The sequence below is a fragment of the Panicum virgatum genome, chromosome 2K (assembly GCF_016808335.1).
Source record: "Panicum virgatum strain AP13 chromosome 2K, P.virgatum_v5, whole genome shotgun sequence".
Taxonomy (NCBI): domain Eukaryota; kingdom Viridiplantae; phylum Streptophyta; class Magnoliopsida; order Poales; family Poaceae; genus Panicum; species Panicum virgatum.
Window position 1 is genome coordinate 41,738,550 of NC_053137.1, and position 62,295 is coordinate 41,800,844.

At 44.7% G+C, this 62,295-nt stretch overlaps 3 protein-coding genes and 1 pseudogene across 11 annotated transcripts; 3 read left to right on the top strand and 1 right to left on the bottom strand.

Moving 5' to 3' along the window:
- Positions 1-27,733: 27,733 nt before the first annotated feature.
- Positions 27,734-33,785, top strand: LOC120677612 (annotated as a pseudogene).
- A 10,575-nt stretch (positions 33,786-44,360) lies between these two features.
- LOC120677621 lies at positions 44,361-50,959 on the top strand. 8 transcript variants are annotated; one of them, XM_039958793.1, is made up of 17 exons: positions 44,361-44,901; positions 44,988-45,085; positions 45,209-45,344; positions 45,526-45,636; positions 45,728-45,847; positions 45,950-46,047; positions 46,269-46,404; positions 46,521-46,642; positions 46,735-46,858; positions 46,996-47,082; positions 47,192-47,287; positions 48,587-48,917; positions 49,031-49,167; positions 49,275-49,327; positions 49,769-49,910; positions 50,180-50,517; positions 50,673-50,959. In XM_039958793.1, the coding sequence occupies exons 1-15, from the start codon at positions 44,445-44,447 to the stop codon at positions 49,901-49,903; spliced, it is 2,241 nt and encodes a 746-aa protein (XP_039814727.1). In that variant the 5' UTR covers positions 44,361-44,444; the 3' UTR covers positions 49,904-49,910; positions 50,180-50,517; positions 50,673-50,959. The 8 variants fall into 8 exon arrangements, with proteins under 8 accessions (XP_039814727.1, XP_039814739.1, XP_039814733.1 ...); XM_039958805.1 differs by having other exon boundaries at positions 50,393-50,517; XM_039958784.1 differs by having other exon boundaries at positions 44,362-44,901; positions 50,334-50,517; positions 50,673-50,820.
- A 2,417-nt stretch (positions 50,960-53,376) lies between these two features.
- LOC120677663 lies at positions 53,377-56,610 on the top strand. 2 transcript variants are annotated; one of them, XM_039958838.1, is made up of 3 exons: positions 53,377-53,702; positions 54,398-55,331; positions 55,698-56,610. In XM_039958838.1, the coding sequence occupies exons 2-3, from the start codon at positions 54,418-54,420 to the stop codon at positions 56,185-56,187; spliced, it is 1,404 nt and encodes a 467-aa protein (XP_039814772.1). In that variant the 5' UTR covers positions 53,377-53,702; positions 54,398-54,417; the 3' UTR covers positions 56,188-56,610. The 2 variants fall into 2 exon arrangements, with proteins under 2 accessions (XP_039814772.1, XP_039814779.1); XM_039958845.1 differs by lacking the exon at positions 53,377-53,702 and adding an exon at positions 54,271-54,293 and having other exon boundaries at positions 55,698-56,590.
- A 114-nt stretch (positions 56,611-56,724) lies between these two features.
- LOC120677679 (THO complex subunit 6-like) lies at positions 56,725-60,684 on the bottom strand. Its single transcript, XM_039958855.1, has 12 exons — positions 60,353-60,684; positions 60,155-60,264; positions 59,988-60,064; positions 59,517-59,562; positions 59,338-59,398; positions 59,144-59,197; positions 58,904-58,984; positions 58,773-58,812; positions 58,327-58,433; positions 58,079-58,189; positions 57,317-57,433; positions 56,725-57,210 (listed from the first exon to the last, which is right to left on the bottom strand). The coding sequence occupies exons 1-12, from the start codon at positions 60,596-60,598 to the stop codon at positions 57,115-57,117; spliced, it is 1,146 nt and encodes a 381-aa protein (XP_039814789.1). The 5' UTR covers positions 60,599-60,684; the 3' UTR covers positions 56,725-57,114.
- Positions 60,685-62,295: the final 1,611 nt, after the last annotated feature.

A 62,295-nucleotide genomic window follows, 5' to 3' on the forward strand; every position in this document is an offset into this window, starting at 1 on the left:
TGGTCTAAGGACAAATGATCGACCGTTCAGTCGCAGGAATAGTTACAACCGTTGTTTCAATTGCGGGAGTACCTCCCACTTTGCTAAAAATTGTCCAGAACCCAAGAAATCTTATTCGAGTCAGAACTTCAACCAGAACACTAACCAGAACAATCAAGGCAAGGGCAACAAGCAAGACATGCAAGGGAAGATCAACTTTATTACTCTTGCTAAACTTTCGGAGCAACAAAATTCTCCCGATTTCCTTAATCCAGGTACTTAGCATCCCGGTCCTTTCCTATTCTCGAATCTCGGGGCGAGATTCCTTTTTAGGGGGGAAGGCTGTGACACCCTAGGTGTCTGCACAGTAGTTGTGTATCTATTTTATGCATCATGTGCTCTTTTTACTAGAAAAAGGATCTTTTTGTAAATATAAAAGGTTATATGTGTAATTATGATTTTATGCAAGGTCCTTTTTGCAGTTAATTTGAATAGGGTGTGCAATTATTGCTTTTGTGGAGGGTATTTTTGCAAATTTCAGTGCAATCATTACATGGCAGGAATCTTTTCAATTCAGCCTAAATTTGAAGTGAAATTGCTTTGAAAAAGATAAGTTTCCTTTGAATTCAAATTCCCTTCTATGTTTTCAAAATTAGCTCTCTATCCTTTGATCAAATAAATTTTTGCACAACATCAAAGTTGTAGATCTTGAAAAGTTGAACAACTTTCATGTTGGGCACTTTTTCATTTGAGCCCTATTTTAAAAGTTATCGCTGTTTTACAGTGGGGTCCCTGGAGTTTTTGGAAATTGCGCTTAGGCCGTTTATCCCCTTCCCCAGCCTGCTTGCTCTGTTCTCACCGCCGGCAGACAGCGGCGCTGCGCCCGCCGCTGTGGAACGGCCGGCATGCCACCTCCTGCTTGCCTGGTAGCCTCCACATGTCGCCTGGAAGCTCCCCGCCGCCACCCACGCCACGCCGCCGCAGATCGCCATCTCGCCGGCCGCCCCCAAGCTGAGCCGCTCTGCCACCGGGAACCCACCCACAACACGAAGGACTCCATCCCCTTGTTTATCTCTTCCCTCCTGAGCCTATAAATAGACCTACCGGCCTCTACCGACGGCGATCCACCACCACCGCCTCCCTCACATGTTCGGCAAGCTTGACTCCGCCGCCGATCCACCACCACAACACCGCATTGACCCCATCACCCCCCTAGGAAGCTTCATGGTGCCTCAGTGAAGCTCATTGACCCTTCAATTGCGTCTTTTCTCCACCCGAACCCCATCCCCGACGAGCGCAGCTCACCGCCGGCTGCTGTCCGCCGTGGACCAGCCATTCCAAGCCGAGCCCGACCACTACAACCCCCCGGAGAGCTTCACCAAGTTCTAGTGAAGCTAATCCCCCTCCTCTCGTCGCCAATCCCCTACTGGAACCACCCCGTCGACGAGCACCCTACGCCGCCGCGCCCTGCTCAACGTCGACGAGCACCATCCAACCCCCAATCTTTCACTTCGACCCCATCAGCAGGTTCGCCCTGGCCCACTTCACCTCCCTGGCCTCCTTCCCCTCGCCGCCGGCGACCCACATCGCCAGATTTCGGCCGGCCCCCTTCCCTGTTCTTCTTCCCCTTGACCCAGGGACCTCGGGTTGAAAGAAAAGAAAATCCAGGGGGTTATTTGAATAGGCTGTGACTCATATGAATAGTGCCAGCAGGGACTCCTTTGTAATTTTTGCTGTGAACTTTGAAATTCCATAGAAAATCGTAGGAAATTCAGAAAATTGTAAACTTGGATGTTTTAGAATCCTTGAGAGTATCTATTTGCAGTAGAATCAAAATATGGTGTATGTTTGTTTCAAGTTTTTGCTGTACAACTTGTTTTGTGTCACTAGGTAAATAAATACTAGGTGTTTTATCTTTTTCTTAACTAATGATTGAAGCCATGTATGGCAGTGAAACTTTTATGGTGGTTTTTTCTTGTAACACTCGTATTGCTATAAAAATGTCTTGGTCAGTTCTTATGTGTAGCTATTTCTTTGATTTAATCCTTGTTTAGTATACTTTAAGTATGATAAATAGTTTATGCTGATGTTAAATTATGAAAATATTTCTGAGTTATCTCTTTGGATAGTTTATCTTGTACATGAAGTTTGAGCCCCAGTTCCTGACTAGAACAGGAGCTAAAAATTAATCTTGCTAATATGATATCTATTTTGTTTATTTTCTCAGAATTATTTCTATGTAGATAAAATCATGAAAATTCACAGTAGCTAAACCATCCCTGTGTAGGTTTGCTGTTAAAATTTGAGCTTCTGTTTTGCTTTAGTTTAACCTATGTAATTCAATCTTGTTCTAGGTGTGGTCTGAATGATTGATTTGTTATGGATAATTGGCTACGTGTTTTGGCATGAATTTTACAGGAGAGCTTAATATGTTTATATTCTGTTTAGGTTAATTTTTGCTAAATTTATTACTATTTGTGCTATGAGTTGTTAATTTATTAGTAAACCATGATTTAATTGCTATAGGAAACTACTCCCACTTGTTTAGGAAGTTAGTATAGCTTTCTTGTGTTGTTGATCATGATGCCTTGTGTAGTTAGAAATGTTGAGTTACTACTCTATAAATGATTGCCCATGAGTGTATTAATTTTGTTTGCTTAGCTTCGCCACATCGTAAGTGTGTTTTAATTTCATCTCTTGCATTACATATAGATACGACTGCTTTATCGGACGGGACGTACGAGCTGATCCCGGATTCCAAAGGAGGTGATCTCGAAGCTCAAGTGAACACTACTGAACTAACTGAAGCCCCGGACCAAAGTTCGGAAGAGCCTAGAGCTGAAATAGTTAGCAACTACCGAGAAGGCAAGCCCCGGACATAACCTATATTTCAAATTATTATCATTTACTGTTATTACTTACTTGTGCATTTACAGTTCTTCGGTTTTGAATTGAAACCCTAGATGCATGATCCTAGGAACCTATGTACTGAACACTAGACCTGAGTTCGTCTACTTGCTAAGCTTATAAGACCAGTAAAAGTCGAGTGATTGCCTGTCACTTGCGAGCTTTATAGGAATTGTTTGTTTACTTTCTGTTATCAATATAAGGATGACGGACGGGGTCGTGTTCGATATCATGACCTTTGGTGAGACCCCGTCTGTGTTGATGAACTTGCTAAGGTCGCGGTGTGTGGTAGTGCTGGTTAAGTATTTGAAAGTACTAGCCACATGCCGTAAATATGGTACGCGGCAAGCCTAGTAACTTCTTGGCCCGGCAAGTGGACATACCTCTCACTCTCTTTTAGGGATAAGATGAATAACATGATAAAGGATATGGAAACTCATAGTGTTACTTTACGACTATGAGGGACGAGGTATAGAGTGCCCTATGGGACGAGAGAAAGTGCCCTGTGGGACGAGGGAGAGCCCTATAGTCGGGGAGAGTGGCCCTGATCCATGAACCGGAAAGAAAAGCCAAAGGTTGCTTGGAGGTGACTCGACGGTGCTTCAAGCGTGTGTGCTAGGTTTATCCTTGCAAGGTTGAATTTCGATTCAGAATCGACCGCCTCTCACGATGAAATGAGACTGCTTGATCTCTTTGCCACACAGAGTAATAAGAGCAACTTTATGATATTCAATTTTGATGTTTGCTTAAAGATCTACCATGGTTGAATAGTAGTTGCTCACCTAGAATGGTTAATCAACTAGAATCTGGAAAGCTAAAATTTGAAAGTAAGGACCTACTCTTTATTGCTTTTCAGCAAAAGAAAACCAGAGCCTCACAAACCCTGCATAGTCTAGCTAAAGTGGGTTAAGTATACCCGTTGTCGGTTAAGTCTTGCTGAGTATTAGAATACTCTGCCTTGCTATTGAAAACTTTTTCAGGTTTGAGTTTCGAAGAGCAGATCGCTAGTTTGACCTATCCCTGCTCTTTGCCTCCTGGCTGGTCCGTCGAGTGGGATACGTCTTCGGCCGGCAATGACCCTGACGAGTAATACCATGCTTGGGCTAGCTTGGTATACTTTTGCGATGTGTTGTAGCCGTCTTGGTTTTATCTTCCGCTGTTTTAACTCTGAAATTTTACACTTAAGGCTTGTAATACTGTTTTACTAAAGTTGGTTTTGTAATAATGGTTTGAACTGGTTTGTAATCTTTACTTTGCCTGTGTTGTAAAATTGTGGTTGTAATATCTCTGGACTCGCCTTCGTGCGGGGTATGCTTGTTCGATCCGAGAACCGGTGGTTGTATCGGGACGTTACCCGACAGACCAAGAATTGTTCCGTTTGAAGTGCGTTTGAGCCGGTGTTGCCTTTATGGTGATGGCCTGCGCACTTTCCGTTTGAAGTGCGTTTGAGCTGGTGTTGCCTTTATGGTGATGGCCTGTGGCAGAACCACCTGAATTATCCCGGCTCAAGTGCGCAGGCCGTCACCATAAAGGCAACACCAGCTCAAACGCACTTCAAATGGAACAATTCTTGGTCTGTCGGGTAACGTCCCGATACAACCACCGGTTCTCGGATCGAACAAGCATACCCCGCACGAAGGCGAGTCCAGAGATATTACAACCACAAGTTTACAACATAGGCAAAGTAGTGATTACAACAAGTTTCAAAGTACTTATTACAAAACCAAACTTTGTAAACAGTTATACAAGCCTTAAGAGTAAAACTTCAGAGTTTAAACAGCGGAAGATAAAACACGACGGCTAAATCACGTCACAAAAGTATACCAGGCTAGCCCAAGCATGGTATCACTCGTCATGGTCATTGCCGGCCGAAGACGTATCCCACTCTACGGACCAGCCAGGAGGCAACGAGCAAGGATAGGTCAAGCTAGCGATCTGCTCCTCAAAACTCATACCTGAAAAGGGTTTCAACAGCAAGGCTGAGTATTCTAATACTCAGCAAGACTTAACCGCCAACAGGTATACTAAACCCACTGTAGCTAGACTATGCAGGGTTTGTGAGGCTCTGGTTTCCTTTTGCTGAAAAGCAATAAAGAGTAGGTCCTTACTTCACATTTTAGCTTTTCATATTCTAGTTGATTAACCATTCTATGTAAGCAACTAATCCTATTCTAAGCAACTAATCCTATTCAACCATGGTAGAACTTTAAGCAAACATCAAGATTGATCATAGTAATGTTGCTCTTATTACTCTGTGTGGCAAAGAGATCAAGCAGTCCCAAACTGTGGGAAGCAGACGATTCGAATCGAATTTCTTAACCTGGCCAGGCAAACCTAACACACACGTTTGGAACACCGTCGGGTCGTTCCCAAACCACTGTTTGCCTTTCTTTCCGGCTTGTGGATAGTGCCACTCTCCCCGACTACTGGGCTCCAAGGTCCAACCTTGTCCCTTGAAGTCGTAGTGTTGCGCAACATAAAAATAAAACCTATCCCTAAGAGAGAGAGGGAGGTATATCCACTCCCCGGTCCAATCGGTTACTAGGCTTACCGCGTACCATATTTACGGCATGTGGCTAGTACGTTCAAAAACTTAACCATCACTACCACACACCGCGACCTTAGCAAGTTCATCAACACAGACGGGTCTCACCAAAGGTCATGATATCGAACACGACCCCGTCCGTCGTCCTTATATTGATAACAGAAAGTAAACAAGCAATTCCTATAAAGCTCGCGAGTGACAGGCAATCACTCGACTTTTACCGGTCCTATAAGCTTAGCAATTATTCGAACTCAGGTCTAGTGTTCAGTACATAGGTTCCTAGGATCATGCATCTAGGGTTTCAATTCAAATCCTAAGAACTGTAAATGCATAAGCAAGTAATAACAGTAAATGATAATAATTTGAAATATAGGTTATGTCTGGGGCTTGCCTTCTCGGTAGTCGCTAACTATTTCAGCTCTAGGCTCTTCCGAACTTTGGTCCGGGGCTTCAGTTAGTACTGCGGTGTTCGCTTGAGCTTCGAGATCACCTCCGTCAGACTCCGGGATCAGCTCGCACGTCCCGTCCGATAAGGCAGTCGTATCTATATGTAATGCAAGAACAGAATTATCAACACACATGGGCAATCGTTTATAGAGTAGTAACTCAACAAATTTAACTACATAAGGCATCATGATCAACAGCACAAGAAGGTTATACTAAGAGCAAGTATTATGGGAGGCGAGATGCCGGCTGAGAGCAGACGTGGCATAGGAGAGAGAATCAAGCGGGCGGGGAGCCAAACGCCGGCTGACACAGGTGAAATCGCGCTCCGCGCTCTGCCATTGGCTGAGCAGCGAGCAGCAGCGGAGCCCACCACCACCCGACGCCCGTTCCCAGCCCGCAGCCACCGAAATCCATAAAACTTGCTCTAACTTCATAAAGAAGTGGGAGTGGTTTCCTATAGCAAGCAAACTATGGTTTGCTAACAAAGTAGTCACTCAGTGCACACTCAGTAATAAATTTAGCAAAAATTACCCTAAACATAACATGAACAGAGTAAGCTCTCCTGTAAAATTCATGACAAAACCTGTAGCCAATTATTCATAACAATTCAATCATTCAGACCACACCTAGAAAAAGTTTGAATTACACAGATTAAAATAAAGCAAAACAGAAGCTCAAAACTTAATAGCAGACCTACACATGGATGAATTAGCTACTGTGAATTTTTCATGATTTTATCTACAAATAATTAATTCTGAGAAAATAAACAAAACAGACATCAGATTAGCAAGATTCATTTTTAGCTCCTGTTCTATTCATGAACTGGGGCTCAAGCTTTAAGTACATGCTAAACTATCCAACAATATCACTCATAAATATTTTCATGATTTATCATCAGCATAAACTATTTATCATAATTAAAGTCTACTAAAAAAGGATTAAATCAAATAAATAGCTACACATGAGAACTGACCACGAAATTTTTATAGAAATACTAGTGTCACATGAGTAAAATACCATAAAAATTTCAGAGAAAGACATGATTTCAATCATCAGTTAAGAAAAAGATAAAACATCTAGTCTTTATGCACCTAGTGACACAAAACCATTTATACAGTAAAAACTTTCAACAAAAGCCTAACATATTATGATTCTACTGCATAGATATTTACACAAGGATTCTAGAACTTCAAGATTTGCTATTTTATGAATTTCCTACGAATTTCTACTGAATTTCAAAGTTCTCAGCTAGAAATTACAAAGAAGTCCTTATAGCACTATTCACATGATGCATAAAAATAGATACACAACTACTGTGCAGACACCTAGGGTGTCACAGGTGACGCCTCTGGGAGGCGTCATGGTGCTGAAAGCGAAAGTGGCCATCGAACTCGCCGAGTCCCCTACCTGGCGTGCCAGCAGTCGGTGTTTACCGCCAAGCCTGCTCAGGGATACCCTTAGCAGTAGGTTTTGTAGGTAGGGATCGACGGCTCTAGAACTCGATGGTGCAAGGAACACAAGGATTTAGACAGATTCGGGCCGCGAGTTGCGTAATATCCTATGTCCTGTGTGGTGGTTTGTATTGCCTTAGGTGTAGATGATTGTTTGGAGGGGGTCCCTGCCCGCCCTTATATATCCGGGGGGACAGGATTACATGGAAAGTCCTAGCCGAGTACAGTTGGAATCCTACTACAACACAATCGGGTAGTTTCCTTTGTACTGCAACTTATTCTATGCCTATTCGGGTAGTTACAAAAAGAGGTAAGGTACACCTATGAGCTATCCCTTACTCTAGAACATTCTATGCCTATGAGCAGTCCCGCTGCCCCAGGTCTGACAGTTTCTTCGAAGGAAAGGAATAATATTCTATTACAAACTCTCTGGGGTTTATAGCCCTCTCCACGCCCGCGCCACACGCGCACTCAACATTGTAATACGCCTATTACAGAATACGTATTCTCCTTACACACACGCACTCATCTGGGGCATTACATCTCCCCCTGCCAAAGAACTGGCTTGACCCCAAGCCTGTGCATCAGGGAACCGTTGTCACACCACATTGTAGTCCACCCATGTTGCAGAAGATGCCGGGAGATTGGACCACTTGATCAGCACTTGAGGGATCACCGCGTTCCCCTTTTTCACCAGTCGCCGATCGAGCACGACCTCTGGCACCACATCGACAGCAAGTAAATCAACAGAAGAAGGAAGGTCAGAGTATACCAGCATGAAGTCAGGTCGAAACGCCTTGAGTTGGGAAACATGGAAAGTAGGATGAATTAGACTATCCGCTGGAAGATCCAGTTTGTAAGCTGTGTTGCCAATACGCTCCAATATAGTGAAAGGACCACTTCAAGGCCAACTTGGGAAAAGGACGGCTAGCCACTGAAGTTTGGACGTAGGGTTGCAGTTTCAGGAAGACTTTGTCACCAACTTGGAACTCGATATCAGACCTGCGGTGATCAGCAGCTAATTTCATGCGAACCTGAGCCTTGACAAGGTGATCCTGCAGCACCGAAGACTGAAACTGACGATCAGCCACAAACTCAGCAATGGAGGGATGAGGACTGACTGTAGAATCTGGCAAAGCACCAATAGTGGGATCATAGCCATACAATGCTTTGAATGGTGTGCAGCCCAGAGAGGAATGAAATATGGTGTTGTACCAGAATTCTGCTTGAGAAAGCCAAGACTTCCACTGGCGAGGAACTTCACTGATAGCACACCGAAGATACATCTCGAGACACTGATTGACCCTCTCTGTCTGCCCATCAGTTTGAGGATGATATGTCATACTGTATTTGAGTTACACTCCCTCCATCTTGAATAGTTCTGCCCAGACTATACTAGTAAACACCTTGTCCCGATCAGACACCATCGACTGAGGCATGCCATGGAGTTTGATGACATTGTCATACAACACTTTAGCCACAGATAGTGCTGTAAAGGGATGTTTGAGAGCCATAAAATGAGCATATTTTGGGAAACGATCCACCACCACTAGTATGACACTAAAGCCATCCACCCTGGGTAGGCCTTCCACAAAATCCAAAGAAATGTCTCTCCAAGCTCCTTCAGGTATGGGCAAGGGTTGAAGCAGACATGGAGGCAGATTATGAGAGTGTTTGGCTTGTTGACAAACCCCACATTGTTGCACAAAGTTGATGACATCCTGTTTGAGCCCTTTCCAGTGAAACATTCTATTGACTCTCTGAAAAGTGGCCTTCTGACCAGAATGGCCTCCCATTGGACTGGCATGAAGTGCTGCTATGATCTTAGTTTGAATTGCAGAATTTTGGCCCACCCATATTTTGTTGTGGAATCTGATGATTGCTGCATCCAAGGAGAAACCCTTCTCATCTGGACTAGACAAGGACAGCTTGGCTAATAAGGATTGAGCTTTCTGGTCAGTAGCATAGGAATTAGACACTTCTTGCATCCACTGTGGTTGGACCATAGAGACAGATTGTATAGCTAACATGTGTCCCACCCTAGACAGAGCATCTGCTGCCACATTCTCCTTGCCCTGCCTATACACCACCTTGAATTGTAATCCCATGAGTCTAGTCATTGCTTTCCTTTGAAGTTCAGAGTGCAGATTCTGCTCTGTTAAATATGCCAAACTCTTGTGGTCAGTTCTAATAATAAACTCTTGCCTTTGCAAGTAAGGCCTCCACTTCTCCACTGCCATGATCAAGGCCAAGAACTCTTTCTCATAGATAGATTTGTTCTTGTGAGAATCTCCCAATGCTTTACTCAAGAAGGCAATAGGTCTGTCCTTTTGCATGAGCACAGCCCCAATTCCAATGTCTGAAGCATCTGTCTCTACTACAAACACCTCTGAGAAATCAGGTAAAGCCAACACTGGTGTACTAATCATAGCTTGTTTGAGTGTTTCAAAAGCTTGCTTAGCAACCTCAGTCCAAAGAAATTACTTCTTCTTAAGCAGTTGGGTGAGTGGTTTAGCGATACTCCCATAATTTTGAACAAACCTCCTATAATAGCCAGTTAGACCAAGAAAAGCTCTAACCTCAGTCACTGTTTGAGGCACAGGCCAGTCTCTCATAGCTTGAATCTTATCCACTGATGTAGCCACTCCTTGTTCTGAGATAATATGGCCCAGATACTCCACTTGCAGCTGAGCAAAAGAACATTTACTTTTCTTCATGTACAATCTGTGTTCTAGGTGAGATATATGAGTTGGGAAATCAGGACTATATATTAGGATATCATCCAGAAAAACCATCACAAATTTCCTGAGAGCCAACACTGCATTCATAATGCACTGAAAGGTGGCTGGGGCATTGGTCAAGCCAAAGGGCATGACTCTGAACTGATAGTGCCCATGATGGGTCTTGAAGGCTGTTTTGTACTCATCTTCTTGCTTCATGCGAACCTGGTGATATCCTAATTTCATATCCAGCTTTGTAAAATACTTGCTGCCCACCAATTCTTCAATAATCTCTTCAATCAATGGCATGGGAAATCGATTCTTGATAGTCAGATCATTCAGACACGTATAATCAACACAAAAGCGCCAGCTACCATCCTTCTTTTGAATTAATAGCACTGGGGAGGCAAAGGGACTAGTACTTGGAGTGATTATCCCAGCAGTGAGCATATCTTTCACTTGTCTCTCAATCTCATCTTTGTGCATTGGAGAGTATTTGTAAGGTCGAGAATTCACAGGGACATCATTGGGAAGTAAAGGGATGGTATGATCATACACTCTTTCTGGAGGCAATGTCTTGGGGTCCTCAAACACATCTTTATACTTTTCCAACAGTTTATCAATTTCTGGGTCAACTGCAGATTCAGGAACCAGTGTGGATGGAGACACCACCACTAAAGCCCATATGTCATTGCCCTTGAGCCACTTGAACACTCTATCAGCAGACACAGGAAACACATCCTGTCTGGATGGTTGGACACCCTTTAATTTCACCCTCACCTCTTTCTATGTGAATTCCATGGTTCTAGCTTCCCAATCACAGACCATAGGGCTGTGAGCTTGTAACCAGTCAAACCCATAATAGCATCAAATGCTCCTATATCCAGCACTTTCATATCAGAAACCAGTGTAAAACCATCACACCACCAAACCATCTGAGGAACCTAGTGATCAGAGATCAACACCTGACCATTAGACAGCTTAACTTGAGTAGGAGTTGTCGGGGTTGGGGTGATGCCTACTTGCTGCAAAAATTGAGAGCTGACAAAGCTGTGGGTACTACCACTATCCACAAGTGTAAGCATAACTTTGTTGTGAACCAATGCTCTGAGTTTCATAGCTGCCCCTTCCTCAGTCCCAGCCAATGCATTCAGAGAAAGTTGACAAAACTCAGTAGTGAGAGAATCCTCCAATTTCAATTGTGCCACAACTTCTTCTGAAAGTGGGAGGTCCAAATCATTAACCACCAGAACATTCACTTGTGCTTTTGGTCTTTGAGTGCACACAGCCACATGAGCTGGTTCATACTTCTCCCCATAGTAGTAACAGAGATTATTGGCCTTCCTATTATTTAATGTTAGTGCTCCTTAAGTACCCATTTTACTATATGATTAGGAGTTGTTTTGGTAAATTCTTCGGGATGATTCATGTACTAACCCGCCACTTGGCACCCGAACTTGACTGTTTTCGATTTTGTCCTGGATTTTGGAGCATGATGCATTTTGACAGGAAATTGTACATTTTCGGAGATGTTTTAACGCATGGTTACAACTGGGCTAAGATGAGGAATAAGAGGAAGAGGCCACACGCGAAAGATGGGACCGAAAGGGACCAGAAAGGGCCCAGGCCGGCCGGCCTGGAGCCCTTGGGCCGGCCGGCCTAGCCCATTTAGGAGCCCAATCGGTCTCAGTTTTCTTCAGCACGAAGTATGCGTCAACCCTAATCTATGTTTTACCAAAACCACCGACCATATCTGTCTATAAATACCCCGAAGTAGCCGTCAAAGAAGGGGGCATCTAGAGGATCGCAGAGAGAGGAAGCATCCAGAGATGAGTCTCAGAGATCCATTCGAGTTAGACACAAGAGAAAGGCGACACCGGAGGCCTCATCGTCTCTCGGCGCCGCTGCAAGTTGGAGGACAGCAAGGGATCCATCCTTTGCCGGAGATTTCATCACCATGATCGACTACGCTTCGCTTAGCTTCATGGGGTAAAGTCCTCGTTTGTTCATGGGGTTGTAAGGAGATCTTGAGTTGTAATTGCCGAATCCTTTATGAGATTGATCTATCACGATTCTTGTTGATGATGCTTTGATGCCTAATAGTTCGCAACTTGGCTTTGGGTTTGCTTTGCTCTTGCATGGTTTACTTAGATTACATCAACTATCGTGTTCTTGTTGATTCGTTGCCGATTATCCTCGTGTAGTGACAGTATGCGGGAGGGAAAGGTTTTGATCATGAAACACACCTTTGGTAGATTAGATCCGTTCTTCGTTGCTTGGCGATTACATCTCTAGTGATCCTAGACCCTATGGACAAATGCTCTTCATATCTTGTGCACACACCTATCATTGCTCACTAGTCTAGATTAGATTAGATTGGTTAGATTAGATCTATTTCACACTCAATCATTCAATATAGATCTTTTACCAACATCATTAGTGCTTAGTTAAGCATAGTAATACACTTGTTCCGTGGATTGATAAACCTTGGGGGAATACTCTAAGGGAAAAGCTACACGATCCGTGCGCTTGCGGTACGTAAATTGGCGCTCTAAGGAGCGTCAACAAGCTTTTCTGGCGCCGTTGCCAGGGAACAAGCGATTTTGCTATGTTTAACTTTGTATTAATTTTGTTGGTTACTAACAGCTAACCTTTTTCCTAAAAAATTTTTGTTTTCTTGTTTTTGTTTTGATTGTCTAGATGGCCCATCTCATTCAACACGTGGAGGAAGGAGAAAAATCACTAAGGGATTATGCAAGCCCGCGATCGGAGGACTTCGACATGCAAAAATCAGATTCGGTGTTGCGAGCCACCGAATACGAGATCAAGCCTCAAATCATCAAGATGGCGGCGGCAAACCCCTTTAGAGGAGATGAGACGGACAACCCATATAGACATATCAAGTGGTTCACAATGCTATGCAACACAGTACAACAAGACGGAGTTCCGCTAGCTTGGTTTAGATGGAATCTTTTCGCATACTCACTTGCGGAAGAAGCGAGAAGATGGTTTGCACTACCATCCTTCGAGGTAAAAGGAAATTCGGATGACTTGATGAAGAAATTTTGCGAGCGGTTCTTTCCGTTAAGTAAGGTTCAACATATTCGGAAGCAACTGATCAACTTCGCGCAAGGAGAAGAAGAAGGGATAGATCAAGCATGGGATAGATTCAATGGATTGATTGAACAAGGACCGAAGCTCGGATTTTCCGGTGAAGTACTCTTGTATACCTTTTATTTTTCCCTAACCCCCGAGTGCATGCAATTTGTTCAAATGTGTGCAGGAGGAGATCTCATAGAGAAAACACTCACGGAAGCTGCCCAACTCCTACAAAAAATCAGCAATGGTGCGGCCATGCGAAGAGATTGGGAAAAACGATGTTCGGCAAGCTCCGAGGAAGAATCTCAAGTGCGGGTGCTTGCTGGAATTTTCAGAAAAGAGGCATCGGAAGCGAGGGAAGAACAACCGAAGCATGGGAAAGTCATAGAGACAAACCACGATGAAGAAGCATCGATCCGGAGTGCAACGAAAGATGACCCGAAAAATAAAGGAAGAACCATGGGCACCGCCAAATCGCTAAGGGAATTCGAGCAAATGGATTGGATACCAATTGACTTCGGAAGATTGTTCGACAAAGCAAGACCGCATCCAAATCAGCGAGGAATGGCGAAGGTGATAGCGGAAGACTTCCCGCCGGATAATCACATGGGATATACATTTGGCAAGGAATCGGCTGGTGATATTATTCGGAAACTTTTTGAAGAAAAAGAGGAAGAGATTGACTTGGACGAAGTGCTGGAGGTAAAAAAGATCATGGGACTGAAATCGGAATCATCACCCTACGTGCACATAGCCCAAGTATATGCGATTGGAAGTGATCAAGGCGAAGGTAATCCATCACCCACAGCTCGTGTTGATTGCATGATAGACGGAATAAAATGTTGCAATATTTTATGTGACGTTGGCGCCCATGTTAGTGTGATGAGTTCCAAGGTTTATGTTGAACTTTTTAACAAAACATTGAACTTAGATGTTACAATCATTAAATTGATCATGGGAGATGGTAGATTAATCAAACCGCTAGGAGTGCTTAGAAATCTAAATGTTGCCATAGCGGGTAAAAAAATTCCTACCGACTTTTTTGTGATTAATGCTAGTGATGATGAATATGAAAGCATAATCCTTGGAAAACCCTTTCTCAAATTAGTAAATGTTGTTCTAGATGTTGGAAAAGGGATTGTCACTTTTGATCTAGATGGAGAGAAGCGCACATTTGAATTTCATTCGAAACCGTCTTTTGCTTCACCTCTACCTCTTGATAACGAAGAGGTAGAGGGCATTCGTTTCATTGGTTCTTTCAGGGATCCTCTCCAATGCGCTTTGGAGAATGGAGACGCTCAAGATGATCAAGACGGAGAACTAGTGGAAACAATGGAAGAGTTGAAGCCGCAACACGGGAATTTGGAGGAAGAAAAATTTGAAGACATTGGAGAGTTAGAACAAGAAGATGATGGTGCGCCCGATGTTGAGATGAAGCCACTACCCAAGGGATTGAAATATGAATTTTTGGGAGATGGCAACACTTTTCCGGTGATTATTAGCGACGAATTGAGCCCGGAAGAGACGGAGAAGTTGCTGAATTTATTGAAGAAGCACAAAAAGGTGATCGGCTACTCGATTAACGACTTGAAAGGTATTAGCCCCGCTTTTTGCACACATCGTATACAACTCGAGGAGCAATACAAGCCGGTCGTAGAGCATCAAAGAAGGTTGAGCCATGCTATGCGTGATGTGGTGAAGAAGGAGGTTATCAAATTGTTGAATGCCGGAATAATATACCCCGTGCCACATAGTGAATGGGTAAGCCCCGTTCATTGCGTTTCGAAGAAAGGAGGACTCACGGTTGTGAAAAATGAGAAGGAGCAATTGATACCGCAAAGAACCATCACGGGATGGAGGATGTGCATCGATTATAGAAAATTGAATAAGACAACGAGGAAGGATCATTTTCCACTACCATTCATTGACGAGATGCTAGAAAGGTTGGTAAAGCATTCACACTTTTGTTACCTTGATGGATACTCAGGATTCTTCCAAATACCTATTCATCCGGATGATCAACATAAGACCACGTTTGCTTGCCCGTATGGAACTTTTGCATATCGGAGGATGCCTTTTAGATTGTGCAACGCACCCGCTTCTTTTCAAAGGTGCATGATGGCTATATTTTCAGATTTCATAGAAGAGATTATGGAGGTATTCATGGATGATTTCTCGGTGCATGGTACTAGCTTTGAAAATTGCTTGGCAAATTTGGAGAAAGTTCTTAAAAGATGTGGAGAGGTTGATCTTGTGCTCAATTGGGAGAAGTGTCATTTCATGGTGAAAGAAGGAATTGTCCTCGGTCATGTTATCTCCGAGAGAGGGATAGAGGTGGACAGAGCAAAAATAGAAACCGTGGAGAAATTGCCACCACCTACGGATATCAAATCGTTGAGGAGCTTCCTCGGTCATGCCGGATTCTATAGGAGGTTCATAAAGGATTTTGCAAAAATCACCAAGCCATTGACACAACTTCTCCAAAAAGATGTGGAGTACATTTTCGATAGTGATTGTCTTCACGCATTTCGAACACTCAAGCAATCCCTCATAAGTGCTCCTATCATGCAACCTCCGGATTGGAATCTACCTTTTGAAATCATGTGTGATGCAAGCGACTATACCGTAGGAGCCGTTTTTGGACAAAGGAAAGAGGGGAAGGTAAATGCTATCTACTACGCAAGCAAGACTCTCAATGAAGCCCAAGTTAATTATGCAACAACGGAGAAAGAATTGCTTGCCGTGGTATTCGCCTTCGAAAAATTCAGATCATACATAGTAAATTCAAAGGTGATAGTTTATACCCACCATGCGGCAATCAAGTATCTCTTGTCCAAGAAAGATGCTAAGCCACACTTGATTCGATGGATCCTATTGCTACAAGAATTCGATGTGGAGATAAGGGACAAGAAAGGGGCAGAAAATGTTGTGGTCGACCACTTATCAAGGATGAACCATGGAGATGATGGAAAAGAACCGATCGAGGATCAAATGAGAGATGATCACCTATATAGAATTCTCGACAAAGATAGTTGGATGAATGAAATAATAAGGGCAATAAAAGGGATGCCCTTGGATCACTTGGACAAGAATGCAAGGAAAAGAGTGATCGCGGAAAGAAGAAAATACTATTGGGATCCACCATACTTATATAGATATGGAGAAGATGGAGTCCTAAGAAGATGCATACCGAGGGAGGAACGTGAAGAAGTTCTAAGGAAGTGTCACTCGTCGGGATATGGAGGACATTATGGGCACTTTAGAACTCAAGCTAAGGTATGGGCTAGTGGATTCTATTGGCCCGAGATGCATGAAGACGCGAAAAGATTTGTTTCGACTTGTCCGGAATGCCAAAGGACGGGGAATATCTCGCAAAGGAATGACATGCCGTTGAACTATAACTTGCAAATAGATCTATTTGATGTCTGGGAATCGATTTCATGGGACCATTTGTGAACTCAGATGGATTTGAGCGTATATTGGTGATAGTGGACTATGTTTCAAAGTGGGTTGAAGCTATGCCATGTCGGAAGGCATCAACGGAGGAGTCCATAAACATGATTAAATCAGTAATCTTCCCTCGATATGGCGTCCCGAGAATCTTGATAAGCGACGGAGGAACACACTTCACGGGCAAAGACTTTGGTAAATGCTTGAAGAAGTTGGGAATTGAACATAGAGTGTCCACGGCTTATCACCCCCAAACAAACGGACAAGCGGAAACTTCGAACAAGCAATTGAAGGACATTTTAAAGAAGACCGTGGTAAAAGGAGGAAAAGATTGGTCGAAGAGACTAGATGATGCACTATGGGCATATCGTACGGCACACAAAACCCGATTGGTATGACTCCTTATCAATTTGTTTATGGAAAAACATGCCACTTGCCGGTTGAGCTAGAACATAAGGCGTATTGGGCAATGAAGGAGATGAACTTTGATGCGGAAGCTGCTGGAATTAAAAGGAGAATCCAAATAAGCGAATTGGAGGAGTTAAGATTGAAAGCGTACAATAGTGCATCAATTTACAAAGAAAGGATGAAGAGGTGGTACGACAAACGATTACAAAACAAGGAATTCAAAGAAGGAGACAAGGTCCTACTCTACAATTCAAGATTCAAACTTTTTGGCAAAGGAAAATTGCAAAGCAAATGGGATGGACCGTACGTCGTACACTCAGTTTCACCCACGGGAGCGGTGACAATCATGGATGTGAAAGGTGACCAATATGTGGTGAACGGACAGCGACTAAAAGTATTCTTGGAGCCCGACGTCGTGCCCCTTCATTATATCGACATATACACCATGGAGGAGGAACCGGAACGTCAAGCCTAACGACGTTAAGCAAGGTAAGTTTGTAAATATTCTCTTTTAGATTTTATTTTCGTAGTTTTATTTTTATTTTGGACGAACTTTGAGTAAAACATAGGCTTCTAATTTATTGGTGAGCACCTCGGAAAAAGTTGGAGTCCAGGGGGCTGAAAAACCCCCTGGGCCGGCCGGCCCAACACCCCTAGGCCGGCCGGCCTGAGCCTTCTCGTGTGCGAATCGGTCTCGATTTTTGGTAGGTGCGAGATAAGGAAATTTCAAACCTGTGCCTTATAGATTTCGCATGCCAAAACCGAAGAGATATTGGACTTCTCGTCAAAGTCTTTTCGGGACTTAAATAGAGGCGTGGGTTAGATCTATTCTCTCATACTTTTCAATCTACACCACCACCTCGTGAGAGACGTCGACAATGGCCGGTCCAGCGAGCGCAAGAGCTATGATTGAAGCGATGGAGATCAATGAGAGGGGCATGACGCCCGACACCCCCACGCCAAGGACGCCTAACCCCATCTCGGCAACCGGTGCGCAGCCCCCCCCTTGTCGAAGCAAAGCGATGTGAAGCGAAGGCCCCTCCGAAGAAATTCAATACTCAAGCAAGGATGAGCGTCGGAGGGAAGGGCCTTCAATGGTGCAACGAGAAGCTAGCTCAAGCCCAAAGGGTGGTCGTCATCATCAGCAGCGACGAAGACGAAGGCGAGAAGTGACAAGACAAAAAGCCACCCGCGCCTAGGCGTTCCTTGCGCCTCCTCGGAGTTAAAAGAAAGAATTACATCGAGCACACCCCGGAGCCGAAGGATTATGCGGGGGACAGAGATTGGGAGAGCATCATGAGCCCTAGTTCATGGGGCGCCACCGGTCATGACTACGATGATGATTGGCCGGGGTGGGCAGAAGAGGAGAGAAGGGAGGAAGACGACCCCTCCGAAGGTGATAGCGGCAAGAAGAAGAAGAAAGACGACGACGAGCCCGAGGACGACAGCCCCAACCGCAGCGGGCATCACTCCGGGTGCTGTTCCAAGTGCCGCAATGAAATCGCGGATCTCCGCGCCACCATCGATAGGTGTCACGATCGAATCGTGGCAATGGATCGAAGGATGGACGACATCGAGAGCTTGGTTGAGAGAGACTACAACTTCCTTGTCCACAACATAAGGAAGTTATTCGGGATGGTCAGAGATCTACAAAAGCAAGGAGGAGGGCGCCCTAGATACAATTGCCCTAGGTGCCGTTGAGAACACCGACGAGCGTCACACCCGTATTTTATATCATTGCGACGAGGACGACGCATAATCTAAGCATGGGAGGAAAGGTGTGACATCGTAGATTGAATTTTGTTAGTCTTTGTTTACTCGAAAGTTCGTCGTGTGCGTGTCTTTAATTCCGCATGTGTGAGAGTCATAGTTTAGCGTTGTGTGCTTTATTTTTCGCATGTGTGAGAGTGAGTTTTAACTTAGTGTTGAGTCATGAAAACAAAATAAAAAGAGTCTTTGTTTTTGTTGGATTGTGCATTTTATTTATGCATTCAGTTTTACTTTATTTTCTTTAAAGCAATTGTTCACGAGCGTTGTCATGAAAATTAATTCGTATTTGTGGAGCTTAGTAAATTATTCGTCCATGTTAATACCCACACTTGAGCTTTGATCTAGTGCTTGGTTTTGATTACGCTTGCGAGTAAGGCATGATTTGGAGGACTTTAATTTCATAAAAATAAAACCCCTACAAACATAAGGTTGATCAAGTTCTTGGCAAGATGAGAGTAAAAATCCTATCATCCACAAGCTATATTTGTTCCACCATAAGTATTGGATGTACATTGAGTTGAGTTAGGATTTCTTTCTCTTGGGAGTTTTAATTTCGAGCAATGATCATGTCCGTATTTTTCATCTCTGAATTGCTAGCCACGTCAATATTTGGTAATGAGAATTCCTCATTGGAACAACTCATGAAATCTACCAGATTCCAAAACCCGAACCTGAGATTATCTTGTTTATTATCCTCTTCCTTGACCACAACCCAATTGTGAGGATACGTTCTGTTTCTGCGCATGATTTGTATAAAACATAATTTTGGGATGAAGTAAGGAAGGAGTACTAGAAAAACGGACCGAAGCCGAGCTGGGAAAGCCCCAAGCCGGCTGGCCTACACCCCATGAGCCGGCCGGCCTAGGCCCCTCTGGCCTCGGCTCGGGCTCCAAAAATTCAGGGAGCCACTTTGGAGATTTTCCTATCTATGTTTTATAGAAAGTGTCCTATGAAAAGGTTCGAAGAAGAGAAAGAAAATTCGGGAGAAAGAAAGAAAGAAAAAAAATGTATGAGAAGTAAAGAATAAATGAAGGGATTCTATGATTAGAGAAGTGCAAAGAGATATCACCTTGTTGTTTGAGAACAATATCCTCAATTCCAACCATGTGCAATCCGACAACGAGGACGATGCTTGTGCCTTGAAGTCAATCTTTTTGTATGCCTTTGCACATGTCCACCATTCTAAATCTTCTTACCCTTGAACCCTTTACTTTATGGAGAAGCTCTCATGATCATTGGCTCGGAAGGTAAGCAACCATTAGAAGGTTTTCTTAATTTGACAATATATGTATATACTTTGCTAAGCCTCACATATAGCCCCACTTTATACTTGAGAGACTTTTGGGAGATGAGAGTTTGTAAATAATAATAGGATAGCCACTTATATCGAGAGACATGAAAGGACTTGTGCAAGAATTTTGGGTCTAACCTTTGTTGCAGGGTATTTTGCTTCTAAAAAAAAAGAGAAACCTCCAAGGATGGCAAGAAAAGCAAGTGTTGTCGATATTCGAGTTGCCGGTTAAAGGTAAGAGTCGTGGAGTAATATTGGATGAGTTTTTAAACGCCCATGATATGATTATCCTCGCTGCTCCTCTGACCTTTGTTTGAAGAAATATTGTTAGACTTGTTTGCATAAGTAAATTTTGCAGTTCGAGAACTCTTGAGCAACCCTTGGAAGGATTTGATGATTTGATTTGCTCAAGGACGAGCAAAAGCTAAGCATGGGGGAATGTTGGCGCTCCTTAAGTACCCATTTTACTATATGATTAGGAGTTGTTTTGGTAAATTCTTCGGGATGATTCATGTACTAACCCGCCACTTGGCACCCGAACTTGACCGTTTTCGATTTTGTCCTGGATTTTGGAGCATGTTGCATTTTGACAGGAAATTGGACATTTTCGGAGATGTTTTGACGCATGGTTACAACTGGGCTAAGATGAGGAATAAGAGGAAGAGGCCACACGCGAAAGATGGGACCGAAAGGGGCCAGAAAGGGCCCAGGCCGGCCGGCCTGGAGCCCTTGGGCCAGCCGGCCTAGCCCATTTCGGAGTCCAATCGGTCTTAGTTTTCTTCAGCACGAAGTATGCGTCAACCCTAATCTATGTTTTACCAAAACCACCGACCATATCTGCCTATAAATACCCCGAAGCCGCCGTCAAAGAAGGGGGCATCTAGAGGATCGCAGAGAGAGGAAGCATCCAGAGACTAGTTTCAGAGATCCATTCGAGTTAGACACAAGAGAAAGGCGACACCGGAGGCCTCATCGTCCCTCGGCGCCGCTGCAAGTTGGAGGACAGCAAGGGATCCATCCTTTGCCGGAGATTTCGTCACCATGATCGACTACGCTTCGCTTAGCTTCATGGGGTAAAGTCCTCGTTTGTTCATGGGGTTGTAAGGAGATCTTGAGTTGTAATTGCCGAATCCTTTATGAGATTGATCTATCACGATTCTTGTTGATGATGCTTTGATGCCTAATAGTTCGCGACTTGGCTTTGGGTTTGCTTTGCTCTTGCATGGTTTACTTAGATTACATTAACTATCGTGTTCTTGTTGATTCGTTACCGATTATCCTCGTGTAGTGACAGTATGCGGGAGGGAAAGGTTTTGATCATGAAACACACCTTTGGTAGATTAGATCCGTTCTTCGTTGCTTGGCGATTACATCTCTAGTGATCCTAGACCCTATGGACAAATGCTCTTCATATCTTGTGCACACACCTATCATTGCTCACTAGTCTAGATTAGATTAGATTGGTTAGATTAGATCTATTTCACACTCAATCATTCAATATAGATCTTTTACCAACATCATTAGTGCTTAGTTAAGCATAGTAATACACTTGTTCCGTGGATTGATAAACCTTGGGGGAATACTCTAAGGCAAAAGCTACACGATCCGTGCGCTTGCGGTACGTAAATTGGCGCTCTAAGGAGCGTCAACATTTAACAACTGCCTTTCTTTGGAGAAGGGAGCAGTAGATCCTCCAGGTTTGGACTCCTGTCGTGTAGACCAGGGTTGCTGCTTGGGTGACATTGAGAATTTCTGCTGCTTGGCTTTTCCTTTTTCCACCACCCTTTGCTGAACTCGGGCTAACAAAATAGCTTTGTCCACAGTCTGAGGCAACAAGGACTGAACCACTGCTCCTATGTCATAACGAAGGCCTCTCACAAACTGGGACACAAAAAAACAGATCATCAAAAATCCTTCATTGTGCATACATATCCCGTACTGTAGATTTTCAAAATCAGCAGCATATTGCTCCACAGTGGATGTTTGAGTCAATTCGAGTAATTCTCCCACCGCATCCCTGTAGTCAGCAGCCCCAAACTTTTCCTCCACGGCAGAAATAAATGACTGCCAGTCAGAGAGTATAGTCGGTCAAAACCCACCGGCGAGTAGCGACAGGCAACAAGAAGAGCCGGGAGGTCGCCGGGGCGCTGGCAGGCACTGCTCCCTCGTCAACGGCCCGCAATCCTGGCACACGCCGCGGCTTTCTAAGACGTAGGGCGTGCCACCTGACCTATACCCGATCAGGAAGGTGCGGACGTGCTTGCAACGATTTGCCTGCATACACAAACACGTGTAAACATTAGTCCGAGCCGTGGTCGGCTCCTCGGGACGACTCTTGCATCAGCTTTAAAGAGCCGATCGAGTCCCGGTGTCAGATTGGATCTGCATATCCAGATGATAATGGATAAAGCAAATAACTGTAAAGCCGCTTCAATTGAATCTAGCTAATCTAATCCACAACGGTAAAAGCTTCACTGCTAGATCGGAACATCCTACACGTAGTTAGGCCTAGCGAGCGTAATAAACAACTAAACCTTAACCAGAATAGAGGCCTAAGAATAAGCAAAAGCCGATTCCCGGATCAATTCCCTGTTAAGACTAAGGCAAAGCATCTAATACGTCGTCGGATCGTCCAACCCGTTTGCAAGGCCTAAACTAGCAGATATTACGCCAATTCTTAAATATAAGAACAAACCATAACAGATCAGATCTACTAGATAGAAAAGAAGCAGGGTGTTGTCTCCGCGCAACTAATTCTATGCGACGAGAATTAGCATAAGATTAAAACGTGACTGCACAGAAACAACATGATATTCGTAGATGATAAAGAACCAAAGCATGATAGATCTACTAAAAGTCATGCTACGAATATCAGGATAACTAGCATTACTCGCCATAAAAAACGCTTCAGTACGAGTAATACCAAGGTAAAAGCAAGAACAACGCTGCCCTGATCGCAAGAAGCGATCAGGGCAGCATGGCGCTTATTTGGATGAAACCCTAGAATTAGGGGTGGCGGTGCGCCGAGAGTTGTTGTTTGTGAAACGTGATGACGTTCTTTTTTTTACAAATATCATAGGGTACATATTTATAGTCCAGAGACTTAGAAAACAATCTAAACTAACGTGTCCATATCAGACTCTATCTCTAACTCAAACTGAAATAAATCTAAGGATACATGGCCCACACGGCCCAAATGCTCACACAGGAGCCGATTCGCAAGCCTCCTTCAATTTCTTCATTAAGCCCAACTCACTCACGGCCCATTAATTAACCTGTTAATTTATGGCGATAACAGAGAGTCCATATTTTCTTTTAAACACTTGCAACCATTTAGAGGCATTGTCATCCATATGCAGAGAAGCAAAAGTGGCTTGCACAGCAGGTGGAACATTGTATAGCTGAAAGTAATCCTGACACTTCGAACGCTAGATGCGAGGATTGGAACTAGTGAAATGGGGAAAAGCCAACTTAGGTAAACCGTGTTTCAGATGATTCGCTCCATCAGAACCCCCACGATGACCACCTCTATCCAGACGCGAAATGGGAGCAGTGTGAGAGGTACCTTGGTGACCCTGATGAAACGGGTTGATCGCAGAGACGTCGGATGTCGTAGGGCTGGGTGGATAATTGACTAGAGGACGCGTAGAGTTGAGCGTCAATCGTGCCACCGCTTGACCAGTGCTCTCGATCTGCTTGGCTAACACTTGTTGATCCTTCATCATCTGCTCGACCACCTTGTTTGTCATATCGTACTGAACTTCCAACTTGATCTGGGTGCCGATGATGTCGTCGACCTGGGAGAAAAGCAGATCAAAGTTTTCGGCGACGCGATCCCACCGTTCCTGCGCGCTAAGCGCTGACTGCTCCATCGCGGAGAGGACGAACTGGGTCTGAACCGATGGCTTGGGGGGCGCCGTGATGACCACACCGGAAGCAAAGCGAGCGCGACTTGAATTGATGTTACCCCGAGAGGCTCGAGAGCATCACTAAGCCGACGGGATTCAGCAGTCACATGCCGGAACCCACAAACCGCGCTGAGGAGTTCGACGCAGTGCCGCAGATGTAGACCCAATTCGAGAAATCGCTCTCTGCGAGAGCCCCAATTCCCCAAACTAGAACCCTAAGCGGCGAAAACAACTCTGTGGGCAACGACGCAGGAGCAGCTAACCGTCGATTGGCGGTGGACGCCGAGATCGGAAGGGAAAACTCGGCGGAGCAGATCGGGATCTCAGCGATGGAAGATCCGATCGGGGAACAGGATAAGCGCAGGCGATTTGAGCGGTAGTGTGGCTAGGATAACTGAATCTGATACCAAATGTTATGCCCCGTGGCCGCGAATCGAATCACGACGTGAAATCACACAAGAGGATGCAAATTCGGAGGGGGCGGGGCGAGGCAGAGGACCCTGACTCCCGACGAACCCGGGTTCTGTTTCTTCGAAGGAAAGGGATAATATTCTGTTACAAACTCTCTGGGGTTTATAGCCCTCTCCACGCCCGCGCCACATGCGCACTCAACATTGTAATACGCCTATTACAGAATACGTATTCTCCTTACACACACGTACTCATCTGAGGCATTACACCCTCACGAACAGGGAATCGGGGCCGCGCGGCCCACGCGGGTTCCTTGGAGGTGGGAGAGGTGCGCACGGCGCCGGCGGGAGGGGCGCGCTCGCGGCCGACTGGTGGAGGGCCTGGTGCCCGCTGGAGCCCGGGGGGTTTGGGTGGGGGGCTGTTGGGGTCACCCGTTTGACCCAGCAGACTTGTCATACTAAGATTTTTCCACTTCAAATTTTATGTTTTGGGTCTAAATTGGTTCAACAAATCAGTCCACATGTATAATCCAATCAAATTTGTTTCGGAACAATTTTTTTTGTTCCAGAACAATTTTCAGTTGTTCCAACAATGAAAAAAAATTGTTCTGAAATAAAAAAAAAATTATTTCACCGTGTGTGATGATTTGACTGCCAGTCACATGTGTGACCCTTAATATTTCCGGTATTGGTGGCGGCGCCATGGCCGGGCCGCGGCTGGTGCGGGTTGCGGCGACCGGCGGAGGGATGGGTAGCAGTGGCATAGTGGAAGCATGGGTGGCGCGGTGAATGGGCCGGCTAGGGTTCGTAGGTTTGGGCAGGCCCTGTATTACGTTGAGTCGCGTCACGGCGCATGACACGACTCAGTCGCGCCAAAGCATGTAGGGTGACTCACTTGCCACAGGCGCGGCAGGTCGGTCGCATCGAAGTATATGGTGTGATCCTTTGCCACGGCCCTTGTCGCGACCAAAAGGGTTAGTTTTTAAAATCTTAAATCCACATGGATTATTAATAAAATATTAAATTAAAAAGGATTAAAATAAAAAAATTCCTACTTCAACCTGTGTAACCGCGGACTAGCCCAAGGCCCAAAAAACGGAGGCTATTCCCTAATAGTTATTATAAGGAAAAAAGTATCCGACGACCTGTCGCTCTCACGTGGAGCGCGCGACCCGGCACGGCCTGCCGCGGCCTGCTGTGGTCTCTTATCGGATTAAATTGGGCCGCCGTGGCCCATCTACTTTTATATATTGTTTGCGCTAAAAAATGTGATAACTTTCTCCTATTTAGTCCGATTTCAAATTTGATTGCACCATTGTACTCTTCTCGATAAGATCTACAAAACTAGATCCATGATGCATATATTATGAAATATTTTTTTATAAACTGGCAACTTATATTGAATGTGCAGTAGCTACTTATGTGTTAAGTGTCTAGCAACTTATATATGATCCAAACAATAAATTATGTAGATAAATTGCCATAAAATTTATTTTACCTTCATGTTATTTACCTCTATGAAGTATCTACATAAGTTACCATATTGTTTCTATATAAGTTGTTACCTCTATGAAGTATTTGCATAAGTTACTATATTATCTCTTTATAAGTTGTTAACATATATACTGTATGATATTGTCTATAAACAATTTATTACCGAATCTTTACAAGTTGATACATTTGTCTAAAGTTTTCACTAGAAGAAATAGACATACAACATTAGTTGCTATATAATATCATTACGTTGCATCTATATTTATGGTTGAGTTGTATAAAAAATGATCTATCAATTTGCACATAAGTTGCTGTATCGTTGTACATAAGTTACCACGTGCAATCAATATAACTTAACTGGCGCATAAAACAACTTCCAAACATATCAAATATGGATCTTGTTTTGTAGATTTTATTCCAAAAATCATAATGGCGCAAACGGAATTAAAAACAAATACTTGATTAGAGAGTAATGATCATTTTAAGAAAACATATGCTTTTCCCATTGCTCATGTCACTCTAAAAGGAACTTCCTCTCACTGCATGCATATTCCTTCCTTCGGTTGACAGTTGCGAGCAGTAAAACAAATCAAAATCTATATGTCAACGTTGAGTATAAAGTCATGTACTACTCATATATAGCGCGACGGGTCGCACATTAACCTAGTCCTTATTATAAAAATTCTCGATTACCTATATACTATAAAAAAAATTGTGATTTCTACCCAACCATCAACTCAATTTTGTCTAGATTCAAATGCGCTTGCCGTCCATATCCGTCACGTTGACTCCCCGTTGGACTGAATGTTGACGCTAAAAGGATGAGAAAGTGCCCCTTGACCCCTCAGCTCCTCTTCTTCTCCCTGTATCTTCCACGGCAAGACAAGCACCATCGGTCCCCCTCCTTTCTCAAATCATCCAGCCGCACCAGCCATCTCCTCTGCCTTTTCTCCCTTCTGCTATTCACGCAAGAAGCTAGCACCATCGCCTTCTTCCTTTTCCACTCCAAGCCAACGACGGGAGCACCACCGACCTGTTCCCTTTCTGCTCCTCTTGCTCGAGCAGATCAACACCACAACGCTGGCGACCACGAGCTGGACGAGAAGAAGCACGCCGTCAACGCCGACCCGGAGCTGTACTGCCCGTACAGGACTGCACGGCGCGCACACACGTCCACGCGGGGAAGCACATCTTGCCATCCCTCGGGCGGCGACGCGCAGTTGTGCCGAGGCAGGCGAGGCCCCAGAAGCAGATGCGCCGGCAACGCGCGCGGCATCACGGCGGTGCGGCACCGGCTGGTCGTCGCGTCTCCGGTGTGGAAGGCCGCGGACGAGTTGCGGCGGGACCTCCCCCATCCCGCACAACCACAGAGCGCAGCGCGGCGCGGCTCCATAATGGAGTTGGGGAAGGCTGGGCGTCGGGGTCGGGGATGACGCGAGGTGGGAAAGGCGTAGGCCGGGGGGGCCGCCGTAGGTTCGGCCGCGGTCGGGGACGGGAAAGAAGAGGCCGCCGCCGAGCTAGCTGGGGACGGGAAGGGAGAGGCCGCTGCCGTAGGACCAACGCGGGGGACTCCGAGGCCGAGTAGATCTCGAACAAGGAGTCGTCGTCGGAGGGGACAACCTCCGCCTAGCGCAACGCCTTGGACCCGGCCGAGCAATGGGAAGAAAGGCTGCTAAACACATGGGTAAAACAATCATTTCTCCTGGCCATTTGCTGCCGTTAAGTCAAATATTGACGGTAGGGGCACCGGACTCCAGACAAAATTGAGTTGATGGTTGAGTAGGAATTACAATTTTTTTAGTGGTATATAGAAAATTGAGAATTTTTATAATGATTCTGAGGGAATACCTCAAAAAAAAAAAAACGCCGATGGCCCGCCTATTCCTTCGGCCTTCGGCATCTCCTCCCCATCCTCGCAAGCTCCTGTCCTCTCCCATGGCGCTGCTGCTGCCCCCTCCCGCCCTCTCGCCCAAGCTCCCCTTCCCCTCCGCTCCCCGATCAGCTAGGCCGCCCCGCGTAAGATGCACCAGGGTCACCACCGACACCTCAAGCGTCTCCTCCTCTCCTCCCGCCTCGTCGTCTTCTCCCTCGACCTCCTCGCCGGCGGCGTCGGACGGCGCTGTTGGAGGGAAGGGTAAGAAGAAGAGGAGGCCCCTCAAGCCAAGCTTCGAGGAGCAGGCCCTCCGACGCTGGTCCACCAGGGCGCCCTCCCCGCGTGCCTCCGTGCCCTGGGAGCAGCCTCAGCAGCAGCAGCAGCCGCCGCCGCCGCCGCCGCACCGGGCTGACCGGGAAAGAGGCTCAAGCGCGACGTTGCGGTCCATTGTGGACTATTTCGCTGGCGGCTCCTCCGCCGATGACAGCGAGCGAGAAGAGAAAGGGGCGGGCGACACCGCCGCGGTCCGGGCGGAAGCGGCGCGGGACAAGGACGATGGACCACATTTCCGGCCGAGCTATCTGCTTGGGAACAAGCCGGTCTCCGCGCCGTGGATGCACGGTGAAGAATCAACCAATGAACAGTGGGTTTCCAGTTCGGTGGCCGAAGGGGAGGAAGGGGTGGGCATGGATGACATTTCTGATGATGAACTGGGCTTGGTGGAAGGAGATGATGAGGAACTGGACCTTGGTGATGAGCTCCTTAACGGGGAGTTCAGAAGAGGAATGGTATGAGGATTATGCCGTACCGACTGCAAATTCTTCCTATGGGATGGATTTGGTAGTGGACAGAGGTTATAATGTTGGTGGGTCTGATAGGAGTATGAGGCCGGGTAGCGTAAACAGCATTGTTAAAACCTTGAGGAGTTCAATGGAGGAAAGTAGTCCAAATGTCACAATTGAACAGTCTAATGCGGAAGAATTTGTCCAGAAGCTGGGCCCTGTGCTCCTACCATGGGAAAGGGAGGAGGAAGATGATGAGGCGTTCGGTGGTGGCAAGGCGGGGAGGCGCAGCAACACTGAGCTGGCAGAGAGGACTATCCCAGAGCACGAGCTGCGGAGGCTCAGGGATGCGGCATTGAGGATGAAGGAGAGGATAAAGGTTGGACCAGGAGGGGTTACTCAGGACATTGTGGAGAACATCCACAGGAAATGGAGAGTGGATGAGGTGGTTAAGATGAGGTTTGAAGGCCCTCCGAGCCTGAACATGAAGAGAACTCATGATTTACTAGAGGTGCCTAATTTTATGGTTCATTCATATTTATGTGCAATTTTTTCAATCCAATAAAAAATGGTTTGCATTAATGATCTTGCTTTTGTCAATCAGGATAGGACTGGAGGAATTGTTATCTGGAGGTCAGGGAGATCAGTTGTGTTGTATAGGGGAATGAACTCCAACCTTCAATGTGTGCAGTCATATGCGAAATTTACAGAAATTGATTCTGATAAGGACGTTGCTGATGCTAATAGTGCTGTACCGATCCATGGAGGTCACAACTCGCATAAGTCAAGGGCAGATGGTGTGAAGCGATCAACATCTACAGGCGATTTCTCTCTAGAACTAGAAGCCACACAGGCATTTGATATTGATGCCTTCTTGGATCAGTTGGGACCACGGTACAAGGATTGGTCTGGTCGCAGCCCTATCCCTGTTGATGCTGACTTGCTTCCCGGTGTAGTACCTGGCTACAAACCACCATTTAGACTACTTCCCTACAAGATTAAGAGCACTCTAAGAGATAAAGAAATGACAGCTCTACGGAGGCTTGCAAGGCAAACTGCTCCTCATTTCGCTCTAGGTATTGGAGTTGTATCTGAATTCCTTGCTTCTACCAAATATTACTCAATCTTCAATTAATTTGAACCCTTTGTATGTACTTGTCGATGGACAGGGAGAAACAGAGAGCACCAAGGCTTAGCTGCTGCTATGGTTAAATTATGGGAGAAAAGTGCTATTGCAAAGATTGCCATTAAGAGAGGGGTCCCAAATACATGCAATGACAGAATGGCGGAAGAAATCAAGGTAAAGCTGTATAAAATTTCAGTGCATGTCACAGTTATCTTGGCTTAAAGCTTGGGGTCGTTTGGTCGTCTCCTTGGTGCAAATGTAAATGTTTGTGAGTGCCTGAGCGGTGCTTTTTCAGGAGCCTGGTGTGGTCTATCTAGACCAATGTACTCTTTTCTACCTTAATGAAATTACGGTGCAGTTCTCCTGTGTTGTTCGAGAAAAAAATTATTTCAGTGCATGTCACAGTTATCTGTTAGCTCAGCTGCACGCTTATTATATGATTAAGTAACTTCTGAATCTGATAACTCTATATGAGGATAACCTGCTTAAAATCATATAAGTTTGTTTATATGCATCTATTCTGCTCTTGCTCTACTATCTTGTAATGATCCAACCTCTGACCATTGCATCCTAGGATTTGTCTCATGCTTAGCCATGAAAGTATGGTAGCTGAGGAAGCAATGAGACATAATTTTGCACAGAGCACTGTAGACCATCCATTAATTGATATTTTGCTGTATATATATTTTTTTTTTGCTGTTCCATGCTAAATTTTCTCCTCTGGTTTGTCTGAATCATCTAATTACCTACTTTGATTGATTGCCACACATGGCTGATATCAACTTCCAAATTTTGGTCATTGAATTCTTGCTGCATATTGCACCCCGTGCGTTTTTTGAGTCTGTGTAATAAAACACTTGCAGAAATTGACAGGAGGAGTGCTCGTGTCGAGGAATAAGGAATACATCATTTTCTACAGGGGCAATGATTTCATAACACCTAAAGTAAGGCAGGTCTTGGTGGAGAAGCAAGAACAATCCATTATTCAACAGGATGAGGAAGAGCTGGCTCGGCTTAAAGCATCAGCCTCAATTACAAGCATCCCCAATGAATTGAAGGGCCCTCTAGTTGCTGGCACTCTTGCAGAAACCACAGAAGCAAAATCTCGATGGGGAGACTCGCTTAATGACAAGCAGAGGGAAGAGGACATGAAGCGTTTGGCTTTGATGAAGCACACCTCTCTTTTGAATAACTTAAAGAGAAAACTGATTTTAGTATGTTTTTCAAAATCTCTACCTGGAACAAAGTTTCCTTATTTCAGTTTTCATTGATTCATATATTACACTCTCTATTTAGAAGATGTTATTGCGACCATTGTGCATAATAGTTATATATTTATATTAATTTAATTCTTTTGTACTTTTAGGCAAAAACAAAAGTTGCAAAAGCAGAGAGGGCTTTAGCAAAAGTTCAGGAATTTCTCTCTCCGGCAGAGCTTCCAACTGATCTGGAAACAGTTACAGATGAGGAGCGTTTCCTATTTCGCAGAATCGGCCTCAAAATGAGGGCATTTTTGATGCTTGGTATTGCCGATCCTTTTCACTATACAGTTGCAGTAATGCATTATACTAGAATTCATGAGATGAACATCTGATGATCCACATCTATTTACTAAAATTTCACAGGCAGACGAGAAGTCTTTGATGGAACTGTGCAAAACATGCACTTGCATTGGAAGCATAGAGAATTGGTTAAAATTATTGTGAGGGGAAAGAGCTTTGCACAAGTGAAACATATTGCAATCTCTCTAGAAGCTGAGAGTGAAGGTGTTCTTATTTCACTTGACAAGACAACTAAAGGATATGCAATCATTTTCTACCGGGGTAAAAACTACAGGCGCCCCCAAATCATGAAGCCTAGGAATCTATTAACAAGGAGACAAGCACTGGCGCGCTCTATAGAGCTCCAAAGGCGGGAGGTAACTTCACTGCACTGTGAACTCTGCTCTTCCGTTTTTCCTTTATGTGTAAGTTGTATTTACCTCTTATCCACTGGATGGGTTGAATTTTCAGGCGTTAAAGCATCATATCTCAAGTCTGCAAAACAAGATCTGGAAATTGAATACGCAACTTGTAGGGCATTCGGTTCCTTGGCTCTTTTTTTTTTTTTTGGAGCAACTTCGGTTCCTTGGCTCTGAGTTTTCTTATACTCTCTTGTTCAACTCACTTGTGATAATACCTTTTGTTTGTTTACCATCATCAGGTACAGATGAAGGCGGCCAAGGAAAAAGAGGATTCAAAGCTACTTCAAACAGTTGAGGATGATCTGTCATCAGATGATGATGATGTAGAGGTATGGCTAATATATGAGGCAAGAGCATCAAATACTTAGATTGCAGCTTTCAAGTAAAAAATACTTAGATTGTAGAAACAACCTCCTACATGAGCTCGGAGATTGCTTTTTCCACCAGCAAGATATTTTGTTATAGCTTTATTTTTAATCAAGATGTTCCTTGAGATATTTATCTCAAGGTCTTTTACTTGCCAATGAAAGTTGATAGGAGATGCTTTGATTCCAGGATGAAGGGGAGGAGGCCTATTTACAAACTTACAGCAGCGACGAAGAAGAGGATGCGGATGATGATTCCAATGAATATCTTTGAACCAGTGTGGTTTTAATCTGTTTGTGAGAAAGCGTGACCGGGAGAAGGCAAAACTCAAGGAAGATGTACCTGCGCATGGCTGCAAAATTCAAGGAAGATATACATGCGCATGGCTGCAATGCTTCAATGCAGGTAAAGCATCGGGTCCTAAATGTGAGGTGAAATCTAGGGTCCATCTTATAAGGGAAAATTGGCCGCTGGACACCGTTAAAAAGTGGCTTTTGCTCCAGGCCACTAAAAAATTGTGGCTTTGCTGGGACACATTAAAATTCTATGGTAATTTGCTACGGGACACTAGATCACTTATAATATACAATTTTAATAAAAGGCTACTGGAATTGACTCATCTACCCTTCCCTATCTTCTACCTGGGCTTGAGTGCTTGACTTGATTCCATTCCCCACCGGCCGATTCGATGTCGCCTGAAGGAGACCCCTCCGGAATCGAGCGCCGCGGCCGCCGGGAGCAGGCTCCACTGCCGGAATCGAGCGCCGCGGCCGCCGGGAGCAGACACTGCCGGAATCGAGCGTCGCAGCCGCCGGGAGCAGACCCCACTGCTGGGATCGAGCGCCACGGCAGCTCGAGCGGGCGCCGCATGGAGGGTCGTGGGCAGACCTCCAAGGAGCCGCATGGAGTGCAGCATGGGGGCGCTCGACTCCAAATCCACCATTGGCGTTGAGATTGCCCTCACTGTCAATAATTTTTCTTTCCCTATCAAATGAAGATTCGATCTCCCTTTGCAGGTGCCGCCTAGTTCGTGATTCCCACGGCCCTGTCCTCCTCACTCGCGCCGGTGCTCGCCGAGCCCTCCCGCCCCCACGGTTGGGCTCGAGCTGCGGTCAGGCCTGGCTGCGGTGCGCGAGAGCGCCGGCCATGGCAGCGGCAAGGGTATACTTGTCCTATATGATTGTTTTGTGACTCATTTGATTAGAAAATACTATTATACACACTATAGTGTCCGGTAGCAAATTAACATAGAATTTCAATGTGTCTCAGCAAAATCATAATTTTTTAGTGGCCTAGAGCAAAAGACATCTTTTAACGGTGTCCAGTGGCCAATTTTCCCATCTTATAACACACCTAGACATGGTGACTCAAGTCCTGACAGCAACCTTGCTTTGGTGGAACCAAATGAGGCTGGAACTTCACTCTGGCACTGTTTGCAAACAGTTGCCCCAGGTTGTGCTGTCTATTGCTTGCCGGTATTCTACAATTTGATACGGTCTCCATCAAATATGCCCAAGCTGTCTATCTATGCTGTGGAAGCATTGGTGTTGTAAATCTTCCTTCCTCTTGCCTGTATCTTACGTAGTACCTCCTGTAATTCATTCAGTGTTGTCTAAGTCTGTTCTGCGCCTTGAGGCATCGCCTTCATATACTTATTTCACGAAGAGAAATATTGCGAAGGTACAAAGTGTAGCTTAGCAATTGCCTTGATCTGATGGTAATCTTTTTTTAGATGAATAATTTGTATTTATAAGGGTAAGTGTAAATGCGTATACTTGAGCTTCTATGTTTGTACTGTTTTTGAAAAAAAAAGAATTTGGTCTGAACTCTGAACAGCAGTTCCATTGCGCGCGATATCGACGGGCACAGCAGTCTCCTGGGCGTTTCAAGCCCGTCTAGTTTCGAGGCCGTACTTTCCTTGCCAATGAAAGTTGATAGGAGATGCTTTGATTCCAGGATGAAGGGGAGGAGGCCTATTTACAAACTTACAGCAGCGACGAAGAAGAGGATGCGGACGATGATTCCATTGAATATCTTTGAACCAGTGTGGTTTTAATCTTTTTGTGAGAAAGCGTGACCTGGAGAAGGCAAAAATGAAGTAAATGGACTCACCGCGTCAGCAATGTTGTCAATCAAGTCGTGGAGGCTACAGCCTGGAGTACTTATTATCGGCAATCTTGCAGAGGTTAGGCTGGCATTTGATGGGGACATATATGGGGCTGATGTCGCCGGGGGGGGGGGTCTTGGATTTGGATGGCTGGCAAAAGAAATCTGACAATTTTAGAAATAGATAATAACATTAAACTGAAGTTGGAATTGGAAAAGGAAAGCACATTAATTATCTCAAACTGCATACGCAAAAGGATTTGCATTTGATATCAAACTGAATGCCCAAAAGGATTTCCATTTGATCTCAAACTGAATGCCATTTGATCTCAAACTGAATACTCAAAAGGATTTACATTGAATGATTCTTGCCTGATTTTGATGTGGATGTATCACCCAGAAGCATGACATGAATATCGTCTCTCAAGCGTACAGCTGTATACATCATCCGGTAGCCTTTACGGTAAGAGTGGTTTAACACATAGCAAGAAAACACAGTTAAGGCGTATGGAATAGCATTGTCTTTTCTGTAAAAATTTTCAGCAGGGATTTTGAAATATTCCTTGCAGTGCAAAAGAAGTCTACATGGAACATTAACATTTCGAGAACCATGAGAATTCCAGTAACAAGTCAATAAGATAAGTGTGGCTCTTATTTAAAAAAGGGGGGAAAGAGATAAGTGTGTTTTTTTGCATTACATAATATAATATCAAATAACCATAACTGAGAACATAAATAATTTGTTACATGGAAACAAACAAACTCAAGTATAAAATGGAGAGTATAAAAAATGCTGAAACTATTATATCTCAATGTGCAAAATAACTAACAATTGGAGCTTTGTTGATTGTCTGCAAGCTAGTTATAGAACAAACTGTTTCATGTCAATATAAGAATTGGTGCATGCACTATGCCGCAAATCACCATCAGTAGATAAAGATAACATATATGTTTCCTTCACTGTTGTCATATTAGTGTGGCACATGAGAAGACCAAAACTAAAGAACCAATCATCCAAAGTTAACGACCGAAAAAATTCAATCATGGTACATGAAGGGATTCACGTGCCCGTATAATGAAAGTGAGCATGAACAACAGTGTTGATCTTCGCAACATGTTTAACGCACGTTGATATATCACAAGCATCAGCAAAATAGAATATCTAATGCCAAGATTATAACAAAATAGTGGCCAAAATCATTTTACAGATGCATAAATCCTCAGTTATATCTCGTTTGCAACTTTTGGCTTGGATGGGATGTAAAAGGAGAGAAAAGTATTAGTAGGTCAAGATTTCACTAAATTCAGAGTTATCTCTTAACACTGATCTTTATATCTGATCCAGAAAAGCACATAGCAATCAACAATTGATCAGCAACAGGGCAATTACAGAATAGCCATAGCAAAGCCTATGATCCATAGTTCCATTGGATTTTGGATAACCAATTAATACTGTCAATTGTGGTTGCCGCTACAAAATTACAGATAGCCGAGTTGTTCGAGTACTTGTGACAGACCCGCCAAGTTAAAATGCTTAATTAAGCATAACCGCCATCATTTGGCGCATTAGCTTAATTAAGTGTAACTTGACAGGCTGTTTCCAACCCACAGGCCGACCGAAACACACCAGAAGTCTCGCACGAAGGCGAGCGCAGAAGGTACCAGCATGATACAATCTTACAAAAATAGCAAATTATATTAAGACTTTTACAAAACAGCTTAAAATTTAAAATTTACAAATGAAAAGATAGCAGCGGAAAAGAATCTAACATACAGAGCATTTTTACTAGAGAATAAATAAAACAAACTAAATAAATCGAGAGCTACCGAAACGTGAAGACAAGGCGCCACATCGAGCCCACCGATATGACACTTAGTTAGCTCATAAACCTGAAATAGGGTAAACAACAAACCCTGAGCAACTAATACTCAGCAAGACTTACCCGACCAGTGGGTATAACTTAGCTCATATACCTAGACATGCAAGACCTTTGGCTGGTGGTTATTTTGCAGAAAACAGCGACTAAAGTGAGTCCTTAATTTCCATATTTTAGCTCCAGATTCTATACAAATTAACCCTAATCCAATATTTGCATAAACAAACTATAGCAAATATGGTGGTGCAATCAATAATAATTCAATATGTTCAACATTATATATATATATATATATATATATATATATATAACTCACATTCTAACATTTTGCTACGATGCAGCAAAGAGATCAAGACCCTCATAACCGCGAGACACGGCGAATCGATTCGATTTAACCTTGCAAGGTGGACCTAAGCAACACGGCACGTATAAGCCCCGTCGGACCACACGTACCAACCCTTCCCCTCCCCGCCTCGAACTACAGGACCGCCCCACCATCATATGGTCCGCCGAGCTCAACATGAGACCACCAAAAGTAATACATGCATCCCCATTTCTCTGCGACTACTCGACTACCACAGGAGGTGAGATGGAGTCCTGTACTTTCGAAACAAGGCAGTACTAGGCTTACCGGTTTCGACTACCTCCTACTCCCGGCATGCGGTTAGTACAATTCAATCCCCGATCAGCACTGCCGACAACGGCCGGTCCTTAATCGACACAGACGGGACTAAGACAACCAGGAACCCTGTCCTGCTGCCATACCTATATATCATCACCATTCCCGTCCGGTCTTCAATTTCCATATCAACTTCAATATCTCATGTACTGGAATATAAATATATCCTAATTCTCGCGAGTAACCGGAAATTACTCGACCGCTAAATATCCTATATCTCGCGAGTGACAAGAAATCATTCGGCTTCTACCGAGAATTATTAAGCATAGCATTTCTATCGTCCTATACATACTAGTATAAACTCAAAGAAACCTAGGGATCATGCAACTAGGGTTCCAAACAATTCCTAAACCTAATGCACGAGTAATAGAGACATATATAGGTGTCATAATTTGAAATAATAGGACATGCACCGGGGCTGCCTGGGGTAACACTAAGTCAGTGTTAATGTTATTAAGGCCTTGGGCCCTTCCGACCTTGGGCCGGGTCGTTGGTTGCTTCAGCGGGTCCTTCCATCTTCTGGCGATATCCGTCGAACACCGTCTTGTGGGTCGACTCCAATACTGCGTGCTTCACGTCCACATGTATACCTCTAGCGCACCTAAATGAGGTGCAATAATGCATATGCATGAATATATATGAAATGTCAATTAATGCACATGCATATGACACAAATTAGTGCAGCTAAAATTCCCTACTTACAAAAGAACCATACTCAAAAATGAACTAGTTGGCGGACTGTCCGCTATGCAGCAGCGGACTGTCCTCAACTCAAACTTGCCGACCTACCAGACCTACCCACGTCTCTGGATAAACTTACAACTATACGGCGGACGGTCCGCGATCCAGTAGCGGACTGTCCGCAGTACAACTCTGCCAACTCGCCAGAACCTACAACGTTTCTGGATGAATTTCTAGACTGACTGGCGAACTGTCCGCGCCTCAGTAGCGGACTGTCCGCAACACACCTACGCCAATCCACCAAAGACAACGACATCTCTGGACGAATTTCTAATCCTAACGGCGGACCGTCCGGCCCCCCTTGGCGAACCGTCCGCAGTTCACTCTGCCAAACCACCAGAGACGACAACGTCTCTGGACAAAATCCTAGACTCTACGGCGGACTGTCCGCTCTCCAAAAGTGGACCGTCCGCAGTTCAACCCTGCGGAACCCACCAGAGGCAACATCGTCTCTGGACAAAGCTCGAACTCTACGGCGGACTGTCCGCTCTCCAATAGCGGACCGTCCGCAATTCAATCCTACGAAAACACCAGAGACAACATCTTCTCTGAACAACTTCTAACTTGACCTGCGGACTGTCCGGCCCTCCTAGGAGGACCGTCCGCGATTCACTTTTGCAGACCACCCGACAGCCGGCAGTAAGCACGGCGGCGGTTCACCGGCGCCAGCGGCGCACAACGGGAGGGGGAAAGAGGCCAGGGGGCCAAGTGACTCACCACGATTCCATTCCCGCGGTCGGTTCGAGCGGAGGATGACCGGAGAAGCGGATCGACGGTGGAGCAAAGCTTCAAGCGGCTCCAATGGTGACCGGCGGGGGCGGGGGCGGGGGCGGAAGAAGCTAGGCTGGGTTTGGGGAGGGTGCTCGCGCGAGGAATCGAAGTATGGTGGTCGGAGGAGGGAGATCGACGGAAGGAGGCGACGGCGGCGCGAGCGGACGAGCTCCGCTCGTCTCTGGTCGAGGTGGGAATGAGGAAGGAGGAGATGACGACTGGGCCCACATCCAGCTAAATATCTGGGCGTTACTCTGGCGGACCGTCCGCCGATCCCTAGCGGACCGTCTGCGGTTTTTTCTGGGTGTTACAGTACTCATACAGTGACCGCATGGCCGCCGAAAGTGCAGAGGATGTTGGTGCCGCCGGTGAAGTCGAGCACGAAAATCTTATAATAATGACCTTAACAGGAACCAAATGGTTTCTAGACGCAACAGCTTGAAAGGTACAAAAACCTTTCCTAACGCATCAATCAACAGATAAAATATCAGCACAAACACAATTAACAAGGAACTCATTGGAAGACTCCAACTACAGACTGCCATTGCTTGGGACTAAACCCACAATGTACTGCTATCGTTAGAGATTAAAACATACCTGAGTTCATTCATATTGTTCACACTAGAAACACAATGAATTAAAAAAAGCAACACATTAACAACTGAGTGAGTGAAAACATACAAAAGCAACACACATCAACACCAGATCCCATTAAAAAAAAACACATTTTTGAGATTACACCAAACTAAAACACAGAAGCAAAAGTCACACCTGAATGAAACATAGTTACTCAGTATCTCTTAATTTTAGCATTTCACAGCCAAAATGCTACTGGATCCTCGTGGAGATAACTTGTTGGTTTTTGAGGCAGCATGTAGCATCGGCCCCGGCTGTTTTTAAGCTTCAGGTCTCTTTTCGCATCATACACAAGGGAGAAGGTCTTCAAACGATACATAAAGCAGCAGCGTTGGGGCACACCTCCAGCAGACTCTGGCTCAGACTCCGGCTCAGACTCTGGCTCAGACTCCGGCTCAGTCTGTTCCCTGAGCTCCTGATCAGCCCAGCCATTATCAATGGAGACACACTCCACAAGGCAGAATTTGCCGGGGCGCATGTGCAAAAGGGTGGCACTTACATGCTTCTCAGCATTCTTGTCTGGGTCCTTGTTGAACAGCTTCACCTTGCTGCACTTGAAGTCAGGGAAAGGGTACAATGTGTCTCCAGTCCGGATGCTGGCCATGGTGCTGCAGTAGAGGTACCCAAAGGTCTCTGGGTCTTTGGAGAGACCGACAAAGCCCTCCAGGGAGGTGTCATAGTGTCCACGGCCAGTGAAGGGAAACACAAAATTACTGTATAGTTTCCACATACTCCTCGGTGTCCAAGATGAAGGTGGTTCCTCTCTTGGTACTGACAAGGATGCATCCATCCGGTTGCACGGCGTAGGAGGAGACATCCATGCTGTCGAATGGCGGTAAAGGGAGGTCCTTCAGCCCCCACGGTTCACTATGTTTCGGCATCCAGAGGTATAGCAATGAAATGTGGTAGAACCCAGAGCGAATAGCTTATTGTTGCCGACAGGGAGATAGATTGGAGAAGCATGATAGGTCAGCTCAGGTCCATAGTCGAAGCTCAGTTCCTCAACGTCGATCGTTGGGATGCCCGGTATGCCCGGGATATCATAAGCTATGGCGGGATTCATCAGCATGTTCTTGGTGCCAAAGGCTGCCGCGATGTACTGAGGAAACCCACGCGGCGCCCGGATGCGCATGAAAGCTTCAGGCAAGGGCTCAGTGCCTTCACCTGAGCCGGAGAAGCGCTTGCCTGATCTGCGCGAGCGCGACCAGCTCACCTTGCGGATGCTGTATCCAGAGTGCCAGTCATCAAGCACAATGTAAAGGTGCTGCTCCCGATCCTTTGCCGTACGCGGCTTTGGCATCCTCGTTCCTTTCCTGGATTCAAAGAAGAATCCGATTATTATCAAATAGAAATCAATCAGGCCCAATCGTCCTACTGCAACTCAACCAGACAAATCAAAGTATCCAATTCTTAATCGAGGGCAACATAGGAGAAGGAGAAGAGGGAATCGCAGGAACGCACCCAGTACAGTCGAAGATGGTGCGGCGGCGGCGGCTGAGGCGGAGGGGAAAAGGGAAGGAGAAGGAGGCGAATGGATGGATTGGTTGATTGGTTCATTCAATCATGCGTAAAGCTTGGCGCAAACTCCGCAAGAAGACGGTTGCTGTTACTTGTTACCAACACCTCACGGGCACAGCAGCACAGCAGAGTGCGGTTTTTTTTATTTTTATATTTTTTATTTTTGTTTTTTATAAAAATATATTTTCGTTTTTGAAATTTACAGACATATACCCCGGCCGCCCCGCTGCCGGGTGGCCGGGACCTGGTCGCCCCGCTGCGGGGCGGCAGGGGCTTTTGTGCAAATACTTTTGCGAAAATATTTGCGCGCAGGTCCCTGGGGTGGGGGCTGGCCCTGGCCGCCCGGCTGCAGGGCGACCGGTTCTCCCACCTTTATATAAGGGTTGGCTGGTCCCCTCACCCCTCATTTGCATCACTAAAATTCCAGAAACCAAGAAAAAAGAGGGAGGGACGGAGAGAGGCGAAGCCCTGCCGGATTTTCGAGCCGGCGACTGCAGGTAACCAAAATTCTTCTACGCTTTACAAATAGATTATGTTGTAATTATTTTTGCAGTTACTTGTAATGATTATCGTTGATACAGTATATTTAGTGTTAGATTAAGTATTAGAAAGTACTAGAAAATTGTTAGAAAAGTATTAGAAAGTCTTAAAAATTAGGAGATAATATTAAAAAAATTAAAAAATTGTTAGAAAATTGTAGAAAGTATTTTGTTGAAACAGTAGTTTAGCAATCAGTTTAATTATTATTAGGAGTGATTAGTGGTACATTTAGGTGTAGTTACTGATAATGATTAGCGTTGATATAGTATATTAGCAATCTGATTGCAAATTTGTGATTGCCAGGGCTTAACACCATGGCATCCTCAGGATCCACCTACATTCCATGGAGTAAGGTGACGAAAACAGTCCCCCAAGGAGTCCTAGTGCCTATGTGTTTTTGCGAATCCTTGTGCAAAATAATGAAATCAAGGGTTTTGTGGGACGACTTTGGCAAGAGGTTCTTCATGTGCGAGAATTACGAGTACGACCCGCCCAAGCATTACTGCAAGGACCGAGCAAAGGTACTACAAAACACTATCAGAGTTTGTCACTTTCAGATCTAGTAATGACTTCTAACATGATTTAGGGAAAGACTCCACCGCCTCTATGTGATTTCGTGCAGTGGTTAGACACCGAGCAATCTCAGCAGGATAAGGACCACGTGGAGCGTCAAACAAGGTGGGCTGCACAAAGGTGGCAACGAATGCTGCATGAAGAACAGATGGAGGAGAAGCGCAAGAAAAACTACGAAGAGATTCAGAAGAGGATTGCAGAAGTGGAACGTCAGAAGACAGAGGAACGTGAAACTGATAGGGAGAGAAAGCGAGAGAGGGCCCGCCGTGCTAAGGAAGCAGGATCTGAAGCTATTAGAAAGGAAAAATATCCCTGGTGCACTCAGTAAAGTACCACCATGTAATCCCGGCATTTTACATTTCCTAAGGCATGTTAAGTTTACTCACAACACGAGGTTATCGTGTTGCACATGCCATGCTTTTTATTGTTCTAGTACCTAGTAGTATGAACGTCTTAGGCCTCTGCTTTGTAATCGTAGCATTGTTTACAAAACTGTATTGCAAACCGAAAATTTATGATTCGTAACTACCCTTCTATTTTCAGTACACTACATTCAGTGAGCAATCTAATTGAACAAACCTACACATTTAGAATTGCAACTAAGAAATCTTACTACACAAATACCTTCGTAATATTACATGCTACAATCTGGTGCAAATACATATCCATACATAACGAAATGTAATTATCACATACAGGTCGGAATACATATCCATACACCTGGTTCAAATACATATGCACACATAACAAAATCTAGACGCGACGGGCTCCAAAATCCGGAGGCAATCCATCGGTCGGATTTCCAGAAGGTCCAACCTCAACACCAGCATTATCTTCTTGCATTTTAGGGCACTTCTTGTAAGTGTGATCATCTGCTCCACACAGGTTGTATCGTTTTTTCTTCTTTCCTGCTTCAGACTCATCCATTCCGTTACGGATACGAAGTGTCTGCCGTCGACCTACCCCTCTCCTAGCATCTAGATTGGAAATGTACATTGGAGAGATATTTGGTGTAGTGAATGATCCCAGACTGCCTATTCCATATATCTCATGGCCCCAAGTGTGCACAGCGGTTTCTTTTCTGTAATATTCTGAAAAAAAAACCCAGGATCCAACCCAGATTCTGAACATGCCGCAATGACATGGGAGCATGGTAAGTGAAGAAGTTTTGGCTTCTTGCATCTGCAAAAAACCTTGCCTTCCGGCGTTATCAAGCAATCCTGAACGACCCTTTGTCTGCGGACACCCTGTCCTGTTCTATCCTTGCATGAAACCTCAAACCTTTGATCCTTTGTGCCCATGGAGACCACTCTGTGATATTGATCCTTTTCAATCCTTTCTTTCATGTAGTTAGTGACCCTATTACAAAAAATCACTCCTGGATCATTAAGTAAGACAGTAGCTGACTGGTACCGCTCTCTGAAGTACCTTGTGCATCCGTACATGATGAACTCAACTATGCCAACAAGAGGAAATCCACGAACATGACGCATTACCATATTGTAACACTCTGCGTGGTTGGTTGTCTCGATCCCATATCGACGACCACCAGTGTCGTATAGAATTGACCACTTCTCCTTAGGTGCATCCTTAATCTACTGTGTGAAAAGTCCGCCGCCAGAACGTTTCCGGCTGGAGGTTGAGGCATGTTCCTTTAGCAGCTCGGCGCACATGTTATCTAGCACCTGCCACAATACATCAAACTTCCGCTACTGATTCTGAGTGCACAACGTCTTGAACAAATTCATAAGTTCCTTATTCTTGAAGCACTCATAAATTTTGCACCCATATGCCTTATGCACCACCTACTCACAACATCTGGCCATAGAGGAGGTTTTCCTCGACTTCCTTCATGTAGTTGCCTTATTGCTGCTAGAAGACATGCATGTCTGTCACTGATGAGGCAAACATCAGGCATTCTAGCAACAACGTGAATCTTCACACGTTCAAAGAACCAGTACCAGCTCTCTGTGTCCTCATTCTCAACAAAAGCAAAAACGATGAGAACGACCTGCTTGTTGCAATCAACTCCAATCGTTGTCAGTATTGTCCCCTTATATCTTCCTGTCAAGAATGTGCCGTCAATACATAGAACATAATACAATACATAAATGCCCTCACACATGCACCAAAGCAGAAGAAAGCACGAAGCAGAAACCCAGGTCCCCTATATAAACTCGGTACAATGTAGGTATCAGTCGCGCTTCCAGGATTTCTCTGCACAATTTTTGACAGCATGTGAGACAGGTTATCATATGATGCCTCATATGTGCCGAATCTTCATTCAAAAGCTGATAGATCTACTCCATATGCATCATGAGAAATACAGTAGTCACCATAATGAACTTAAAAACGAAGCTTGCTCGACATATCTGGACACACAATCATGATATTAAATTGATTGCTAATCTACTGTTTCAACAAAAATAATTACAATATTTGTAAAGCGTAGAAGAATTTTGGTTACCTGCAGTCGCCGGCTCGAAAATCCGGCAGGGCTTCGCCTCTCTCCCTCCCTCTCTCTTTTTTCTTGGTTTCTGGAATTTTAGTGATGCAAATGAGGGGTGGGGGGACCAGTCAACCCTTATATAAGGGTGGGAGAGCCGGTCGCCCTGCAGCCGGGCGGCCAGGGCCGGCCGCCCCGCTGCCGGGCGGCCTGGGGGGCCTGCCGCCCCGTTGCCGGGCGACCGGCCCCCAGGGACCTGCGCGCAAATATTTTCGTAAAAGCTAGGCGGCCGGAGTATATTCCTATAAATTTCGAAAACGAAAATATATTTTTGTAAAAAACGAAAATAAAAAATATAAAAATAAAAAAACCACCAGCAGAGTCACCTGGGCGTTTCAAGCCCGTACTTTCCTTGCTATTTCAGGCCCAGCCCAATACGAAAACCCCCTCATCCTCCTCCCCAGCCAAGCCAGTCCCCATCCCATCCACGTCCTCCTTTTCTCCATTTCGAATTCCCCAATTCCCCTCGACTTTGCTCCACCGCGAGGGGGCAAGCCGAGCTCACGCGATGGAGGCGGAGCCGCCGCAGCGGTGGGCGGCGACGTACACGAAGCACGTGAAGCAGAAGCGCAAGGCCTACCACGACGGCGCCCTCCTCCTCTACCCGGCCTCGGGCCGCCTCGTCCTCCTCGACGACGCCGGCGACACCCTCGAGTCCAGGTTCCTCCGCTCCAGCGAGGAGCTCTCCCCGGGGGCCGCGCTCTCCTTCCAGGCGCACCTCGTCGACGTCGGCGAGCCCGAGGACGGCCCCGCCAGGTACGCCTCCTCTTCCGCCTCCGCCTCCGCTGCCGGTTCCCGCGCCTCGCGCCGCGGCGGTGGCGCCAGGGCGCGTCCGCCGAGCTCCGGGAGGGTGTTCCCGCCTCGTGCGTCCCGCGCGTTCGCGAACCCGTCGAAGAGCCGCGGGTGCGAGCGCTGGGGCGACGGCGATGCCGCGGGCTCGGAGGTGGTGGACTCCAAGTTCCAAGGTTTGCTCGCCACCTGTTCGACTTGTGTCCAGCGGCCTGTGGATGTTCGTGTGGTGAACAAATTGTACGCGCTTTATAACTTGTAGAGTGGACCGCGCTGTACACCGCCCAGCTGACTCAGAAGTCAAAGAAGTACCACAATGGCTTCGTGAAGCTTGTGCAGGCCAGCCCACATTTGCAGCAGGTAAGATGAATTACACGTTTGATGGTTGTTTCCAAGATTAGAAATGTTGCAGTCATTATGTTGCCAATGAGTAACTATAGATTGCTTAAGTGAAGTGTTGACTTGTTGCAACTGAATATTCAGATTGTTTTGCTCTCTGAGGATGGCCAAGTGCTAGGCAGCAGGCACCTCAAGTCTGGGGAATCCATTGAAAGTGGGAAGAAATGCCATTTTCCTAATTATCTGATTGAGATTTGTGAGGCCGAAAATCAGAAACAAGGTCAGTTTGTACATACCATAGTGTGTCATGATGACTTTGTCAAGCTCAGTTTGAGGTCTTTAGCCTAATTTTTTGTACTCCGGAATAATTTATAGAAATTAGAAAGTACATTTCAATGCTATCTCACTGAGCTGGTGCTACTGCTGTGTTGATTGATATGGGGGTGGCGAACATACTTCAGAGGAATCTATGGTGCACTCAGGACAAAAGAATGGAGGAAATACATGTAACAAGATGGGACTGGGTGCATCCAGTACATCTAAAAAATTTGTCAGCCCACAGAAGTTTCATGGTACTAGCTTTAGAGTTATAGAATACTTAGCTATATTCCGCATCTTCCTTCAAAATGCCATGAGACTCTTGTTTGTTTCCATAATTTGTAGGTCTTGATGACACTGCATCAAAAGTCACCGCTAGCTATGGTAAGCCAGAGTCTGACAAGGTTGAAACAGTGGCTGCTGGTTGCACAGGGAGCCTTATGAAAGCAGACTCAGGTTTCAAAGGTTTGTGTGCAATGTTCCATCAGATATTTGTATTTTGTACATACAATGATTTTTAAGCTCAGATACTTATGTAGTTTTATATAAATTGTGCACTCTTTATAGAATGGAATGCCCTATACACTACTCAACTTACTCAAAAAGCAAAGAAGTACCATGATGGCATCTTGAGGCTCGTGCAAATTGGTTCACATGCAAGGCAGGTTAGGAACTGGTTCCATTACTTTATTTGCATCCTTATAATAACACTGATAGAACAAATTCTCACCAAAATTGATATAATATTAATGAAGTTGCTAATGCTATATTGGTGTCCAACAGTTGTATCAGAGTACGCTGTTGCCTGTTAGATATATTTGATGAAACGTTTGCATACTGTGGACCTGTGGTAGTGAAAAATCTTACTGCTGCTATGCATGTTTAGATTGTTTTGTTGGATGAATATGGTGAAGTGCTTGGCAACAGATATCTCAAATCTGTTGAATCTGTAGAAAGTGGGACGAAATGCCAGCTGCCTAACTATCTTATTGAAGTTTATGAGCCCAGAAATCAGCCAAATGGTTAGTTATATTTCCAGCAAAGCATTGTCATTTCATATCCAATATGTATCATAAAAGACTTTGCACTACGAAATATACGTACTGTTTACTGGTACATTATTTGGTGCCATTTGTAGAGACTAAGCTGTCCTCGAAGGATGCTTTGAATCAGACAGGACCGAGGGATCAAAAGAATACAGGTGACAAAATGAGTGAAAAAAGTAGATCTCCAAAGTTTGTTAGCCCATTTAAGTCCCAAGTTATATTCTTGCAAACTTATACAAAAATAATTGTATTTTCCTGCTTACCACTTGCTATTTACAGTGATCCATTTGTCTCCACAATCTGCAGATGCCCAGAAGAGTAACTGGGAAAACAATGCAAGCTCTAGTAGGCCACAGGTTGCCAAAACAACCTGCAGTAACATGGATGCACCACAAAATTTCAATGGTAGCTAAGCTTAATGTTATAACCAGTTAGTTCTATTTCCTGCTTCTCATATAGCTTGACATAGTACAACTTGGTATTGTGGATAATCCACTAGTTTAATGGTACTGGGTGATTATTTTGACATACGATTTGTAACTTTTATCCTCAAATGAGATTTTGCAGATATCCTTAGGGGTTCAGCTACCAGCTTTTTGCCTGACTTAGGGGAATCAATTTCTAGCAGAAATGGTGATCCACTACAATTTCATGGTAGTGGAATTTAATAGGACAAGCTTACATTCATTTAGTTCTACTTCCTGGTTATGCTATATTCTAAAATTTCTAATGCAGTGTACCCATGTGTCTCCCCCATATGCAGATGTTCAGGATGGTAAATCAGGATGCTACAATAGTGGTATCAGGAGAGAGGTTGGCAAATCAACTTTTGGCAACATGGATGATTCTTTGCGAACTGGTTTGTACACCTTTAATTATTTCTGGCTTGAATATCTGTTGCATGGTTCCTCCCGTGTAAGAAAATTGGGAAGAACAATAGATAAATAGCTGACATATTTGTCCATGTGACACTGAGTTTTTGTTATTTTTTCCTTTAGAATTTTGTCTGCAGGAAACTTTTTTTTTTGGGTCTGTCCTGCAGACAATTTATTTTAACAGTACCATGCAGACCAAGTCACTTTTGATAAGTGTCGTGTAGATTGATTTCCCATCGTACCCCTATGATTGATGCTAGAGTGCAAGAGTTGTCAAGTAGGCTGGCAGAGGTGTTACTAATAAGAACCTTCAACATGACCTGCCAATAAGCTTTTGTTACACAAACTGTTTGTAACGGGTCCGCTTAGTAAATTAGTTGGCTGTCTCCAACTCTCCATGTATCTACAGTTTAGAGAACACAAGACATGTTTTCTGTTAAAGAATTGTAATTCCAAGGTTAGTTTTGAACTATTGAAATTGTTAGTAAGTCTAATATTTATTAGGTGTGCTAACTGCTAAGATTGCTTCAATAGCTCCACATTATGAACTGTAGAGTTCAAATTACAGCCTGTTCGGCTGCCCTAATCAGCCAGGGCTGATTCACTGTAGTGGCTGGGCTACAGTAATTCGTCTCGTATGCTACAGTGCCGCGCCCTCACAGGCTCCAGCCAGCCAACCAGCCACGGCTGGTATTCAGCTCAGCCGAACAAGGCGATTAGTTTTCTATGGAGGATGTTTCAATTAGCAGTTTGGGTTTCAAGATTTTTTACTTCCTTATGGACAAATATGGTTCTATGGTATCTTTGTATTATCTATTGTATTATCTGATATTATGGAAAAAATGGCTGTTCTGTATTACTGAGAATCCCTGATTTAGTTACAAGTAATTAAAGTTCAATCCACTGGGTAGGTAAAAAGTTAATTTATTCCGTGGGTGCATTAGTAAATAGTTAATCTACTGATGTTTTGCAAAGCAAAGATTTTCATTAAAATTGGAGACCTTGCTGTTATGCCTTCATGATGCTCAATTAGCTTTACAGGAATGATAATTAAGATCAAAACTGAACACGTCATATAAACATGTATAGTAGTCTAGTAGAACAATCTATTGTATTTAAATGTTAATAATTGGCTGGCTATTTCTTTGGTATGCTGCTGTACTAATCATGTATGAGTTACAATACCCATTTTCCCCTAGAAGTTGTCTGTTGCTATGTATAACTACTCTTGCCTGTTTAGACTCGTGTATTTTATACTAACCACATGCCATCTTTATCTGTAGCATCCCAAATACTGTCCATCATGAAGCCCCCATCAGAAGCAAGAATTTCCCAAAGCTCTCAATCTGGACAGGCACATTATTCTTTAGCATCTTCTGAGGCAAGGATTGCTTTGGATGCAAGTTGTAGAAGGAACTCAGTGATCAATGATTCAAACAGAAATTTTGATGGTAGTTGGACCTCTGGAATGTCTCACTTTGCTACCCAGCTTCGTGCATCAGTAAAATCGTGCTTGAACTTACAAACTATTCCGCGAATGAACTCAGTAAGGGATCATCAGTGGGGAAAATCATCAAGGAACAGTCATCCACCTCACGATCATCAGACCTTCATGTAAGATTTTTTTTTTTTGGTTTAATATCTTGGAATGCTGTCTTTTTGGACTTTAAGCTCCAACATGACACATAAAATAACTGATGGATCTTTACTTTAATGATGCTTCTTAGGAGACCAGCAGCTTTTGAGGGTCAGGATTTGGCCATGTTCGATATCCCAGCATCTGATATGTCCAATGCAGATAAAGAGAAACTAGACTCAAGTAGTCAGCACACTGAAAGTTCTAGTGGCACAGAAAGCTGTTGTAGTAAGTTTCTGTACTACTTTGCATCCAACGTGTACAATTGCAGTTTGCAAAGTTCTCATGTCACTGAAGAAATGATAATTGTTGCTTATGTTGATCATATTTGACAGATATTGGTACTGACCCAGGCTTACAAGAAGACAAGGGTCGATCAGCAAACCAGGTATGCATTTTTTTTCTTTCGGAGCAAAGAAATATAACCTTTGGAAGTAGTAGCTTCATGAGCAACAACTTCTTAGGCTTTGTAGGGGCTGCCAAACAGATGTGATTTATTTGTCGTGAGATCAATGTACGCAGTATTGGTGTGTAGTATCATGCTGTGCCGCTAGATATAGGCCAAGTTTAACATTTCAGTCTTTCAATGCAACATTTTCACAATTTGCTTTATACTAGGTTTGGTTTGTGAAAGTATTTTCCAAGACAAATCTTATGATATTGTTTTAATTTTGCCGATGTACATAGTTTCACAGATACCAAAGTCTAAAATTTCAAAATTTGACCTCACGGACTGAGTGATTGACACGAGGACGTTCATTTAGTGATTGCAGGAATTCATACTGGGTACTATGGCAGTCATTTGATTTGTGTATCTGTGCATTTGCAGCTAAGCACACAGAACAGTATAGCGGATGCGAAATGTGACGGCCCTGCCCCTACATCTTCATACACCCTGACATGTAAAGATCCCAAGATTCAGGAACTAGTAGATGACTGCCCTTCGTTCGACCTTGGCTTCTAAGCATAAGGTATTGCCTTTTATCTTTATACTCGATGGTGATAGCAGGAAACGAAAGGAACTGAGAAATAGCAGCTCACTCCGTAGACTTGGGGTTTACAGGATATACAAGAGAGATGGGCTATATAGGCCTAATAGTTCAATACTTTTTTTCGCGACCGTGCCAGAGCACGTATTTCATTAAGAGGAAGAAGAAAATGTAACCAATACATCTCGAGTTTAAGAACAGGGGTCTTAAACTCACGAGTTCTAAAAGATTTATTACATTGCCAAAACTAGGCGACCAGTAACCCGCCCGCACGTTGCTGCGAACGCACTAATGTGCCTAAAACGTGCAAGCACCCAAGAAGTGGCTTCGTCTTCAAGACAAGACACGAGCTCGCCCACTGTTTTTGCACGACTGTCAAATGTCCTTCTATTGCGCTCATTCCAGATCATCCATGAGGTGAGGATGACCAAAGAATCAAAGCATTTGCGATCCTCCTTGGCCAAACTCTTACGAGATGCGGTCCACCAATCTGCGAGATCAAGGCAGCGACCATCTGGTGCGAGTGCGTGCCAGTGAAGGTGACGCAAGACCAGGAACATTCCCTCGCAAAAGAGCAGTTGAGGAGCAGGTGCGTTATGGATTCTGATTCTTGAGAACATGAGACGCAAAGTGTCATCATCTTGCAGATTATGTCTTTTTCTTCTTTCCGCTGTCCAGCAACGATCGTGGAGGACAAGCCAAATAAAAAAACTTACATTTGCCTGGCGCCCTTGCTTTCTTCAGGCATCTGGCACCACGAATTTCAGTCTGGCCGATGAAGAACGCGCGGTAAGCTGAAGCTGTAGAGAAACACTGAAGCTGTCAAATAGTTCAATACTGAATACATGTATATACAGTTAGCAGTCATAGCGTGGCCTGGGGCTGTTCGCAACATATGGTTTCCAGTCAGCTAAGCATGACTTAAATTTCTCATCTACAGTTTGAAATTCGAATTGCCTCATCGATTTGTCGATGATATGCTAGTCCGTATTAACTGAACGAGGTATCAATAGCCTGTGATGTTTGGTTCATGGCGTCCGTGCAGCATACCCCAAAATTTGTCTTGATTTACCAAGTCCTGTCTTACTGTTTACAGTAATAGGTGGATCAGCCTCGCATGGAACGCCTTGTGTGAGATGTAGTATATATTTTTTAGATTATACAGTATAATCTAGACACTCACAACGCACGTATACTCACCTTTATGAATGCACGCATGTACATATATGATATATCTATCAACCTCGGGGCATGAACCAAGCACGATTCATGGGTCCGTTGCATGCAACTTTGCAAGGGTATCTATCTATCATCCGCGGGAAGAATAATTCTCCCACGATTGCTCGTTTGACGTTTAGGATTTCCTAGCCTTCTTTTCATCACGTGACGGTGATAGGTACTCGTCCGTGCCCCTGTTGTGGACCGGCAACTGTTGTTAGGCGAAGCCCCCCCAGCTAGCTGGCCTGGAATTTCCACTGCTGAGCGGGGAGCGCGAAGCAGCGGAAGCATGTTGCTCGCGCGCCACAAGTATCCCTCTGTCCGCGTCATCCGCAGGCGTGCGGGAAGTGAGTTGCTTGGTTCTGAACCTGGTTCTGGTTGCTTGGTTTGACAAAAGTGAGTTGCACAGGGTAAAATATCCAGGCGAGGGACATGCCAGTTCCTGCGGTTTCTCTTCGCCCCCGGAAGCCTGTGGGTTCTCAAGGATCGCATCTCGGTGGGTCTCCGCTCCTGATGCAGGCCAGGGTTCTGAATCCAATCCACGAGCGGTTTGAGCGGTTTCGTGAAGGAATGGGCGGGTTTGGCGGCCGAAGGGATTTGTCTGATACAGATAGTGGGGGGAGGGGGATCTTGCTTTGCGTGCGTGCTTCAGCCTCAAGCCGGCACCGGACCAGTTTCTTTCTAGTAGTTTTTTCTCCTGTTTTTTTCTCTTTGTTCCGCCGGTTTTCCTTTGGGAAATGAGTGGTGGATGCTTTTGAAGGCTTTGCCTTTGCACGACACGAGTGGGGACAGGGTGGTTGCTTGAGTGCGAAGCAGATTCATTCCGCGCTTGTGACTGAGGAATGCAATTTTTCGATTTTTTAAAAGGAGAAAAAAAAGTTTGTTCATGCTGCTGAGAGATTTTTCAAAAGGAGAAAAAGAATGTTTCGCAACATAGAAAAAAGGTTTTGATCCTTCGGTAATTGGTATCCACGTTTATAGATTCTGGAGCGTATGATCGTTTTTAAGTTGGCGCTTGTAACGTATACGCAGTACGTAGCTGTAATAACGGTTCACACTGCTCCTGCCTAGGATAGGAGCGAGTCTTACTAGTCATCTCTTTGCAACCAAAAACGAGAAAAAAAAACTGCTTGATGACTGCTTGTCTGGCACCCATCACTCTCGCTGAGGTCTCACTTCATCGATCTGAATCAGCGGGGAGAGGAGACTAGGAGAGGAGAGCGAAGTGGCGCCGTGGCGGCTCCACCGCCGGGACACCTGCCCCCACCGCCGTGCAGGCGTCCAGCCCCCACGCAGGCACGCTCCCTCCCTCCCACCTCACCGTCGGTGCGTCGGCAGATCGCGGCGCAGTTCCGGCAAGCACCGAACGGATAGGGTAAGGCTCTCCCCAGATCAGATTAGGAATGGCAACAGGTAGAAACCTGACGAGTATCGCTAACTCAAACTCGCACCCGTCAAAATAAAATCGTATCCGTTAAAAAACTCATACCCGTCGCGGGTATGAGTTTATGTCCGTACCCGTACCCGTGCGGATTTTTTTTTACCCGCGGGTTTCCCGTAACCGATAGAAGAAGCAATAAAATTTAATAAAAAGCATAAATAATTACACAATGCATTATAGACAAATGAGTCTATGAGTAGGTAATCATCCATGGGAATGGAAGTACATGAGTCTAAGTCTCTCTTAGCATGTGATTTGACCTTAATTTGATACAAGACTTTGTGACATTGGTATTTTAAATTATATGTTATCGGGTTTATTGTACTCACGGGTTTGCGGGTTTGAGTACTTGAAGAACAAACCCGCACACGCAAACCCGACGAGTACGAAATTTATCTCATTAAAAAACCCGCGAGTATAGACCTAATGAAACAAAAATCCATCGAATTTCGAGTACCCGTTGCCATCGCACTCCACATCCATGAAAGGGATGCTCGCTCTCTCATCATGCTCCCACGAGACGGCACGGATTCTCCGTACCTTTTCCCCCCTCTCTCTTGAACTAGTAAAAAAAAAATCCGTGGCTGGCACCCTTTCTTGGATAAAAAAATCCGTCGCACCCTTTCTTGGACTAGTAAATCATAGGGAAATGGTACTGAAGATCAAAATTTGTCAGAAAAAAAATTGTAAGAGAGAGTGGCGCTTTCAGGGAGGGTGGGAAGGCAGTGCGGGAACGGCAACCGACGAAGAACAGCATTTACCAGTACTAATAATCCATCCGGCGAAAAGGATCGATAGGGGGCGAGAAAAATATCATTTTACTCGGCGGTTTCTTCAGCGGCTGATGCTGCTGCCTTGGGCTTCCTCCCCGTCGTTATCCGGAAGAGCAGCGAGGGGAAGGAAGGACGGACCAAGATCCCTTCCATACTCTTCTACTACTCCCCCTTCCCCGTCCCGCTCGTCGCCTTCTCCCTCCCCCCCTCGCGCTGGGATACGCGTCTAGATTCAGTCAGCGCCCATGATCCAGCGGCTTTAACCACCGTCGCGCGGCTGCGCGGCGCGAGCTTCCTGCGCCCAAGAGGCTTCCCCCGCGTGCTGCCGTCTAGCTGGTCCAGGTGAGGCCACTTCCCTTCGCCTGATTTCTTCCTCTCTCTCGCTAGTAGCTCTGTTTTTTGTTTCCTTTCTTTCTTTCTTTCTTTTGCGTGTGATCTTGGGCACGGATTAACGCCTTGGTTCACCATCCTTGGCCTGTTTGTGTTTGTTCACCATCCTTGGCCTGTTTGTGTTTGACGGTGACGATCTTGTCTGCGGCCACGCATGTTGGTTTCGGATCATCTATATTGTGAACTTGAGAGAACTCGGCACTCGGCAGTCAGATCCGATTGCTGTGGTTTATGCACCAATTCGGATTACACAATCTCTGCTCTTTCTTTTTTTCTTTCGATCTCCTCGTTCTGGAAGGTTCGACACCAAAATTGACCAATTGATTGATTGGTTCTGGAGTGGGAACATACCGTGTACTTCAACGTTGCGTGCGTCTCTTGGAAACAAGCTGCCTTCAGTTTTTTAGGGACACCTGTCCTCTACTTATTGATTGAGATTGTATAACCTCCTGGTAGCATCTACTACACTCCTATACGGTGCTAACCAATTATTGATGGACAGAGTGATACTACGTCTACCCAATAATAACTTGAACATTTATGGTACTGCATCCTGTTCTGTCACCTCCAGTTTGGAGCAATTCTAGCTGTTCTTTTCTGGAACAATTGCATACTGAATTGATCCTGACCAATTTTGTGATGGACAGATTGTTAGCATGTGAGAAAGATGGCAGCCGCTGAAGCAAGAGCTGCCTGGCAACGCGCTGCGAATAGCTGCTTGGTTCAGGAGGATGCAAAGAGAGCCCCGAAGCTGGCCTGCTGTCCACAGTCTGTGCAACAGCATGACACGAGCAACCCTACGAGCCCGCAGGATCCCCATATCCCTAACTTCATGCCCATAAACTGGAACCTGATGAGCTCCAACTTGCCGACAGACACCCAGTGGTGGCTCCAGTTGCAGCCCAACTACGGGTGCCAGATGGCTCTTGCTAGGGAGCACCTCAACTATATCAATGGGGAGGCTGGAGAGAAGATAATGGAAGGTTCAGTGCCATTGTCTAAACCTGAGGATGTTGGTGCCAAGAGGGCTGCTGATCCTTTTGAGCCTCCGTGGATTGTTTCAACGAATTTTATGAAGCAATCATCTGAAACAGGTTTGGAAGAGCTGAAGACTCTTGCTGGCTATTCTCCGACAAGTCTCAAGTGCAAAGGAAATGCAAACAATTGTATTTATGAGGATAAAGAGTTTACAGAGTTCAAAGCTTTTGATCCTCTGTTTCCGAAGAAGCCGCAAAACGAATATTGTGGGATGAATGCACCTTGGGACGATAACAAGAAGTCCCAGCCATGGTGGCAAGTTGCTGATGGTGATGGTTTGGCGTCCCTTGTTGCTGAAAGAGCAATGGAGAACATTGTGAACAATGATCTGCCAAGATCGGCTAAGGCAGTAATGCTTCATGGAGCTGAACTGAACAGCCCTGGAAACAAGGTTGATTACGAGCTGCCATTGCCTTCTGGTAAAGAGCTAAATCATGTACATGACACTATGGCATGCAGCTACAGTGTTTCAAGCACCACCATGGAGACAAATTCATCTGATGGGGGAGGTTGGGAACAGCGATGGAGAAATAATGTACCTGGGTAAGTGTTCCAGTCATATTGTTTCACAATAATCACTAAAAATCCAGTTTTTGTGAATTTGCATGGATCTTTTCTTGTTTTTTGTTGTTTTCCTCACTAAAAGAGAAAAACTCAGATAGATCATCATTTCGATATATTGCGTTTGACATAGAATATCCAGTGCGGCTAAATATGAGGAATATAACTTCCTCCTAGTCCTCTGGTTTCCTATTGTAAATACAAAAATTGATTTAGTTTTTATTGTTAACACTTAAGGTCACATCTTGGATACCATGTGTTTCCCAGCACTGGAATAACCTTACATTTTGTCCAAATCCCCTTTTCTTGGCCCCTTGCATGTTGTAATGTCATCATATTTGAATGCAGGGGTGCACAGGATTCTTATAGTTCCACTAACAGTACTCCAGACAGCAAGCCGACATACCAGAATGCCACTGAGAGGGCGAAGTTGCTAGATGCTCTTCGTCATTCACAAACACGTGCTAGGGAAGCCGAAATTGCTGCCAAGAAAGCCTATGATGAGAAAGAACACGTCATTAAGCTGTTGATTCGTCAGGCTTCACACCTCTTTGCGTGCAAGCAGTGGCTGAAAATGCTGCAGCTTGAGAACATTTGCCTCCAGCTCAGGTTTAAAGATCACCAGATAGCAGCCATGTTCCCAGAACTTCCCTGGATGATGGTGAAGGAAAAGGTGGCTCCAGGTCAAGAGCACAAAGATGGGACAAGGAAGAGAGGCAGGAGGCCAAACAGGAGAGGTGGTCTCCGCAACACTGTTGCATTTGCGGTTGGTGTTGGGATTGTTGGTGCTGGATTGCTTCTTGGCTGGACTCTTGGATGGCTGCTGCCCAAGCTGTGATGAGATAAATACCTTCTGTGCAGATGAAAAATGAATCAGTGAAGGAAGCAAGAGGGTGAAGTTATTCTTAGAACGCATTCATGCTAGTCTGTTGATTCAGTTAAGCCACAGTGATGATAGCTTGATACCTTATGTTGGTTCCTGTATATATAGGAAGGAATTTGGTGTACATATTGCCAGAAAACTGGGTACCTACGTTAGTCGCATGGATGGGGTGCTCATCTGCGTGCTATACACAGGGGTCAGTTGTGGTCTGGTGGAAGATGAAATCAGTCGACTTCAACAATGCTTAATCTAGCAGGAATTATTGTATCAAAATAAGCTTGCTGTGAATTGTCTTGAACGTATTTGCATGTGTCTTTCTTTTCACCTGGTGAATATGGACTACAGTCGCTAGTCATAATTCTGTGCATTCGGCAGCTATTCATCATTTTGTGCATTCGTTTTTTGTGTTCCCTTTTTTCTATGTACAAGGTTTCTTTTTATATGGAAACTGACACACAAACTCAAGCCGCAGAAGATTCAACACTGAGGTTGTGGTAGAGGATACCGATGCATATCTGCATGAATGTTGGCAGTTCTTGGTTGGGTATCTGAATACATGAGAAACAGAGGGAATGCCAGGGGCACCAATTAAAAACGTAGTGACGTATGGTGATGAACAAGCAGTGTTTTAATAAAACGTTCACCCGTTTCTTGACCACTGAGAATCAGAACAGATCTTTTCTGCATTTCCATGAGCTACTAGCATCTATTCACTGTCTAGGAACCATCTTGGTCAGTAGTGCATTGTCAGACACAACATTGAACGAAACAAGCGAAAGAGCAGCGCAAAAAATATAGCCATCACATTGCACAGAAAAGCTCAATGGATAGTGAAAGTTGCATTCTCACGACGTTTCGAGTGGGTCGTTGCTCACGGATAATTTACTTGTCAAGGCCCCTGCTACTGAATGTGCACAGATGGCTCCCAAGTTCCGAGATCACATCCACCAGGCCTCCGTATCCAGCAACAGCTGCCATCTGAACGGCAAGGGTTGCGATCATGAGCACATTGTGCAGAACCAAAATTCAGGGAGAACACTACCGAGAAGTTCAAATGAGGATCAGCAGGAAGATAGGTACATACCCCAGATGAATGGTTGGAGATGGAGAATGCCGACTGAGGAGCACATTCTATTTGTGATAGAATGGTCCCATTTATTGTGAAACGGGAGAGCACAGGTTCAGCACCAACTGCCAAAATCTGAAAGGATGCAAACAAAATGAAAGGGGAAAACCACAGTTAGAATGCTTTCTGGATTGCAGGAAAGTTCGAGTAATAATAGATGCTATGCACCTTAGGTAAATCTAATAAAAGGTAACATATGGAAACCTTGGTATTCTTTAGAAGAATAAGGGCTGTTAACCTATCGAGTTACAAGTTAAATCCTATCATGATCTAGCTTTTGTTTCCGTTGTTCTAATCCAGCAAAATTGCAAAGCTTGAAAAGTTGGCAGGCTGCAGGCTAAAGTGTATCATGATCAGTTCCCCCCTTTTGTCTGCATTTTCTTTCTGCACAAATGTAAATTGTTTTTCCTAAGAATATGCACTATCAATACCTAATTGCATGAGCCTAATTGGATTTGCATTCAAACAACTAGAGAAAGCTTGGAAAAGGGCACTAAAACATCATATCATGCACTGGCGCAAGTATCATAACCTTAATCAAATGAGATCCTGAAAATAACTAAAGTAGTTAAATAGGTGGATCAGTAAAATTGCCACAACCAACACAAATGATGAAAGATCTGTCTAAACATGTTTTGCTGTCAAATAGTGATCAGTTTACTAGTTTATGGACACTAGTTTAGACAGGAAGTAGATGGAGATAGAGGGACAAGTACTCACTTGGTTCTTATCAAACAGCAAGTCTTGAACAGGGGCATGGCAATCCAAATTAAAGATGCACTCATTTGAGAGAAGACTCCAAACTGATATACCACTAGACGTGCCACAAGCCTGACCACCATACAGACAAGAATAAAGAACGTGTAAGATAAACAGAATATAATGCTAAGCAAACCTAGATATAAGAAACAAGATACTTCATGTATATAAGTTTAACACAGTTTAAGGATTTTAAAGGTGGGTTATACCAGCCAACTTTCACTTGCATCAATGGCAACACAACTGACCCATGAGCTTTCAAATGCTTTCTTCTTTACTGGATGTACAACTTGAGTACACTTCCCACTTCTGCAATCTGCGATGTCCAAAAAGAGCATGAACAGGCAGCCTTTAAATGGCAAAAAAAAAAAAATCACCCTGTAATATGGCTACCTATGACGAACAATAATGCAGGAAAATAAGAAAAAATGAATAAGCAGTAGGAATAGAGACCAGAGACTGTTAGAAGTTGTTGTGCCTCCCCCCCCCCCCCCCCCCCAATTTCCTCCTCCTCCTTTTGTTATGGGTAAATAAGTACATGTTTCATTCATCAAATAAAAATGATTCTTCTATTTCTCGCTGCCACCAAAATTCATCGAGCTACATGTGAATCACGAGACAAGAAAAATATCACTAATTTGAAATCATCGCTCACCCCAGATACGGGCTGTTCCATCCTCTGATCCTGTTACCACCTGAAAGAAAAATGAAGCACTGAGTAACATAAGGTACAAAATATAGGCAAGATCAACATGAAACGACGGAAAGATAGCACAATTAAATAACCTGGCGGTTTGACTCACGAATTGCAACACTGTGCAAATAGTCAGTATGCCCCTTGAATGTCATTTTACATTTACCAGTCTCCTGAGCGAAGCAGCCAAGACAGAAGTGTCAGATACCTTCTCAAGCATAGAACAATGATATTATCAAAAGCTTGCAATGCTGACTCTAAAGCAGAACAGAAGTTCTTTCTAAGTGGTTCAAGAATCCTATATGTAGCATTTACCTTAAGAAAATACATACCACATCCCAGCAGTAAGCACAAGCATCACCCGCTGCTGCGAAAATGGATCCATCCTGTTTGGAAGAATGATGATAACGGTAGACAAGATATATTGAATCAATCAATATGCATGACAAACAAACATTAGGTATTGTTGTCAATTTGTCAAGCTTCCTGAAATGATGGAAAATATGAAAAAGCTTCAGATATTAACCTGTTTATTGATTGCAATGGCATTGTTTTCAGGTATTGGAGAGCGAGCACCCCAAGGACCCCTACAAAATTACCAGCAACAATGAAAATATGGTAGATGGGACAGATCGTGCACCTGTTTGTGAAAAAGGGTGTACACTGAAAGGTCTGTGATTTGCAAATCTCATTATAGAATCTTACTCATGCTGAGGGTTGACTAAGTCAAGTGCTGGTTCTAGATGATCTCCTGGGTAAAATATACAGAAAAAATGGTAAAAGAGTGTACACAGATACTTTACTTTTTTATTAAAAAAAAGCAGATGATTTGTTTCACTCTGTATTAATTATGCATTGAAAGGATACCAGCTTGTGCATTGGTTCAAGGGGCAACACTCGCATAAAGCTATAAAAGATCTGGATGCATATTCATAGATGAATTGAGTAGCAACTATCGAGCATTTTCACTACAATCATGTTCTCCATTAGCAAGATTGAGGATTTTATTCAAGTGGCACAATTCTACTAGATAAGGTGAGATTATGCATAAATCCAACACCTTATAACCAAAAATGTGCGATTCTTTTTTCTTTGTGTGCCTGAATTCTAGTCACATCTCAGTGCCCTATGGTCTAGTAAAGCATATTAACAAGAATGGAAGCTCCAATGCAACACCTTGCAGGGATAGCGGGACAAGGCAGCTCTGCATCTCGTGCCATCTCCAGCCACGGATGCGTCCGTCATCCCCACAGCTGCGACAAACAACCAATGAACCATGTTAGTTGCCATTACCCCTCACCATCTGCATCCAGATGAAGAACATTGCCACAACAGTCAGTCACCTGAAGAGCAGCGGTTGCTGCGGATCGGGATAGAACCTGACATCGTAGGCAGGGCCGCTGTGCGCCTGCACGATGCAGACGGGATCAACCAGCGTGACGGCGGCCTCCGCCTGTGAACCAGCAAGAAAAAAAAAAACTAAGTCTCCGAACGTCAGTCTTCCCCAAAATCGGAACGGGTGTGGCCGTGTGGGAGGGGACCTGGGAGGAGGCGGAAGCGGCGGATATGCAGGATGAAAGGGAGAAGGAGGCGAGGGAGCCATCGCTGGAGGCGGCGGCGAGTAGGACGTCGGAGTCCGAGTCGTCGCTGTGGTCGAAGAAGACAGCGCGGAAGAGGGTGCGCGACGAGAAGTCGCGAGCACGTAGGATGCCACGGCGGTACGATGCCTCGTCCCACCCGCGCGCGTCCATCGATGCCGGGAGCGCCTGCGCCGCCGCCGTCGCCATGGCTGTGCCTTGCTACTGCGGCGTTGCTTCGGGGAAGCGAAGGGAGAACGGAGAGTGGAATGCAGCGGCGGCTGGGCCGAGCTGGGCGTGGCTGGGTTGGGCTTCTTTCGAAAAAAAAATTCTTTTTACCTCCCTGATTAGCAGAGATGTAAATGCTACAATATTTTTCGATCATATTCAAATTCGACCCGGTTTGGAATCTGTCAATAACCGATACTGAAAGAGCATCTAGGCCCCTAGTTGGTTTTAGTATATTGATTAACACGATTAAAGGACTAACTTGTTTGCATAAAATTATGAACAAATGTTTAATTTAGGGATTGATGTAAATTGAGATAGCTCATGTATTGCAAGCAAATGTGTATGTCCCATTGGCATTATTATATATGTAACAAGCTAGAATGAGAAAGAAAAATGGAGAGACATTCATGATTGATATGAAGGCTCCTATACCTATAAAGGCTTGTTCAATTTATGATGGGATTCATGTGACAAGTAAAGTTTGTGTGAATGAGACATGATAATACTTATGTATAGTCTTAGGATTGGAAGACTTGTTATATGAGATGAATATTATTGTCAAGGGAAGCAAGCAAGACAAAAGTGAATGAGACATGAGTTGATGCGCATATATTGTCTCAAATTGGAAAGTTTGCATAAGAAATTAAATGGTGAATTTAATTGATAAAGAAGATTCCATGCATGACACAAATCAATGTGAAGTTCAATATGGACGGCTAAAATGAAGGTAGAGAGGACCGAGATGCGTGTTTCAAGAAGCTACGCAAGCGTCGGCTTGAGGGGAGCAAAGGAAACCGATACGGGTCAAATACCGGAGATCCTAGAGTCTCTATGTTGAAGAGTGTCATTATTTGAAAAAAGAAAGTGGCTTGTGAATCAAAGATGGATTTTATTCTTATGTGATGGAAGATTCAAAGTCACTAGCTCAAAGCGGATATGCTCAATGAACTAAGAATGTTAACAACCTCAAGATATTGATTGAAGAAAGTTTGGCTTGATCAAGACATAAAACTCAAGTGTTGTGTATGTGTCCATTTATGAGAACTTGAGTATAGGATGCCGTATTATCAAGGGGGATGCAACTTCAATGGTTTGACATTACCAAAAATGCTCATAGCAACCCTATGTGAGATAAGCCGAGAGAAAAATGACTTGGACCAGAAATCATGTGGGACCGGTCTGACCGGTCCAGGCGACCGGTTTGACCGGTCAGGGTTCAACGGCTAGTTTATTCAAACCAACTGGTCTGGCTCTGACAGAGCAACAGCTAGTTTTTGAGAGATGAGTATTTATACCCCACACCCTCACCCTTTTCGTGGGTGCTGATGCTATTACAATTCTGAGCCATCTCTGAGCCGTGAGAGCACTTGAGAAGTCCTCCCGAACCTCTCTTTGTGAGATTTGAGTGATTAGAGTTGAATCCTTGAGTTGGGTTGAGTGAAGCCTTTGTTGAGAGAGCACTTGAGCAGTGAGAGCACATTCTATAGCTTTGAGCACTTATGGTTGTGTCAGCCAACTTGTTGAAGCATTTGTTACTCTTGGAGGTGAAGCCTCCTAGATGGCTAGGCACCGCCGGCTAGCTCCCAAGCTTGTGGTGAGCAGCGGCAAGTTTGTTGCAGCAGCGATTGTGTGCCACGAGGCACATGGTCATATAGTGGAAAGGAGGAGATAGCTTG

Coding starts and splice junctions, on each gene's coding strand:
- LOC120677663 (XM_039958838.1), top strand. CDS start 54,418: ATGGCAGCCGCTGAAGCAAGAGCTGCCTGGCAACGCGCTGCGAATAGC. Junction 55,332..55,697: donor TGGAGAAATAATGTACCTGG/GTAAGTGTTCCA, acceptor ATTTGAATGCAG/GGGTGCACAGGATTCTTATA.
- LOC120677679 (XM_039958855.1), bottom strand. CDS start 60,598: ATGGCGACGGCGGCGGCGCAGGCGCTCCCGGCATCGATGGACGCGCGC. Junction 58,190..58,326: donor ATGCAAGTGAAAGTTGGCTG/GTATAACCCACC, acceptor TATGGTGGTCAG/GCTTGTGGCACGTCTAGTGG. Junction 57,211..57,316: donor TCTCCAACCATTCATCTGGG/GTATGTACCTAT, acceptor CTTGCCGTTCAG/ATGGCAGCTGTTGCTGGATA.
- LOC120677621 (XM_039958799.1), top strand. CDS start 44,445: ATGGAGGCGGAGCCGCCGCAGCGGTGGGCGGCGACGTACACGAAGCAC. Junction 46,859..46,995: donor TAAGCTTAATGTTATAACCA/GTTAGTTCTATT, acceptor GAGATTTTGCAG/ATATCCTTAGGGGTTCAGCT. Junction 47,288..48,586: donor GGATGATTCTTTGCGAACTG/GTTTGTACACCT, acceptor CTTTATCTGTAG/CATCCCAAATACTGTCCATC.